At 37.7% G+C, this 71,894-nt stretch overlaps 3 protein-coding genes across 9 annotated transcripts; 1 reads left to right on the plus strand and 2 right to left on the minus strand.

The window, feature by feature from the left end:
- Positions 1 to 2,842: 2,842 nt before the first annotated feature.
- LOC306858679 (branched-chain-amino-acid aminotransferase, cytosolic-like) lies at positions 2,843 to 13,340 on the minus strand. 3 transcript variants are annotated; one of them, XM_079399315.1, is made up of 11 exons: positions 13,085 to 13,340; positions 10,451 to 10,495; positions 8,043 to 8,243; positions 7,813 to 7,923; positions 7,586 to 7,705; positions 6,734 to 6,894; positions 6,241 to 6,383; positions 5,684 to 5,769; positions 5,100 to 5,240; positions 4,882 to 4,956; positions 2,843 to 4,144 (listed from the first exon to the last, which is right to left on the minus strand). In XM_079399315.1, the coding sequence occupies exons 1-11, from the start codon at positions 13,118 to 13,120 to the stop codon at positions 4,106 to 4,108; spliced, it is 1,158 nt and encodes a 385-aa protein (XP_079255441.1). In that variant the 5' UTR covers positions 13,121 to 13,340; the 3' UTR covers positions 2,843 to 4,105. The 3 variants fall into 3 exon arrangements, with proteins under 3 accessions (XP_079255441.1, XP_079255442.1, XP_079255443.1); XM_079399316.1 differs by lacking the exon at positions 13,085 to 13,340 and adding an exon at positions 11,631 to 11,649 and having other exon boundaries at positions 2,850 to 4,144; XM_079399317.1 differs by lacking the exon at positions 13,085 to 13,340 and adding an exon at positions 10,906 to 10,960 and having other exon boundaries at positions 2,850 to 4,144.
- LOC306858677 (inositol 1,4,5-triphosphate receptor associated 2) lies at positions 9,924 to 42,031 on the plus strand. Of its 4 annotated transcripts, XM_079399311.1 has the most exons (37): positions 9,924 to 10,315; positions 18,083 to 18,726; positions 18,825 to 18,935; positions 21,750 to 21,930; positions 22,305 to 22,363; positions 22,452 to 22,527; positions 22,797 to 22,955; positions 23,085 to 23,202; positions 23,477 to 23,527; positions 23,657 to 23,734; positions 23,837 to 23,893; positions 24,119 to 24,178; positions 25,290 to 25,354; positions 25,482 to 25,575; positions 27,147 to 27,284; positions 27,456 to 27,557; positions 28,025 to 28,176; positions 29,701 to 29,809; positions 30,430 to 30,757; positions 31,626 to 31,678; positions 32,296 to 32,383; positions 32,598 to 32,727; positions 33,116 to 33,194; positions 35,161 to 35,207; positions 35,341 to 35,423; positions 36,672 to 36,874; positions 37,096 to 37,174; positions 37,267 to 37,324; positions 37,448 to 37,475; positions 37,764 to 37,904; positions 38,105 to 38,239; positions 38,341 to 38,488; positions 38,591 to 38,634; positions 38,733 to 38,801; positions 38,888 to 38,940; positions 39,252 to 39,338; positions 41,150 to 42,017. In XM_079399311.1, exons 2-37 carry the CDS (start codon positions 18,114 to 18,116, stop codon positions 41,400 to 41,402), a joined length of 4,329 nt encoding a protein of 1,442 aa, XP_079255437.1. In that variant the 5' UTR covers positions 9,924 to 10,315; positions 18,083 to 18,113; the 3' UTR covers positions 41,403 to 42,017. The 4 variants fall into 4 exon arrangements, with proteins under 4 accessions (XP_079255437.1, XP_079255438.1, XP_079255439.1 ...); XM_079399312.1 differs by lacking the exon at positions 39,252 to 39,338 and having other exon boundaries at positions 41,150 to 42,031; XM_079399313.1 differs by lacking the exons at positions 9,924 to 10,315; positions 39,252 to 39,338 and adding an exon at positions 17,093 to 17,322 and having other exon boundaries at positions 41,150 to 42,031.
- A 353-nt stretch (positions 42,032 to 42,384) lies between these two features.
- On the minus strand, positions 42,385 to 51,475 carry dnai7 (dynein axonemal intermediate chain 7). 2 transcript variants are annotated; one of them, XM_079398674.1, is made up of 16 exons: positions 51,256 to 51,475; positions 50,982 to 50,999; positions 50,563 to 50,650; positions 50,388 to 50,479; positions 50,137 to 50,241; positions 49,912 to 50,049; positions 49,668 to 49,802; positions 49,477 to 49,580; positions 49,108 to 49,402; positions 48,915 to 49,023; positions 44,791 to 44,954; positions 44,523 to 44,700; positions 44,173 to 44,387; positions 43,294 to 43,452; positions 42,960 to 43,073; positions 42,385 to 42,875 (listed from the first exon to the last, which is right to left on the minus strand). In XM_079398674.1, exons 1-16 carry the CDS (start codon positions 51,256 to 51,258, stop codon positions 42,600 to 42,602), a joined length of 2,193 nt encoding a protein of 730 aa, XP_079254800.1. In that variant the 5' UTR covers positions 51,259 to 51,475; the 3' UTR covers positions 42,385 to 42,599. The 2 variants fall into 2 exon arrangements, with proteins under 2 accessions (XP_079254800.1, XP_079254799.1); XM_079398673.1 differs by having other exon boundaries at positions 44,173 to 44,700; positions 51,256 to 51,305.
- Positions 51,476 to 71,894: the final 20,419 nt, after the last annotated feature.

Raw genomic sequence — 71,894 nt, forward strand, 5'->3', positions numbered from 1 at the left:
TGATTTTTACAAAATCAATAAGGGTAGTTGTGGATAGAGAGTCGGACTTGTAACCCGAAGGTCGCGGGTTCGAGTCTCAGGTCCAGAAGGGATTGTAGATGGGGGGAGTGAATGTATGGCACTCTCTTCCGCTCTCAATTCCAGACTGAGGTGAGACCCTTGAGCAAGGCATCGAACCCCCAACTGCTCCTTGGGTGCCCTCCCGGTGTGTGTGTGTTCACTACTGTGTGTGTACTTGGATGGGTTAAATACAGAGCACATATTCAGAGTATGAGTCACCATACATGGCCACATGTCACTTTACTTCACTTTTACTTTTTTTTTTTTTTTTTTTACAAAGAATAGTCAAGTTAAGTCACTATTATTTGTATAGCGCTTTTAACAATGCAAACTGTGTCAAAGCAACTTTACATCAGCTTGATATCAAACTGGGTGGCTGTGTTGAAATAGTGTCATTCTCCTCTGGCCAGACAAAATCAACAGTTTAAATCTAGGCTGCAAAAATAGGAGATGAGCCTTTTGAAATGCCCCACCCTAACTTCCTGTTTAAACAGGAAATACATAAACACAGGAAAGAAAACCATCTTGAACAAGTGATTCTTATGAGTTAATTATATATTTTGGTATGAACTGTTACAACACATAATACCTGAAATGTCAAGTGAATTTCTCTCAGTTTTACTTTTTTTAAAGTACATATGGACATAAATAATACAATTGCTTTAAAAAAAATAATTGATTTAGAATGCATAGATTGCTAATTAAATGGATTCTTCCTGTAATATCTATGAAATGTCTTTCCAGGCATCACACACACACACACACACACACACACACACACACACAACACAAAATACCTTTCTGATTAAGTAACTTAATACCATCCACTTCCATAGTGCATTGACATTTGTGGAAACACGGACCTTCATTTAGCATGCGAGACAAGGACTGCAATCATTCTGTCAGCTACCATTAATAATGACTGGACACAATGCTTCCTGCTGGAATTTCATAAACTGGATATGGTATGTCTCTGAGTGGGTGAGACAGAGAGCAAGAGAGTTTGTGTCTATATGTGAATGCACACGTGTTTGTTCACCCTGATGTGTTATCAAACCATCATCAGTCAAATGTTAAGTTTTGCCATTCATTGTTGCTATGTGGTATCAAGTTTTGCCTCTGTTTAAATATCCTCCTCTGATTGACGTTCATGTCGGGTGAAAGTGGTGAAATCAAAGGTTTATGGGAAACCATCGCCATTATTTCATACATCAAAAACAAATTCATGGTGGGTCCCGCCGCTGGGAATATCCTCTGTGTAAAACATTTGACTTGTTTTCCCACACCCAGCTTAATGTTGATGTGTGTGAAAAAGAAAATTAGAAAAACACCACTGATACTAACTGTAAAATAGACCACAGGTCTGTTCTGACAGAAACATCAGTGGAAAAACAGTGTTAAATGTAAAAAAAAAATTATAATATATTCAGATATGACAAGATATTGAAATAGTTTTATTTATTATTATTATATTAATATAATTATTTCAGTACATTTCATTTAACTTTAACAACATTTTTGTTTCATTTGTAAGATAGAAACAACTTGATGTCCTACGATACTAATGCTGTACAATATCTTCTAGTATTTATGTTAATTAGGGCAATAAGAAAGTACATGCTGTTATGACAAACCCGTGCCAGCTTGTCAGGTGTAATGAAAGTACAATATCATCAATGGGCTGCAAGTTTCAGCTTTCAGCATTGCCAAATTCTTGCCCTTTATCAGATGAGTAGATGCTCAGTGAACCTGCAAACAGGGAAGCCTCTGCTGTAAATGAAGATGAGGCAGGGTTGGGGATGCTCTCCCCTCTTGCTGGCACAGGGGATTGGGTGGGGTGCTTCTCTACCCGCTGCCTGGCACTGGGCATTTCCAGGAGTGTATCTTTGCCAGGCCTCAATTGCGGGGGAGTCATCCAGAACATATTGAAGCAATTACAGCTCCATATAAATCAATATGCTTCTGCTTAAAAAAGTGATCTGATCCCAGCACACTCTGGATCCAGTCTCCCTCAGGTCCATTTTGATTTCTCTCCCTTTTTCTCAAGGCAGGAGCATTATTTCACAGTTCAGGAGTGATTTAGGTCACTTGAACTAGCTCTGGATGGGGCTGACATTCAGTCAGTTTGACATTTTTTCATGTAACCATTAACCTGAGCCTTATTAAGTCATGTTGGGGGTTAGTGGGGCCTGTAAATATGAGTCAAGTTTATTGGCAAACGAGAATTTGTTCTTAATTCATTAATTTAATTTGGACTTGAAAATTGAAATCATGTTTTATTCATATTTAGTTTTGATACAGTGCATTTTGCACTTTTTCATTTAATTTCAGTTCAGAATAATGCAGAAAAAAGTATTGCAGTGATTCAAATCCAAGCCATTATTTCAGTGATTCAAACTTGCATTGATTCAAATCTATTCAGACCCATCATTAGCTCTTTACATCATTAGTTATATTTCGCCATCTTGTGTAAAAAGGTGGTACTGCATCTTCAAAACAGTAGTAAGAATGGAACAAAAGCTGATTAGATTAACAAAAGAGTACAAAAACATCTAGGAAAAAGTACAATCCCCAGCCGTGGTGTAGTTGACAATGATGTACACCTGAATAATGACACGGACAATTTGAATGCCCAATGAGTTCAAAATAAATGTCCAGTAGCAAATAATTAAATATCAAAACCAATCACGACTAGCCATTCACATACATCCATCCAGACAGCTAAGATACCACCATTTCTGCTTATTTAACGTGTTTTATATAAACACACACACACATCCTGAAATTTCAGTGAGAGAATTTTTACTTTTTTTACTTTGAGGACATTTTCATGTTGTGTGTACAGTATTTGTTTGGAGGAGAGGCATGAATGAATTAATGATGTCTAAAGTAAGTAGGGCATGTTATAGTTATGAATGAATGTGTGTAAAGTGTAAAGTTACAGGAAGTAAGTGCGAGCGAGTGGAGCTCAAACTCTCTCATATATCATTACAATACACAGTCCCAGCACTCCTCTCCCTCATCTATGGGAGCTCTATCCCTTCAGTACACATACACACTAACACACTCGCTTAGGAAAAAATGTTGTGAGCTGAAAACAAACCATTAGAATATGGGCAAACTTTTAGTTCACCTAAAAATGCAAATTCTGTCATCATTTCCTCAAGTTGTTCCAAATTAATTTCTTTCTTCTCTTAAGCATAGAAGAAATGACCCCCAGTGACTTCCATAGTATTTTCTTCCATATCAGTAGGGACCAACAACTGTTTGCAACTGCATCAACTTGAGCATACCAAGTAAACGATGACAGAATTTTCATTTTTGGGTGCACTATTTGTTTAAAAAAGTGTTCCACCACATGACAGCAAATAAATATTTATCATAATTTTTTTTGTTGTTATTATGAATATTATACATGATTAAAATATTATCATGTATATTAAGTAGATAAAGAAAGAAATAAAGTACGATACATTTTTAATTTTTTTTTTTGTTATTTCTTAAATCACATCACAAAATACTCAGAACATCACTAAAATACTTTGGCAATTAACAAAAATAAAAGTTTAAAATAAAAGATAAAAATGTTTTCAAAAATAAATTTCTACCCACAACAACATACTACCTTAAAAATCTATAAATGCCTTTCATATGTTTAAGGAGCTTGTGCAATATGACAGTAATAGCATATTATTACCAGCATCAATAATGCAATTAATTTATAGTTCCACTGGTGAGTAAATATCTCCTATACTTCATATAACAGCAATAACAACTAGTTTTAATGAAACCAATTGTGATCTGCTGGTTACTGATGATTAGAATAAACTGTGACCATAAGGCGCCATCTGAGTGGTTTAGTATGCTAAAGAGCAACATATTATTGCTAGACTAGGTTTTAGTTAGCTGGTAAACATTTTACAAAAACATACATAAAATGTGGCAAGTAATTATTCCATGGAGCCACAAATAAGGCTTTTTTGTATGATGTGCATGTTTTAAATGTGTTGAAGAGCTTGTGTACGTTGACATAGGTGAGGTTTCTTTATACGATGCAAGACCAGTCACTAGGGGTCCGCCCATACTGCAAAAGAGCAAAAATGTTACAAAGATGAAAACAAAATGACACAATATGATTGTTCTGTTTGTCCAATGTGGTTTGGGATAGAAAGGTGGAGGTAAAATTGTTTTTGTTCTTGTTGAGGAGTAGCCAGAATACAATTATTTTATTGTAAACCTCATACAACAAGTAAAACATTGAAAGACCGAAAGAAAAATCCTAATTCTTCCATTTCATCACTTGAGGGCGCAATAACCCAATTTTTAGGCCCCCTACTTGCCCTTTTGTTCCTTTCACCACATCAATCACCAAAAATCTCTCTTAATCTTACCTAAACAACTCTTCCACCATGAAAGAAAAAACAATTATTTTATGAAATGTTACTAATATTATACAAATTAAATATTAAAATGTATATTAAGCAGAATGAATAAACTATTACTGAAAATAATTCCAGATACAATTTCAAATCTAACATAGTATGAATGTATTTGCTTGCAATTTAATGTAACGCTGAATAACACCCAGTATATTTTGCGTCATTTCTGTTTTTTTTAAAGTGCATTTAATTACGCATTCAATTATGTCACTATGAGCTATGTTAAAGAAAGTGTTTTCGACCAGCTTAAGACTTAATCAGACAGGAGTTTTAAGCATCATAAGCATCATGAAATATTTGTTACGTTCTAAACACTGTTTCAAATACATTATATAGGGCTATAAAATATGTCATGCGGTGTGTTGTGTGTGTGGTGTCTTACCTGAATATCTGTGAGCTCTTTTAGCAGTCTGGAGGCAAGTAGAGGAAAGCTTCCTTCACATGGAATATGTAGATTCTATACAGCAAAAGATTAGGATAGGAAAAACTTTGTTGAAAATTTGTTAAGTGCCCAGAGGCAGATATCCGTTGATTCGCTAGTATGTTTTGATACTGAACCAGTGTACGGTGCTCAAACTATCCAAAACAAACTGAACTCACCTCTCCCTGATACAAGATCCTACCAACTGGACTAACAACACAAGCGGTTCCAGAACCAAACATCTCCCTCACTCGGTTTTCCTCCAGAGCCTGCTGCAGGTCGGCCATGGTCAAATAGCGCTCGGATACTTTGAACTCACCCTGTTAGATAAAATGAAACTTTGAACCAAACACTGAGAATAAATGTGTAAAAATGTCACTGGGGCAGTGCCCTTTTAAAAGGGACAACGTTTTACCTTATTTACCCCTAAAAGGTTCAAAGTAGTCTGTTGTAATTTACTCATGTTACTCCATACCTGTATGACTCTTTTTCTTCTGTGGAACACAATAGATGATATTTTGAAGAATGTTGGTAACTCGACAGTGTCGGTTCCCATTGACTTGTATTGTATGGACAAAAAAGTTAATGGGAACTGAAGATGTTTAGTTATGAACATTCTTCAAAATATCTTCTTTTTTGTTCCACCAAAGAAAGAGAGTCATACAGGTTTTGGAACAAACAGGGTGAAAGTGACAAGTTGTTGTACTCATAAAGATCATTTTTTGCACTTTTTTCCTGACAGTATGGTTTAGACAGGTTTTACCCATTTGAGAGCAAGTTCTAGGATGCTTTGTCGTGTAACGCCCGGCAAAATGATGCCATCTAAAGGTGGTGTTGCAAGCTCCTCCTCTGAAAAGAAAAAACAGGTTTTTTTCAAATACCATTTCTAATGAAGTAATTACGAAGTTGCTGTGAACAAAGTTGCTGTGTGTGTTTTATCTCGTAATAAAGAATTATTAGATATAAACTTGAAATCGCAAGATATAAACTTCTAATTGCATGATAGAAACTTGCACTTCGGACGCATGGGAAAAAAAACTTTTCCAAAGTTTCAGTAAAATTTGAGTTTTAACACAATGCAGAGTTTATATCTTACAATTCACAGAAAACTTCAATTACCTTTTTTATTCTTTGGCAGAAATGAGCTTCCATGAGAATCTAAATAATTGATTCAAGCCTTCTGAAGGTCCTGCAAATTTACTTTGACCTCCATAAACTTTGACTTCCACATAATCTGTATTTTCTGTTAAAGTAAATATACATAACCAAAATACTTTATCTATCAAAACAGAGTGAAACCTTTAATTTCAGAGCAATCACCTCCTTTCTCATTGATCCAGTAGAGGAAAAGGTTCATGGTGCCGACCTCTGTGATCTGATGGTCATCCCCGTACAGCCACAGAACCTGCTGACAGCCGTAATCCACTGCCTCATACTGGGCATAGATAGACGCGCCATAGTTCCTAAAAAATAGAGGTTTCACACATTGTATCTTCCTCACAATCAAAGATCTGTCTTAGCCCTGAAAAACCCCATTGTCATTATCATTCCTTCCGAAATGTATTCAGTACTGACTGCTTTGCTGAGATGTTCTGCATATAATTCTACTCTCATGTGAGACATTTTAAGCAAGATTGCACAGATTTAAAACATGGATGTTGGCACACACAAATCTGAAAATTTACTATGAGGCTTTGGTATTAAACCAAGCTTGCACACATTTGGATCATGTGGCAATAAGCTTGCAACAATGCTCCTCATTAATTTAGTGTTTAGTGTAAAATATTGAAATCTCTCTCATTCATTCACTCACCCTCCCATCTTGCAGTCTCCTGTCCCTCCTCTCCAAGCTCTGATATATTTGGAGTCGGCCCACAGAGACACTGGTTTAGCACCCGTGCTGAAGTATGAGCCCACAGGACTAAGGATGACAAAAAGCAATGCCTTGTTGGGCTTCTTGACATGAAGGGTGGGCTGCTCACACAGGGATATGTAAAGAAAACACAACATGTTTATGTAATGCAAAAGTTTTTTTTTTAATCTATAGCTATTATGGATTTACATCTATGATGTTTTCATGGAGTTATAGTGTATTTTTTACATTATAATATTAGAATGCTAATTTACCAGCTTTTATTGCCAATTAAAATATTAAAATCATTATATGTAATACATTCTTATTTTAAATTATGAGTAATTAAATATTGTTTAAATAGTTTATTTAGGTAAATTAAATGTTTTACTTTTTCTGATGCATAAAAATGTTTTTAATAAATGTGTGTTAATATAAAAAAATATACATGTGTATATATATATATATATATATATATATAAAATATTGTCAGGGCAAGTAAAAACCTGACCTACAAGCCAGAAATTAAGAAAGGAAGGAAGGACAGAAAGAATGAATGAAAAAACTTAAACAAGTGTTCCACTATGAAAGAAAAAATAAAATAAAATAAGATATATTACATGATATAAAATACATGCAAAAAATACATTATAAAGATGAATTTTCATCCCATTTTCGTTTGGAAGTCATACATGCATGTTCAGACATAATCAAAGACCCACATTTATATGCACTTGTTAATCTTAAAATATGAAAAGCTCAAAATAGTCCAAATGAGATTATTGTGAGAGTGAGGGTTTGTGTAGCTTTAACCTCTGTGCCCAGGAAGGTGGGACGGATGTACAAACTGGCAGAGTCTGAGTGAGGAACCCAATCCTGATCCACCTCCACCAACTTCCTGATGCACTCCAGTAACTCTGCACAATCAAAACTCTACAGAAAAACAGAGAAAATGAGAAACAGACGTGCAGTTTTGTGTCTGTATCTAGATTAAATACTTAATGTGGATGCAGTAAAGAGGTGAGAAACGTCAGTCTTACAGGCAGACAGGCCCTGTGGGCGGACTTCAGCATCCGCTTCATGTTTATCAAGGGTCTGAAGAGACGCACTTTGTTATCTGGTCCCCGGTACGCCTTCATACCCTCAAAAAGCTGCACACAGTACGTATTTACATTTAAACATAAATAAATGCCATTTATTAACTGTGGAAGTCAATGATTTTATATGCTTCCTAACCACACAGATGAAACTCCAGATGGTGAAGACAGACCTGTACAGCGTAATGCAGGGCAGAACAGCCTGGATGTATGGACAGGTTCCCAAAAGGCTGAATGTGCGGCTTCTGCCAACCTTCCTCAAGACTCCACTCAATGGTCAACATGTGGTCAGTAAAGACCGTCCCAAACACCAGGTCATTGGGGTGAGGTTTTGGCTTATGGGTCTGTGCTAACTGTATCACTGTGTCTACAGCCTAAACAGAACACAGCCAAAAATACTCAGCATCAGATGGCATAATACACCAGGCAAAACATTTTTACAGTCACAGAAAAGAGTCAGCCCGCGAAATCCACCTCTCTAGTCCTAATTAATTTAATCCATCTCTCTAATCCTAATTTAGTTCTATGGATCTCTCTGCCTGACAGAAATGCACTCAAACTCTGAGATTAGACACTCTCACAGATTACATGTTCCTTCAGTAGCCCTCTGTAATACCAGATTATGGTGGAAAGGTGAGCACCACACTGGCCTCAGCGTTTATTAGCAAACCCTGATAGCACACATACATCTCAGAGACATCTATTTGAAGTGTGTGTTTACATCTGGAAGACATATTTTTTGGAGTGTTTGCTCGCTCAGAAAATGTCTTTAGGCATCTTCTGTCTTTGTCGTCTGACATCTTTAAGACCTTTATCAGATGTCGATACACAGCAGATGAAGCGATCTTTAACAGACATCTTGCAGACGTATATGTGCTATCAGGGAAAGGTTTGTTTAACTGCAGGCAGAGACCTTCAGGAAAATAAACCTTGATTAATAAATAAAAACAATTAAACATTTATTTAAATTAAATTATTCATATAAATTATATTGTTTATATTTTATACATATTATACATATATTTTCTGCAAATATATACACACACACACACAGATAATTTAAAGTTATTTATTTATTGAAAATAAATGGAACTATAAACAACTATGTTAATATGCACAGATATTATATTTGTAAGTGTCTCTAAAGCGGTCCAAAATGTTGTTTTGTCCTGCTGGTCATCAACCTAGCTGTCTTCATTTGTGGATTGTCAATTAAAATAATATCAGCTCTTAGAGACAATGTTTATGGTGCTACATTTTCAGGTGCTGGCTCATAAAGCAGCACAAATCTGAGGACCGTGCTGTATGACACCTCTGTTTACGAGTGCTTGGTGAGTACCTGACTATAAATATGCTAGATCCAATTGAACAACCGTCTGTAATCTCTGTTGAGTCTCGGGAGCAATCATGTTGGCAGATTTACAGTGGTGGTCAACAGGAGTACTATTATTGTTGTTGATGATGGTGTTTTCAGTTCTTTAGTTAGTATGCTAATTAGTACTCTTACATAGTATAAAGAATGATTGGACACAGTGCTTTATAATTTTGCAATAATTTTGTTATGCTTTCACTGTAATGAGAGCTGCTTTGTGGCCATGCCCAAGTCATTGCCGTGTGTGACCTCATACAGTTCCTTCAAGAAGCTTAAATGTGATTATCCTCATCAATAGACAAACAATGCTCTGCATGTTGCCATGATGAACCCAAAAATAAACACTTCTGCAAAAATTACCAACATATTTCTATTTTTATGTTCAGAAAAGTCACATGGTTTAGAACAACACAAATGCGAGTTAAATGTTACTTTTTGAGTGTTCTTTATAAATACTGTTTTAATGCTAGATCTTTCCCTCATGCATATACTATAAATGCTCTAATTTTGAAAGCAGCCACCAACCTGAGGCATGATTGCAGATATTTGACTATAATACTACGTTTACTTTATGGCAATGGTGTGATTTAGCCTGTGTTGAAAAGACCTCAGGCTTAATCACCACCTGAGTCAGAGAAAGGTAGAGAGAGACAGAGAGCATTCCCAAAGCCAAGCCAAGCTTGATTGACAGGGTTTACAGTGATCTGAGAGACTGGATTCTCTTTTACTCAGGACGGGACCTCTTGGAAGAGCTAGGACCTTTCTGCTAACTGCCAGAAAGAGGGGTCCAAGGTCACATTTCGGAGTCATGGAGGTCAAAATATGCTAAGGGAAAAGGGGTCTACCAGGGGTCGACTCAAGACATTAAGACTCAACAAGGCTTATATAGCCACTCAAAATGCGTTAGTTATGCTACGAATTTTGGAAACTGTGTGGACAGTGAGACAACCATAAGAAAATTGGATTTATTGAATTTATTGGAGAAATAATCAAGTTTTGACAGAGGAGGAGATTTTCGAATTATTTGTGTATCAATCAAACATCAGAATGATGCCACTGGACATTTCGCTAAAGGCAAGTGCTGTTTAGTACACTATATGTATGTATATAAATATCATAATACATAACCTGTCATAAATTATATGTGTGTATATATATATATATATATATATATATATATTTGTATTATGTGTATATAATATGCCTTACCTTAAAGCTAGAGCCATTGCCAGCCACATCATTATTCGTAAGTACCTAAAAGGGAACAAAAATACAACATATAATATAACGGGCTTCAGCATATTTTAAATTGCATGATACAATCAGATCATTCAATTTCCTTTTTGATACATTTCTAAATTTCTCTGGCGTTTTAAGTACTTTAAAATGTGAAGGAATATCACTTAGAGTGCTGATGCTCTTCACTGATTTCCTTTCATATTCATTACTGCTGCTCTAAAAGAATAAGCAATGTTGATCTTAAATTTCTATGTCCTTAACAATGTCTTCCCTTACAAAATATCTAGTATATCACTTAATTCTTAGGCTAAACTGAGTCCTCTTCATGTCTTATTATATGAAGATGCAATAGCAAATAGCAAATAGCAATAGTCAAAATTTATTTCTCATTAAAAATCCAAGAATCTAGTCAAAAACATACATACTTGAGTGTAAGTAAAACCCTTTGAAACAAACTGAAGTAATCAAGATGCAAAAAAATTAAATTAAATATTAAAAAAATAAAATTGTCCTGACTGTCCACAGAACACACCAACCTCCGTCCTGAAACAAAAACCTTTATTTTTAGGAAAGCTTTTTATAGAGTGATCACCAACAAAGTGTAAGTGTTCAGTAACAGCTATAATTATAACATATGTCTTAAAGTCAAAGACTCTGCTGTGGTGAACGATAAGACGTTTCCTCACAAGAACGAATGAGCATAGTTTTGTCTAAATACAATTTACACTGAGTCTGACTCATTTGCTACAGAACATGAGCATCACAGGTTTGTAATCTTGGTAGACAAAAAAAAATAAAACATTTAAGTCATGGTGACCGGTGAAAAATAGACTTTGTACTTTGGAGGTCTAAATGAAGGAGTAAAAGTATTATTTTGCCTTAGAAATGTAACTTGAGCAAGAGTGCAAGCATTCATTTTCAATAACACTCAAGTACTCAAATGAAAATTATCCAAAATAAAATGCAAGTATATGACGACCTTATAATTATGACCTTTTTACTTTGGCGGTCTAAATGAAACTGTAAGGAGCAAAAATGCAATTACTCTAATTTTCAATTGCCATATATCCCTACTCAGTGAAACCCCCTAAAAATATATATATTTTAATCAGTATAGCAAAGAAGTACTTTACACCCCTAATGAACTCACCCACTTAGACATCATCACGTTCGGTCATGAAATGATCTTAAAGTGACTTGAAGCATGAAATGATATGTGAGTGAGCTGGTTTTTAGTGACCAATCAGCGAGGTTGAATTAAAGGCACACCTCCATGTAGTGACCTTCATTACACTTTGAGGTCACAGTGAGCTAGAAGTGTAACCTCATAGCGCACTCACTGTGTGCTCATACTGTGAGTTCATCATTTGAGACCATTCTGATAATGCTGTGTTAAACTCTAATTCCATTATTTTTGTGTGAATTCACTGTAGTGTACGGGAAATATACCGGTAAAACTGATGAACCGGGTTATGCACATGGTATGAATAAAATAAAAAAATACATTGGATTGAGAGGAGATCCCTGCTAAGTATTTAAAAAAAAAAAAAAATCCAATTATTTTCTTCTTTTTTTTAGCCTGGTGTTGACATTTGACCTGCTCAGTATTTTCAATTCACAATGAGCTCACATACTACTCATGATGTGATGCCACTGTGTTGACGGGAGAAGAATTGTTACCTAATGGTCTGAACCATTAAAAATAATAGCCAAAGAACAATTAGTTATAATAAATACTTTTATGTAGCTATTATACAGTATATCAATCACAGTAAAACTGTGAAAAACCTCATCATACATCATCGTACTTCGATTTAATAAGCAATATTTATATATATATATATAAAAAATACAGAATATAAACATTAGCTTCTTGCTGTAAGCGTAAAGTAATAGTATTCCACGTGCATTTAATCTGAAAAGCATGTAAACATTAAATGCAACTGGAACTTTATTTTATTGACTAAAAAAATCTGACAGGGGACTTTGCCTCCCTATTTCATTAGTCCAGTGACGTATGTGTATCAGTAACCTACATCATGATGTGCGTAACCCACAACGTGCATCTGACGAATGCATGCATAGGCTGCATGAGCTTTTAAAGATAATATACAATGTCAAGAGTTTTTATTTGTCACATACACAATTATACAGGGTATAACCAGCAGTGAAATGTAGGTATTATCCAAAATAAAATGCAAGTATATGACGACCTTATAATTATGACCTTTTTACTTTGGCGGTCTAAATGAAACTGTAAGGAGCAAAAATGCAATTACTCTAATTTTCAATTGCCATATATCCCTACTCAGTGAAACCCCCTAAAAATATATATATTTTAATCAGTATAGCAAAGAAGTACTTTACACCCCTAATGAACTCACCCACTTAGACATCATCACGTTCGGTCATGAAATGATCTTAAAGTGACTATTACAATGTTATATAACATACGACATATTTCCCATTTAACACAATATATCGTCTACGCTGTTGTTCATTTCAAAACAATACCGAATAATGCGTTCAAACATGTGAAAAGCAATGCACCACAACAGAGATTATTTCGTTCAAACGCTATGAATGCTATGCGCGCGCCTTTACCTTTTGTGCGCTCGCGGCTGATGCAACGCTCGCCATGATGAAATGTGCGCCGTCTGTAAACGTTTTACAGATTACACCACAGAGCCAACACCGGCGCCAGGTCACCCGGGGTGGCACTATCTTATGTGCGCTGTTTTATCAGTACTTTCGCTTTCAAAATCGATCGCGTTCAACAACGAGGAGGGAAGATGGAAAGTCGTGGCTCGTGGGGCACAGTAACTCGTTTGGGGGCCCAATCTCTCCCCCCCCATGTAGTGATAGCTGCAGCCCGGAGACCTGCAAGTGGGAGGAGCTTACGCCAAGAACAGCAAGTGGGAGGTGCTTATGCTGCAAGTAGACAGGATTTCATGGTAGTTTAGAATGACATAAATATAACACATTTTCATAGTAGTTTAAACTGAAATTCATAGTTTTGTCATTGTGTTTGTCCAATTTCACTGTTAACAATGAAATTATGTCTTATTCTTAGTTTTGTCATTATTATTTGTATTCAATACCATTCACTGTCAAAATTGAAATCATGTCTTTACACCTTTTACCATGCTTCGTGATGGTGTCATTTTAAGTCCTTTAACTGTAGTAATTTAAGCATATTTCTGGTTATTACATTTTACTTCAATTCTTCTACAGTAGCCTTTTAAGGAACATTAAAGTGAGATGCAATTGCACTTTGGAGGTAAATGTGTGATACATAAAGAAAATGTTGAGTACTGTTAAGAAAATGTAGTTACCATTTGCCTGTACTGCACATTTTTATTTTTCATATTTTTTTTTAAATCAAATTACAACACATGACAGACTAATGTTCTTCAGAACATGTTACACAAATCAATGTATTAATCTGAAATCTCAGGGTGGGTAAATTATTTTATTTCTGATGACTCAAATCATGTACAATTATTCATTCAGCACAATAGACTTGCATGCAGTGGACACTGCACAATCCAGGATGCATTGCTTCGGAGTAAATTCCACGGAGCTCGCCTCACTTGTCCTTCCCAACATAACCTGGTGGGTACACAAGAAGCACAATGAGCATTAGGGTTAAACCGAATTTAAAACATTCTCCCCATGCCATCCAAGATATGCATGACTTTATTCTCTTGTTGAACATGTACAAACATTTCAAGAATAATTTGTCAGCTCTGTAGGTCAATGCTATGCAAGTTAATGTTGTCCAGAAATTTTAAGTGACGACATTAGGCCAAGAAAATTAGTCTTTATTACTATTTTTATATGAAGTATTCCTTTTAAAAACCACTAGATAAAATGATAGTTTATTCACCATTAATTTACACAAAACTGATTATTGATTATTATTAGTATTAAATAAAAAAAGGTTATTTAAACTATGTTTTAAATATATTACATTGTGGATTAGGATGTTAGGAGATGTGTTCTAATACTTTTGAAAATGTACCTTATTATTTAGAAAATTACACTGTAAAAAGTGAACACTTGGATCAACTTAAAAAAAATACTTCAATTGGTAACATCTAATAAAAAAAAATTCAACTTAATTTATTACCTTTATTTGTAATAAGTTAAGTTGAAAAAAAACAAGCATTTTTTTAGGTGTTACCAATTGAAGTATTTAAAAAAAAGTTTTTAAAGTTGATCCAACTGTTCACTTTTTACAGTGTATCTATCATAGACTGTATAAAAACAGGTATCTATTAACAAACGTTTAAGACATTTACACTTTATAAATCAGTGCAGTCCAAAATGTAAAAAAAATAAATTACGGTAACACTTTCTATGAAGCCCATATTTATAATACATTATAAGGGTATTCTTAAGGCATTATAATGAATGCATAATGCACTATAAACAACCTTATAATATGTTATATTGTAATTTTAATACATTATAATGCTTACACATTTGTACATATAACTTTTAAGATTATGATTATTTATAACATAATAAACACTATATTAAATCTACTTTTACACTGATAATGGACTATATATCTTGACATTATTTAAGATCTGCACAGTATCTTACTACAGTACATCTTGTAAGTGGTCAGGTGTGAAGTGTTATTTGTTCCCTGTGAGGCTAATATTAATTTTTATGTGAGCTAGTTAATAATTTCAACAGAAAAAAAAAGCAATGTTTATATGTTAGGTTACATTTTATTTTGATGTCCCCTTTGTCTATTGACTCTATGCAACTTTGCAACTCTCATGTCAACTAGTATTAGTAGGTTTAGGTTAAAGTTAGGGTTGGTAGAATGCTGACATACTCATAAAGTTGCTTAGATAGTCAGTTTGTCTGTTGGGGAACCATCAAAATAAAGTGTTAGCATATATTTAGCAGACAACATACTACTATACTCCAATGACTGCTAGTTGACATGTAGTTGCAGAGTTACTAAACAGCTGTCTAAAAGGTACCATCAAAATAATCAAACTGATATTAAAATAGAAATAGTTCAAAGCAATCTGATCTGATATCTGATCTTATGGCTTTTTGAGAGAAAACTATTACTATTATTACTATACTTATAAGTGGTCATTGATGGCTTTAAGTAAAGTAGCATAAGAAAGGTGGCAAGATATGAGACTTATAATACATTATAACTATGAGAAATATAATCCATTGTAACTTAAGATGATGCAATCTGTTCACTGTGTTATAAATCATCATACTCTTAAAAGCTATAACCACTAATAAGTAAATATTATAATACTAATATAATACTAAACTAATCATTTAAAACTGTTCTTATATTCACAAGATGATATAACATATTATAAGGTTGTTGTTGTTGTTGTTGTTGTTTTTAATAATGTATTATGCATTCATTATAATGCCTTAAAAATACCCTTATAATGTATTATAAATATGGGCTTTATAGAAAGTGTTACCAAAATGACAATGCCATGTAATTACATTACCTGCTTATGGTCTTCGGTATCCATAACCTGCAGAGAAATTTGTTGTATGTAGAAATAAACAAAGATATAGTCAGTCAGGCACATTACAGAGTGTAAGCTGTGTGTGGTATTAAGAAAACGTTGTACAAAAGCCACCAAGAAAATGCACTTTTCACAGCTTGTAATACTTTTTACAAAACAAAATAAAAAATCATGCTTACCTCTTCCACTCATCCACCGTGCCGCCACTGAAAGTCATCTTCTTCGTTTATTTGACGGATCGCAAACAAAATGCACACTACCGCCACCAGGCGTGTGAACAGATACTACAACCCACACATTAACCAATCAAAATCTTCTGTTGGTTTGTACAGCCCACTTGCAGCTTAAGTCCCACCCACCTGCGGCTGGCACCGCTGGCTCCGACCTCCGTTTATACCCATCTCCGCCGGTGTTGTGCTGAATTCCCACCGGCCCTGTTACACCATATCAAAGCCAATGTGCTAAAACAAACAAAGCATGTTTGAAAGTGTGCTATGATGGAAATGCACGTTTTGTGCAATCATTAGGATAAGGTGCAGGGCTAAAGCCCCCCTGACAGTGGGATCTTTTTAAATGTTCTTTTCGCCCAAGACACTAAACACTTTTCTCCCAAGGCAACTAACACCACAGCAATTTCTCATCTCTTTGCATTGGCAGAGAGGAGAAATGCAGAATGCCTGAAAGTTTCTATAGACATTTATGTTTTTTATTATTATTTATTTATTTTAGTTACAATATATGCAAGTGGACACAAAAGTTATTTTTAGTTTATTTAGTGCATTTACTTTACAGTTTTAAATAATATGCGCATTGATTTGTATGGAGGGTCAAATTACTCATAATTAAATCAAAAAATACATGTTGAAATATATAAATAAATAATTATTTATGTATTTATACATTCATTTATTTATGTATTTAATTATTTAATTTATTTTAGTATTTCGATTTATTTATTGAAAATGTGAAGAATCAATGAATCACGCGCCCTCTGTGAGTTGCAGTTCCATCATTGGACGCACGGTGTCAGTGCGCCGCAGGTTTTAATACGGCCTTCGAGCAGCTGTTTGACGCTTCACGCGCTAGTGTTTGTGGACCGACCGCGACGGCGGCAACATTTGAACAGATTCTGATGTGTTTGTTTTTCCCCAACCTTGGCGTCTCAGTATCTGGTTGTCCTCTGTAAATGTTCTTTTAATATAACAGACACACTACATGAAACTGAAGGCAGCCGTTATTTTCATTTTGAAAGTGGCAAAAACGTCAGTTTGTGTGAAGTTTATGTTTGATTCGCCGTCAGTCGGATTTTGACAGGTTGGTTTGCTTTTTTTTTTGCTTGTCTGTTTTTGGTGGTATTATATGAAATGAGACTAAGAATATTTCGAGATAAAGGTGTGAGGTTTTCACTTCTATCATTACTTTTTCACGTCATCCATATAAGTAAATAATGTTTAAACGTAACGTTAACTTAATGGGCTTTTATATTGTAACATGTTTTCTGTCTTTATTTACAAGCACTGTGTGTTTTTTTTTTTTTAAACATATCTACGGTATCTAAACTATATGTAATTAATTACACGTGTGATATAATTCATTTAAAAAAATTATTCAGTCACGGAGTGGGTCACCTTATGGGGGTTGGACATTTTGAGATCATATGACCTGCTAAATACTATTCTCTCTGTCTAAGGGCCTCATTTATAAAATGTGATCCTGGACCACAAAACCAGTCATAAGGGGACATTTTTTGAAACTGATATTTATACATCATGTTAAATAAGCTTTCCATTAATGTATGGTTTGGACAATATAGCACAATATTTTGCCGAGATACAACTATTTGAAAATCTGGAATCTGAGGGTGCAAAAAAACTAAATGCTAAGAAAATCACCTTTAAAGTTGTCCAAATGAAGTCCTTAGGAATGCATGTTACTAATCAAAAATTAAATTTGATATTTACGGTAGGAAATTTACAAAATATGTAAGGTATGAGGATTGGCATGGATTTAAGCGTACGCACACTTTATAAATAAGGCCCTTAGACTTTAAATTAAATTAACTTGTCTCCTGTAGTTCGAGGCTTTGTCTCTTTGCTCGCTCCAACATGGATGTCGGAGTGACCCCGAGACGGCACAACCCCGTGGACAGCATCTGCCGCAAGCTTCAGACCATCCAGCGGCGAGATCAAGAGGTTAACTCACCCTTTCAGATCCCTAAGTTCCAGTCCAGCAGCTACGACAGCCCTCACTCGGGTCTGCGCCTCAACCTGGAGGCCATCTTGAAGAAGCGTACCGTCCGAACTGACGGAGACTCTGACTGCGATTCCTCAGCGAGCATGCTGACCCCCACAGCTTCCTCGGGACCGGGGTCTGCCGCCAACACCCCTCGTGCTCCCATAACACCCGGCAATGCCACCTATACCATTACCAGTACACTGAGCACGTTAGGGGAGAGGAGAAATACAGCAATGTACAGCAGGCCGTTTCGGCGTAACTGCTCCACTCCAGCAGCCCAGACTGGGGACAATTACTTTAACTTTACCCCACGCTACTCCACACAAACACTGCTGGAGGGGCCCGACACAGAGGTGAAGACCTCGAAAATCCCAGCTTCTGGCTTGTTCTCGTATAACTTGAACTTCTCCTCAGATATTTCTAACATGGACAGCGAAGTCGCCTACCCGGCCCTCGTGGTCAAGAGACTTTCACTGGGCGAGGGTAATGAATCCTCTCTTTGTAGTTATCTTTTTAACATTATAATTATTTTGCTAAAACCAGTGACTACATGGTTTTTCTTTTTCTTGGGTTATAAACAGGATCTCTGTTTCCCTCCGAGCCCAAGAAAGAGAGCATGGCTGAGGTCAGTTTGATTTGCGAGGAAGACCTGTTGGACACTATTTTTCAGGCCTGTGACACACAGTGCAGAGGTACATACATCACCCCCCCATTGCTTTTATGCTGTGTATTTTTCAGTCATATTGTGCACTTTAACAAACTTTTAACCCTAAAAGTAAATTTTCTTATCTTGATTATCACTCTGTACCGTAGAATGTAAAAATAGATGGTTTGATGCCAAAACATCCCAGTATGGCCACTGTCATCTTGCGAAAATGACGTCATTTGGAGCTTGAGTCTGCGTAATAGTGATCGTGAGGTGGAGCCGCGGTATCAATGTCCCACCTAAACCCGTAGACCCAATCGCCCTGTTTTTATGCCATCAGATAATGAACTAAAAGCAAACTTATTAAAAGAAAGAACACTTAAACATGCAGTAGTGTGATAAGAACTACCTAAAATACTGGAAACCATCTTTGGGAAAATTTTATTTAAAATGTAATTTAATTACTTATTTTACATCCCATTCTCTTACATGGAGAGGTAGGGGTTTATGACCAATACTGAAGCCAGCCACCAGATGGTGATCGAAATGTTTTGGCTTCACTTTTCAGGTTGCTCTGTACCGTTTGTGCTGTTGATACAAATAAAAGTGTGGTTATTTATTGTATGATACATTTCACTGGCGAAATTAGCGCGATTGTTTTTTTTTTTTATTTTATTTTTTAGATAATGGCTTATTCTTAAAACATTTTCTGGTGTTTATCAGCAAATTTAAACTTTAGATTGATTACATATTAGTGACATCAATAAAAAATATAAAATCATCTAAATTTTGGTTTCGTTTAAGGTTTACTAAGACGAGCCATTTTTTTTTTTATATAATATGTACTGATAATGTGCAGACAATAAAGGTGCAGTCACATTAACATTTGTTTGGCAATTTTTTGTGGGAAAAGTCTGGTCATTTCAATAGGTATCCACATAATGCATGAGGACTAATGCAGAGATGGGCACAAATACATCAAAATGCATTTAAAATAAAAATACAAAATACTGTGTGGGAAAACATATTTAAATACAAATACAGTATTTTGAAAATACAAAAAATACATGTAAAATTGTCCATCCAGTGAAGTAACAAAATTAAGGTCTGTTTACACAAAGAACGATAATTATAAAGATAACTATATTAGTGTGTTCTAAGTATACAATGAAGTTGTCATTTGTCACTCAAGCTCAAGCTCAAGCTCTTTAAAGCAGAAATGATTCTGATTGGCTGTCAATGTTTTTATCATTCATAATTTTTTGTGCTGTAATTGTTTGTCGTGGTGAGCTATCTACTATTCACCTAGATTTAGGATGTACTCACACTAGGGGATCTGATCCATGCTTGAGCGGGATTGACCTCCAAAGTCCAGTTCATTTCACAAGTGTGACTGCTCTGTACTGTGTCCAGTGCAGTTCGTTTAACCATACCCTGTCCCGCTTGAAGAAGGTGCAGTACACATGCAGTATATCACACTTTTCAATTAATTTAATTTTGAGTACATTTAAATTTATAATGGATATGGTTCTCATCTTATTGATGAACAGGTATTATAGTTTGCAATTAAAGCTGCAAATTCCACCATTAACCTCAGCTGCCTCTGTAATAATCCTGTGAAATCTTTCTGTTAGCGAAAGGACAACTGCGCTTGGGTTTTAGAACAAGACAACTGTGCCTAGTGTGAGTATGCCCTTAGAACAATCTTTTTTTCATTTATATCTTTATTATTAGCATTATAGTTATCTTGTCTTGGGATACACACACAAAAAGCAGCTTATTACTAATTTATCCATGTTTCTTTGTCAATAACTCCTTCCCACTCAAAGCTCCACAGATATATTTGCATACCAAAACTATAGTGTCATAAATAGCCATTTTGTCACTTGAGGTGTTGTAGGGTGGTTTCTGACACGTGAGATCCAAACAAGAAAAATCATCCTCCAAATACTACTTTATCAGATTTATTCATCACACAGCTCATACAGGTCATTTTAACTCTCAGTTCCTCTGCACAGTGCACATAAAATCCCATCGGATGCCTTCACATATTTACCTCCAGACACGGTCAATAAATGTTGTGCTTCCCTCTAATTACACACCTCGCTTTCTTACTCTTTGCCTACCTATATACTCATTAAGGCCCACACTCCACCCAGTGTTCAAAAAACAGATTTACAACAGACATAATGGCTCTTACAAAAACGATATATAAATGATATAGAAAAAGTTTTACACTTAATATCATTGCCAACATATATATTGTCGTATTGGCATACGATACTAATATTACAATACTTGTGTTTTTGTTTGGTTAAACTGAAGTAACCTCTAAGAGTATCTGAGAACTTTGACTCATTCAAACCCAGCAGCAGAGATGCTTCGTAGCATTCGAACCTAGAGGCAAACACTGTCTGATTTGTCCTTAATGAAGTCCTGCTTTCTCCTCATGATGTCTCTAACCTGATGTGCTTTCTGTGGTGACCAGACCACTAAGCTAACAGGAGACAAAAGCTGCTTTCATTTATAGCCATTCTTCTTGTATGAAGGCAACAGCAATTTAGGTGAATGCAAAATGTTTTTTTTTCAAGCATGTTAAAAGAGATTATAGCAGCAGACCATAAATAAATAATAATATATATATATATATATATATATATATATATATACACACACATATATATATATATAGCTTTATTGCCTCGATATGCACAGACACATAGTCATGGTGACTCAGAATGAGTAGGTGTTGCTTTGCAAACTCTCTGTTTGACTTTATTGTTGGGATGGCATCTAACGAGACACAGGTCCTCTATGACTGTAGCCACTGTAACCATAGTAACACATTCCCCTGTTGCAGGTAAAGTTTATGTATCGCACATTGTGGACTTCTTGAGACACACCACTTGCCGCAGTTCAGAGGACAGTGGCCTAGACGAACTCTGCAATATGCTGGACCCAGAGCACAAGGACATCTCCATAGACCTGGACACATACCATGCTATCATGAAAGAGTGGATCGATGATTGCCGGAACCAGGGGTATGAAGACATCTATATACCCTATGCTTTAGAACAGTGGTTGCCATTGATGCACTTTAATAAAGGCCTTTTTAGTTTGGGAAATAGTGCACAGGACAAAAAAAGCTGAAGAAGTCTGATGGTTGTTTAACTCCTGATAATTTTGCTAAAGGCGCTTGTCAGTTAACAGGAAGCAGTTGTTTTTGCAATCAACTCTGTGCGGTATGTCTTTTGTAGATGTTGCCAACCCAACCAAAGACACATTGCAGATTTTCATCAGTCTGCTATCAATCCACAATCGGTTTTGATCACAAGGCCTTTCTTTCCAACATTTTCCTCATGACAAGTTTTTTTTTACATAAAAGCCCATCTCAAATTTCCCCTTTTTCCCTTAGAAAGGACTCAAACAATGACACCCAACAGGAATCATTCAAACTGCGGGACAGTTTATCAGGTGAGATCTTCTTAGGAGTATTGTTTTTCATATTTTCTTTGTTGTTGATGTTATAATTTTGTATACAATCACTTCTTGTTTCCTTTAGCAAGAAGATCTGCTCTATTAAATATGACCTCAGGTAGTCTTGAAGCATTCGGAGGGGAAGCGTCCAGAGCTGACCTGTAAGTTTAGGAGTGTGAGTTGTTTGTGATGGATAAAGAGTTAACAGTAGTGAGAGTGTGGTTTGTGAGACAGTTTCAACTGTATCTAACAATCAAAACTTTGGAAACAGTTCATTCGATTTGTTTCTTATGATCTTAAAAACCTCTTTAATCTAAAGGTTTATGCTTGGATGCTCTTGAAAAATTCTTTGATTTCTGCTAAAAATATTTTAAAAAGATGCAATCAGTATTTTACTGCAAAATGATTTACTGTGTATGTGTCTGTACAGGGAGACATCGGATCTGGTCTTCTGTGTGGCAGATCTACAACTTAATAACCAAAAGCTGCAGGAGGAGGTTCGTAAACTGAAGCAGGCGGTGGAAAGCATGGAAGACACCAACCAGAAACTCATTGAGGAAAATGAAGAGCTCAAAGCACAAGCTAAAATGTACAGACTTATTACGTTCTGTCTCACCTGTCTTCTTCCTTATCCTCTGAACCCTCAAATACCTTAAACATTATGTACAAAACATACCTTAACATTCTCCTCCTGTCACTCCGTACCCTCATCCTGCAGAGGGCAGCAGTTATTACAGAAGGAGAAGATGCTTAAAGAGGAAGTTGAGGAGATGAAGCTGAGCCTGACCTCTTCAGAAGAGAGTCGAGCTCAGGCCTCATCTCGAAGAAAGCAGATGGTGAGGCACAAACCTCATTGATTGCTGTTCTGATGTTAATAAGCCATATGAGGCTCCAGTCTCATAAACTAATGCAAAGAGATAACATGCGGTATGCTCATAATGAAATGGGTAGTAATATTACATAAACCAAGGATATGCAAACATCCAGACTAAACAAATCTGTTTGCCAGATAAACGCCATCACACTGGTATTTATTGACCGCATATTGGCATATACATTATTAGAACAAACATTAACACTTTTATAACATTTCATTCTTGTTTCCTAAAGGAACGGGAAAACCAGAGTCTTATATCCAAAATTACTGCTCTACAAGAGGAGGTATGGCTCTATCCATTTACACATCCATCCAGTGTCAGACATGTTGTTCACTGAAGGGTTCTCATTCATCATACTTATTATATTTTCTTTGCCTCCTTCCTCCACTTTTCTCCCTAATCACATATTAAGAACATGAAAGTCACACTGGAGGCAGAAGAGCTTCAGAAAAAGATCAATGACCTCTGTGACCTTAATGCTGACCTTCAGGTAGGGCTTAATTTAGTTTACTCATTAATGATTGGTCTTTTATGCGAAAAAAACAAACGAACATTTAGCTCCGTCATTGGTGAATTTTTCTTGCAAACTTAGGTCCAAGTTCATTCATTTGATGCCATTCTGGCTGACAAGGATTCGATAATTCAGGAGGTCAGTCCATCTTGTGTATCACCAAGACAATGATTTGATATGAAAACTTAGACAAATAAAGCTGAGTTGTTTATAAAACTTTACAGAAGAATTTAGCTTTTCTTTAGTTTTTACTAATATCATTCAGTGTTATCATTATTCATTCGGTATGTTTATAGAATCTGCAATCATGTTAAATTATATTTGTCCAGTATCATAACAGAAATTGCCCTCTTTCTTCTCCAGAAAAATAAACAGATAGATGAACTGAAGGTGGCCATTGTGGAGTATTCCTCAGTTACAGAGGTGAACTCCAATTCTCTCTTCGTCTCTAATATCAGTAATCTGTCATTTTTACCACAGTGTTGTTTTTAATGCTGCTTTTCTAAAACTGTTTGGCTGTTAAGTTGTTCCAGGGTGACCACATTTTATTTAGATATCATATTGCCATGTCTGTCCAGACTGTTAAATTTTTACATAAACAGATCTTCAAAGAGCCATACAACCTACTACAAAGAACTCAACAGTTAAGATTTATCCTTTGTCAGACAAGTATCTATGATTTCACAAAAGGACAATCACTTTTTATTTTTATAGCAATTAGTTTTTTTTATATTTTATAGAAATATTTCATTAAACATTTCTGATTTGTTTTTAACTGATGCTTCCAAGACTGCCACAAGCTGTTTTTGCAATCTGCTTACCAACTAGGTGACAGTGTTTGTGTGCCAAATAAGCAAAATTTGCAACAGCAATTTAAAATCACAGAAAACCAAATGTTCAAGTTTGCAAGGCTTAAAAATAGATGTATCGTACTAAAACTTTCAGTGGCAGCACGGCACTTTCCAAAAAGCTGCTCACACTGCCCCTGAGCCAGTATCAAAGAATCCTGGAATTGCTTCCACAAAGATATTAAGCAGCACAGAATCATTAATAATAAGAATAAGAAGAAATGTTTCTTATGCACCAAATCAGCATATTAGAATGATTTCTTAAGGATCGTGTGACATTGAAGACTGGAGTAAAATATATTAAAATGATTTAAAAACATTTATTTTAAGTTGCAATATTTCATGATTTTACTGTTTTTCAAAAACATAAATTCTTATAACCCCCAACTTTTGAATAATAGTGTATATGCAGTTTCTTTGGAAATGCAGAAATATGAATGTGGTGACTGTCTATGAGAAAATACTATAGCAGTGTATAATAATGTGGCAAATCATGTATTTGGCTGAGAGCCACAGCAGGCAACTTTCACTCTCTCACTCAGAATGCTGAATCAGTGGTGTAAGAAAGTTCTGCACGCAAATGTTCTAGGGACTACAGCCTGAAAAATTATTGTAGATAAGCAAGTGTACATGTGATAACAGTGGAATAAGTAAAATTTACTCCAGAATGTGTGTGTGTGCTTCAGCTGTTGAGAGCAGACAAGAACAAACTGGAGAATCAAATGCAGATGATGCAGCCTGATATGACAATGTAAGCACTTAACACTGCAATGAAAATATTGGCTGATTAACTGACCTTATTAATGGGAAGCATAATACTTGCACAAAGATCAGAAATTACTTCATGTTTTTCTAATTGTGTATGTATGTGTTTGCAGCCCAGGTCTCTCTCTCTCTGTGGCCTACAGACTAAATCAGATGAGTTCAGGTTCTCTTCAGACGGAGTTGGCTCTGGCACAGAATCCCCTGGAGGTTTGCAGTGTGCTTTGTGTGTGTTTGCAATTCACTTGTCTGTCTTTGTCCCGTCCATGATTTGGAGTGTGTCTTTCTCTCCACTCCAAACAACACTCATGTGCTGTTCTCTGTCCGCCCACTCTCTCTCACACTCCACTGCCATAGAGTGCACTCAGTAATCCACACCCTCTCGGTGCTTTACACCAAACTTCAGGCATTGCAATGAGCCTGACTACATGTGCTTTATTTCACTTTTCTTTTTTTTTTTTTCCATTGTCGTAGCTGGTGATAACTGTATACTAGGGTTGGGCCTGCATTTGCCTTCAAAACTGCCTTAATTCTTCATGGAATCACACAGTTACTGCAGATTTGTTGGCTACATGTCCATGATGTGATACTCCTTTTCCACCTCATACCAAAGGTGCTCTATCGGATTGAGATCTGGTGATTCTGGACACCATTTGAGTGTAGTCAACTCATTGTACTGTTCAAGAAACCAGTTTGAAATGATTTGATCTTTGTGACATGGCATGTTATCCTGCTGGAATTAGCCATCACAAGATAGGTACACTGTGCTCATAAAGGGATGGACATGATTAGCAGCAATACTCGGGCAGGCAGTGGCATTTAAACAATGCCCAAGTGGTACTAAAGGGCACAAATTGTGCCAAGAATCTATCTCCCTCACCATTACACCACCAACAACCTGAACTGTTGATACATAGCAGGATGGGTCCATGCTTTCATGTTTATGCCAAATTCTGACCCTACCATCTGAATGTAATAGCAGAAATCGAGACGACTCCAATCTATTGTCCAATTTTGGTGAGTTTGTAGCCTCAGTTTCCTGTTCTTTGCTGACTGGAGTAGCACCCAGTGCAATCTTTTGCTTCTATAACCCATCTGCTTAAAGGTTCAGCGTGTTGGGCTTTCAAAGATAATCTTCTGCATACCTCAGTTGTAACGATTGGTTGCCTTTCTATCAGCTTGAACCAGTCTGGCCATTTTCCTCTAACCTCTTGCATCAAAAAGACATTTTCGCCCACAGAACTGCTGCTCGCTGGATATTTCTCTCTTTTTGACCATTCTCTGTAAACCCTAGAGATGATTGTGCATGAAAATTCCAGTAGATCAGCAGTTTTAGAAATACTTAGACCAGCCTGTTTTGCACCAACATCCACAGCGCATTCAAAATCACTTACTGTAAATCACCTTCCTTCACCATTTTGGTGCCTGTTGTAAACTTCAGCAGATGGCCTTGACCATGTCTATACATGAATGCAACAAGTTACTGCCATGTGATAGGTTGATTTAGATATTTGCTTTACCAATCAGTTGAACTGGTGTACCTAATAAAGTGTAAATATGTATGTTTAAGTGTGTGTGTGATCTGTCTGTCTGTGTGATCTGTCTGTCTGTCTGTCTATCAGTCTATCTATAAATAAGTATAAATACAAAATATAAAATGTATTTTATTATAAAATATATTTTAAATATTGTAAATGTTATAATATTATAAAATATTGATAGAAATTGGTTTTACATTTCTTAAACATTATCATACATTATGCATGCATGTGTATTTCTAGGGTTTGGAGCATCTGTCCTCCTCTGTTTGTTTTGCAACTTCTTTGGATGAGACTCTAGATCGCGAGGTTCTTCTGCTCCTTCAAGGTCCGACTCCAGAGCAGCTTTCTCTGGAGTTTAAAACTCTGATCAGCAGACTGGTAACCAACTAACCAACCATCACACTCAGTTTTTAAGCAAACTTCATCTGTACAGTTAGTCTAATGTTAATTTTGCCAGCTTTCCATCTTTAGACACTTGAATGCTGGTTTTGTATGATGCTGGTCCATAATGTTTTGGTGTTCACAAGTGTCAAACATGAATTGTTCCAGAAAAGGGAGTTTAAGGAAGATGGCATCACCAGTCTCACAGCATTCAGAGGCCTTACAGAGAACAATGAAACTCAGGAGATCAACGCCGACCTCAAGATACAGGTAAGAGAGTTTCTTCAACTAAGTCAAATCATAAAGTATCAATCAACAGTTTTGCTAATTTTTGCACATATGTAAATAACCTATTATGATAAAATTACACACATGGGCATTTAAAAATTATATAAGAACTCCTCCCCCCTTATCTGAACTTTTATCTACCACATTGCATAACTGCCTGGCTGGACATGGTCAATCTTATTGTGTGTATTCAGTGGACCGCATCAGTACGTGCGGTCTTCCCTGGTGGTAAATTATACAGGCCAATATTTCACTCACTCCAATTCCCACGATGGACAGGGGCAGTGTGTCGGGTCAGAGTAACTCTGTGACTCTCCTTAAGATAATCTTTGATTAAACTTTGATCTTATCGCAGTCAGTAAGATTTAGCTGGTATTAATGACTTACTGGTGCACTGTGTGTTGTATTTAGTCATTGAGCCTCATTGTTGAGCTTGTGAACTCCGGCAGGGCCTGGAGGTACAGCTTGAGCAGAGAAGAAGTGACTGGACCCGCAGTCTGGAGCAGTTGGACCAGTACACAGACTCTCTGGAGAGGGAGCTTCTAAAGATGGCTAGCAACATGCGACATTCTCGTACTGAGATCCTGCACCTGTCTGTCAAGTAGGTGGACTGATATGGTAGCAGAAATGTTATTGTATGATTTTTGATGACAGTTTATTGAAAAAATATTTCCAGTGACATTTACCATTGTGTGATGAATTTTCACGGTTTAAATCCACTTCATGTGAGGTCTTGCAAATTTGTGGAATTGACTAACAGAAAGCTGCAAGGTCAGTGGTCTCAAACTCAATTCCTGGATGGCCACAGCTCTGCAGAGTTTAGCTCCAACCAGCTCCAAATCAGACCTGCTTGGAAGTTTCTAGTAATCCTGAAGACCTTGATTAGCTGGATCAGATGTGTTTGGTTGGAGCTAAACTGTGCAGAGCTGTGGCCCTCCTGGAATTGAATTTGAGACCAATGTGTTGGGTCCTTCATACATCGCTACACTACTTGACAATAGATAATGGCCCGTTTTCGCCAACAGAATTTCACCAAAATGCGACCATAAAGCTTAAAAGGATTTATCACCTTAGCTGTAGTAAATGATGCCCTGAGACTAATTCTGTGATGCGAATAGCAGCACGTTCTCATGCATCCCTGAGAAAGTCACTGGCAAAACAGCTACTTTATTATAATGAAATTATTTCCAATTTTTATGTTTTGCTATACCTTTTCATGATTATTTCTGTCATATTCATGTATCCAGATACTTGTGGTATTTTATAAGTTAAATTTATTTAAACATAGTAACTTAATTTAGAGTTTGATCTTAGTAGTAGATATTGATAGTATGCATGGCCATAAAGTTAAGATTTTTATTTTTTTAAACCAGAGTATATAAATTTTAAAACAACCCCTGTCAAAGCAGTGGAAGGATCATGGCTAGAGGCCTTACCAATTTAGTCCATGTCTGTGTGAATTTCTCTAGAAGCATTTGTTAAGGGGCTGTTCCGGTTGACCCCCTCAAGCTGTTTTTGGTTCTCTGAAGAGGTGTCTCTAATCTGACATAACACTGTTTTCAAGGCTACGGTACTTAGCATACTGCAGATAAAAGGCAAAGGCTGTTGAGAAAAGCCAGGGAAGTTGAGGGGTTTCACCATCCAGTGGTGCTATAAGATTTGGGTGAAGGCACAATGGGACATTGCTTGGGCCTGCGGATTGGGTATAGTATGTCCAACTTTTGCTTTTGTTGCACTTGTGAACAGTTCAGACATCTGCTGAGGAAGTATGGTGATTAAGTTTGTTAGAATGTGTTTTCTGTGTAAATCTTCAGGTACCTCACTAATAGGTTTTGATTGAAGTCATGATCTGATTCTTGATGTATTTCAGATTTTTATCAACAGTGTAGGGGCGTTGTCTTATGTGTAATACTTTTCAATAACCAGAATGATTATTTTTGTATATTTATCTATTCTGCGTCATTTGGGGGAAGAGAAAAAAATCGCAATTCATTAGTGAATCAATTCGCATTCACCTTTTGCACAAGTTGTGTTATAGTGAGTTTGCGCAAAAGGTTTAGGTGCAGAGAAACTGTCTTTTAGAATTTTGTGAGTTCAGTGGTTTGGTTTCTGTTTAAATTTTTAGGGTACAAGAGCAGGAGAATCAAAAGCAGCAGTTGCAAGAGGAACTTGACCGTCTAAAAGCTCCGCTGGACAACAGAGAGGCCATCAGCCAATCACCGGATCACCTACAGGTATTGAACTTCACTAAACACTTGCTTTCACTGCCTGCACATGCTTCAGCATATGTGGGCTTTAAAAACTCATGACAGATTTAGATTCAGCCTTGGGCAAAACAGAAATAAAGATTTTTGTGAGCTTCTGCAGATCACAGATGGATACTTTTACAATCTCATTACAAGATGCTGAGAGCTGTGTGCGTAGGAGGCAAGTGTGGTTTGTGAGCCAGTTTGAAACTTGACTTCATCTTGAACTCATCTCTAGAGATTAGACGCCGTTGACCGATTACCCCATAATGTTCTTATGTTCAGAACTTGGCTCATGTCTTTGTTTGATTCTCTTTTATTATTTTCCTATTCAATTTATTTGTATATATTACTATGCATATTGTTCCAAAATCTCCAAAAGCTTGCCAAAAATGTTCAAGTAAATGAAGAAACCTTTTGAAAATCTAGTAGTTAGCAGGGGAAGCCCATAAACTTTTAATATAGTGTTTATGTAGAGCTGCTGTAAACTTTTGAAGAACTACAGTAGGAGTCAGCCGGGGAAGCCCATATACCTTTTAATATAGTGTTTATGTAAAGCTGCTGTCACCGACTGTTGACATGCGACTTGTGTGATTGTGTACCTTCAGGTTGTGGAAGAGCTGGATGGCCCCTCTCTTGAATGGGATGAGGAATATGTATTGTCTGAGTCTCCACCTTTACAAGAGCTCAGGCCTGACCAGGAGATGCTTCAGGAGCTCTGTTGTGATGAAGAGGAACTACAGGCCCTGAAACAGGAGGAAGAGGAGGAGGTGGAACACACAGAGACTGTGAGGGACAAGGAGAAGATCACGGAAAGGATTGAGGGAGAAGGTGAAGCAACACAGGATTCTGGAGTAGAGACCGAAGAGCTACAGAGAGACTCCACCCTCTCTCAGACGCCTCTACCAGACGACACCACAGACGTAGACTCAAAAGGTGAGAAATTAAATGATTAGTAAGGCTTATTTTTTCGTACTAGAATTCAGTTAAGATTCTGAAGAAGTTTCAAAGTTAGTGTCTGAAATTGCAAGATGGAGAAGGTTTTATAAATGGTAAAATGGAAGAACAAGCTTAAATGGTGCGGTTTTCCTCTCTAAAGAACCTTTTTGGATGTGAATAAATCTTGTTTCAGGTCTAATGGGGGTGTGCGATTTGAGATGAAGTTGTCTGGTATAAATGGTCATACCTAGAGGACAACCGGTCTGTGTCAGATTCCTCGGGCCATATAATCCTTCCTTAACCTTTAGTGGCACAGGGCAGGCAGCCATCCCTGAAGCTTAAACACAAGCTGGAAAAGCAGGGTCATTCTAGCTTCAAACCTTTTTTGGCTTGCCTTCCACCATTGTTCTGCCATCTTTGGTCAGTATGTAAGGTTAACCTTTATCCTCTCTCCCCATCCTTGACCAATAACACCAGAGGCTTGGCACTTAAACTCCTTTGTGTGATCATAACAACTGGGCAAGACATTGAGGCATTAAAATTCTTTTAAAATGCAGTACGAATAGGCTGAATTTTTTATTTTTTTATATCTATGAAAACTGCTTAGTTTTTTAATATAAATATTTCTAAAATGTTAATGTTTGTAATCTTTCATGAAAATGTAGTTATTTTTTCTGCTTCTGACATGTTTGGTTAACAATTCCTAGGCTAAGCTAGTTAGGCTTTGTTTTACAATTAACACATTGTTTATGGGATGTACAGTATATTGGTAATTTTAATATTAGTTAAACCTTATAGGTGAATCACTTTCTTATGCTCGTTGAATATACTGCATTTCATTACTTTTTTTTTTTCTTCATTTCAGGAACTCTGTTTGTGGGAGAGGGAGGAATGCAGAGGCCTTGCACAGCTCTAAAGGTATGTTTCAGTCTCTCTTATCTTAATTTCCCGTAATACCTCTTTATCAGCTACCTCCAGCTATCAGCTAACAAATCAATTAATAATTGTGTAAATGTTATCATTCTTGTGGTCCGTCTCATGATGCAGTGACGCAAAAGCAACTGTTTTATGCACATTGATATAGTGAAGTTCAAAGAGTTTTTAAATACAAGCTTTAAGAGTGGCTGACCATGAAATTCAAAAACACATTTTTTTAGTGACCTTGTCATGTGTTAGGCATGCCAAGCCACATTATTTTTGTTGTCATGGAAATGTAATGTTTGGCTTGGTCGGTGGATCCATGTGACACTGCTGCCAGGTTGGTAGTTTTACTAGAGAATGCTACTTCCTGAATGCTAGGGGGAATTTGGATGACCCATAGAACCAGTGCACACACACAAACACGCATTGAGAGGGTATTGCACATCACACCGAATGAACTTGCCACCATTTGCATTGCAAATGTCTGAAGTGTGGCTTTGTGCCCAATAATCATTCAAAAGTATCCAATATGTCGTCTTTGGTGAGACGTTTTCTCTGGCAGAGTAGAGGTTAATTTTATGCTGCCCTTCTGAATCTTTTCCTGGCCACTGCAGGAGGAAGACAGACTCCCAGAATGCACTGGGCCTGAGGACGCCCACGAGCAGGCTGCTCCTCTGCCTCACACCCACAGTCAGTGTGCTGGTAAAAGCTCTTCCTCTCACTGTCCTTCTCTGCTTAATGTTTTAGTAACATACAGTACTAGACTAAAATACATTTCATTTCTTAGTTGAATATAAGATGATTTTCATAACACAAAATTAATTTTTAAATGTTCCTGTTATGAAATGTTTTATTTCAATGTGCATTTATTTAATCTCTCTTTGTGTCTGAACACACATTCCCACTCACTCTCCAGATGCATCTTTGAGCTCCGAGACACCCCATGAACAGGTGACCTCATCTACTGAACCTTCCTCCCTTGTTAAGTCAGAAATGGTATCTCCCTCTGCGGGCCAGCCTGAAGTTGGTGATTCCATTACAGGAAGGTACAATTTCCATATATCAGCATTTGCTTGTGGATTTTCTATGGCTTATATATGACTGATATAAAGTGCTAGTTAATGATTCACCGAAAATAAATTATGGTCTGCTTTCATTCGAAATGCCTACCACACACCCAAAGATCACATTTCCTAGTCAAATGTGTGTCATCTCTTCCTGTGTTTGGCTGTTTTGTGTAGACATATTAAGGAGTTATTACCACTGACAGAGCCTCGCTTTGCATGCACACCATGCACCTGTGTGGCCAGGCTCAGACAGATGCCCCAGCCATGCTCTGCTGGAGCACACAAACCATCGTTGCACTTACTGAGAGCAGCTGCAGAAAACAAACCCAAAATATAGTGACAAACTTTCTCTTTCCTCCCTGGTCAGGACCCAGCAGCCCACTGCTGCAAACGGAGGATCTGAGGGAGAGAGTGCAGCCGCCACAGCCGACATGAGTGACTCGCAGGTCAGTTTGAGGAAGCGGAGGAAACTAAAGGGAAGCATACTGTGTTTGTAGCACCGCTTGCCATTTCTTCCTCTTCCCCTTTTTTGTTTCTATTTCTTTCTAGTTCTGCCCTTCTCTCTTGTCATGTTCTTTTGCAAAAAACTTCCTGTTTGGTGGCCCTGTGTAGTGAGAGAGTAGCTGTCTTTTCTGTTGTGCCGTAAAGAGGAGCCGTTTGGCCGTTTTAGAGAGTTCTGGATGGCGGTAAGCAGGAATGACTGCTTGTGAGAGGACGTGCCTACCCTCTTATCGATGTGATGTGCCTGGGCTTTCGCTGTTGTTTAAAGTTGCTTTGTGCTGCTTTGCAACATTATATAAGCACCTGACATCTGACAGCCTGGTTTTGTAAGTGGAATTTGGCCATTTGTTTGTCCAGAATCAGATATTAATTGTTTTATTAATCTGTGAAGCCAAGGGTTATTCTGACATATGCACTGTGATAATTGTCCTGTTGTTGACTCACTCTCGTGAATGTTGTTAACTTATAAAAAGATGGGAGATATGCAGGTGAACTTGGAGTGCAACCAAAATAAACTGCACGTCTTGAGGGCTTTTCTGCACTTCTAATCATAGGGAGTGTGCAGCTTTAATACAGTATGTAGCATATTACATCTGTGTAGGTAAGGGATAAATTAACTGTCCCATAGCATGTGTTGGTTTTAAAGAAATGCTTCATTTTCAGGTCCAGCCTAAATGCAGAAAAGCTAGTTTACACTGCCATTCAAAAGTTTGGGGTTAGTAAGATGTGTATATATATGTACATGTGTGACAGCAAATGCATTCATAATTTTATATAAGATTTCTATTTCAAATGAATGCTGTTCATTTAAACATTTTATTCATCTTAGATATTAAGAAGCACAACTGCTTTCAACATTGATAATAAGAATGTGTCATGAACACCATATGTAACACTGAGGACTGTAATAATGGCAACTGAAAAGTCAGCTTTGGATCACAGGAATAAATTACATTTTTAAAATATAATCAAATAGAAGAAAAATATTGTAAATTGTGGTAACATTTCACAATATTACTACAGTTTTTGCTGTATTTTTAATCAAATGAATGCAGACTTGTTTTGAAAACAATTGTAACGCTTAACTGGTTTAGTACCAATATTTTGTACTGACATCAAGTGTAATGTTATGATCTGCCTAATTTGGCTAGCTTCTATCAAATGACAGATTGTGCTCTCAGCATTTGACGTCAACAGAAAATATGGGAAGCTTTTTATAAGCCTATTTATTTTGCTATCCTAACTTTGCTAAGTGCAACTAACCAATTAATCATGCATTTGTTTCTTCCCTGGTGACTGTGACTTAATCGGAACAGACCTGCAACTGTTTTTGATGTTGGTCGTAATTATTTTCTTTGTTTTTTTGAACTTGGTGATAAAATATGTTGTTCAGGCTGTGTGTGTATGGTTTTTCATCAGCATGTTTGGAATAAGTATAGCACTTTTTCACTCCCACTTCAGTGAACTCTGCCAGTACAAGTTCGTTCTCTCTCTCTCTCTCTCTCTCTCTCTCTCTCTCTCTCTCTCTCTCTCTCTCTCTCTCTCTCTCTCTCTCTCTCTCTCTCTCTCTCTCTCTCTCTCTCTCTCTCTCTCTCTCTCTCTCTCTCTCTCTCTCTCTCTCTCTCTCTCTCTCTCTCTCTCTCTGTGTCTCTCTCTGTGTCTCTTCTTTACCATCCTCCCTCTCTCTCTGCCAGCTGTAGAGCTCTCACACACATTATGTAAGTATCTAGCACTTCTCTCTCTGTAAAGCAGAGCGTAGCTCTTATATTTCATCTGCAATGTCATGGGACAGGTATGGAAATGTGTGTGTGTGTGATGCTTATTTGCATATGTAGGTAGTTTACACAAATGTATATGTGTTGCTGTTGAGAGTGTCACTGGGTCATAATGCCATTCTGTTGTCTCCTATAGAGACTGAGTGAGGGACAGCTTTCTAAAGTGTCTGCAAAATCGGACAAGTGAGTATTTTCCCTCTTTGTGCAACTGATTATTAGAATGAATTTATCACACAGGGGCTGCTGGACTGAGTGTATTAGTGTTTTAATGTGTGTATCTTAAAGAATTGCTGTACATTGTTAATTATTTGTTTAGGAGTCCTTTGTTGCCAGTAGCAGAGGAAGAGGAGGCCATGCCAGAGGCAGCAGAGGTGATATCAATTGGGGTGAACTCACCAGGTAGGAAGAAATGCACCTGAGGACGTGTTGACCTTTTAAATAGGGATGTCAAATGTACTGTTCTGACGACTGCAGTTGAATACACTTCTTTGTCAAAATGTAGTTGATTAATGGAAACACAGATTTGCCAATGTCTTTTTTTTTTTTTTTACATTAAAATTGATCTATGAACAATATTGACAGGAAATAGAGAAAATGTTGAACAGTTGTTAATTTATTTGTTTTCATTTCTGACTGATTACTTGAATATTTACATAAGACAACTTGAAGCAATGTGTACATAATTGACAAAAAACTTGAAGGCTGCATGCCATTGTTCTAATTTAATTTGTTAATATTTATATTCGTATTTTACTTTTTAAATGAGTGTGTTCAATAGCAATTTGGCTTTTGCTATGGTTTTGAAATTGATAGTGAGAATTATGAAATCTCATTTGAACTGCTATTTTTGGTTACTAACATTTTTATACTGTGACAAACCCTCAGCATTAGTCATCGATAACTGTAGCTAGAGATCTGCAGTGTTGTCATTGTTAATTAAAACTATCAAATAGTTTTTGTTATTTGAATTAAAATGTAAATATAAGATGACAACTTAAATGAAAATTAGAAATATTGCTTTGGGAGCTTAACTGAAAAGAAAAATGGAAGGACTAAAATGACTCAAATGAAATAAAGATAAATATTAATATTTACAAGAAAACAAAGAAAAATTCTAAATCTTAATTACTAAAACATTAAAAAATATATAAAAACAAAAGCTAATTAAAAATCTGAATAAATACTACAGTATAATAACTCTGGTGAGCTGCATTGCTATCTGCAACCTACAGTACATAAGGAGCATCCCAAGTAAAATGCTAATTAATAACTGATTTATAACCCTACCTTCGGTGCGTAATTTGTATGCCATTACCAATAGCAGTGCATGAGACTTTAGTCACAATTTATTCCAACAGAGATTGTTGTTAGCATGCTGCTAAAGATAGCTGTACATTACTCCAAAAAATGTATAGCACACACATATTAGGGGAAATCCATTTTTATTTATTAAACCAAACTGTTTTTTATACAATTTATTAGTAGTGAATTAAATAAGTCTACTTCAACATTTCTCTCACCTTGTCTGCTTGGCAGCTCACTAGGTTTTGGAGCAAAGTTGCTCTCTAAGTGTCTTTCTTTATTTTCCTTTTTAGAGTTTTGGAGCAAAGTTGCTCTCTAAGTGTCTTTCTTTATTTTCCTTTTTAGACAAAGACAAGTCAGACTGCAAAAAGACAGTGGTCACATCTGATTCAAACTCCGCAGCCTCAACTGACTCATTGAAGGATCCTTCTGAAAAAGCGAAGGGCATGACCTTTGACCCCACTGTCAGTGAGGGTACTCTTCCAATAGTCCCCGCTGCGCAAGGCTCCAAAAAAGACCCTCTGACTCTGAGGAACAAGCTCAAGAAGGTAAGAGCCACTTTCGCTAGAGTCTATGAACTAAACAAATACAACAAAAGCCTGGTCCTACCTGCTTTGCCAAATATTTTTTTTATTACATAAGGTGATTGTGTTCTTATTAATAAACATTCATAACATGCCATCTGATGCCCAGTGTAAACTATTGTAATGTGCTGATGAAGTTTACATACCTGTATTGTACATTTTAAAAAGAAAAGATCTTCCTACAGGAAATGAGCAGTATGGAAGCCATTGAGGAGCAAAAAGCTCAAGGGGATGCCGAACCTTCAGTGGCTACAGAAAAAGAAGGTAGATAACCGGTCTCTTCTCTCCCAGTCTGTCTCTCTCTCTCATCTAGTTCTGCTCGTTTCCTCAATGTCAGTCTTCTCTTCCTCCCTTAGGTGACACATCTGTCATCTCTGAAAATGCCAGCGATTCCACTAAAGATGACAAGAACAGGTTATAATGCTTTGTGTACTGAATTTATATCCATAAATTTTAATCTGATTCAAGCATGCCTTCACATGACTCACTTGACATATTCATGTACCCATTAATCTGAATTGAACATTTCATCTGCAGCCTGTCGCCAAGTGACAAAGAGATAGAGGTGAGGTGTTTTTTGCTTTTTTTCCTCTCCATTCAGTCCAATTTCAATATAGAGTGTAACTATATTTGATAAATAATAATAATAATTGTCTTAATATGATATGGTAGGGTTATGCATCTATATTTTCATAATAATTGGTAAATTACAAAAAATTATGCAGAATTGGTATAAAGATGTTACAGATCTGAATTTAGATTCTGAACTAGTGAATAAGCTGAAATATTTACAAATGTGTATCTTTTTTCTCAATGATGTTTCTGGAGTGTTTACCATGTGCTCTCCTGCCAGGCGGAGTTCCACCGGCTCTCTCTGGGCTTCAAATGTGACATGTTCACCCTGGAGAAGAGGCTACGCCTGGAGGAACGCTCGCGGGATCTGGCTGAGGAGAACGTCCGGAAGGAAGTGAACAGTTGTAAAGGTCTGCTGCAGGTCAGTGTCATTTTGTGCACTTTCTGCTGGCATAAAAAAAAAAAAATCATGATCATGTGTATTTTATCAATGCAAGGAAGTAGTACTTTGTTCAGGACAATGTATTTTTACAGAAAATTCTTACTGAATTTCTTCCAAAATTTGACTGTTCAAATTCCTCTGTTTTGAAGTAGCTTGAATATAACACTGTTGTTATATAGGCCCTGATTCCACGATGTGAGGAAGATAACCAGTCCATGGAGATCATCCATCGTGTACAGAAGAACCTGGAAGTCCTCATTCAATCCATGACCAGAGTGTCCAGCCGTTCAGAGATGCTTGGGGCCATTCATCAGGTTTGTTTACCCAGGCCCTTCAGAGTGCTGAAATGGCCCTCTAAAGCCAAAATTAACAAAGAAGCCTGCTTGTTTACATCTCAGTTTCCTTGCATGTGTAGGAGACCAGAGTGGGTAAAACAGTGGAGGTGATGGTTCAGCATGTGGAGAACTTGAGGAGGATGTACACCAAGGAGCACACAGAGCTGTTGGAGCTCAGAGAGAACCTCACGCCGAATGAGAGGTCCATTGGGTCCCACACTGAAAGGGGTAAGTTGATATTATTCTTTAAAAAGATACTTGTAAAAAATAAAAGTCATAAAATCAGTCTCTCTTTTGTCAATCACATGGCTTTTCTTTCGTGCTTTGCAGATGATTTTAGAAACAAGAAGCAGTCAACCGCAAACATTTTTAAAGTGAGTTAAGGCAGAAAATGCACCACTTCAAGATTGTGAATTCAGCTTGCCGAGTTAATTTTTACTGATGTTTTTTTTTTTGTGCGTTCTCTCCTAAGACCACTAGCCGACGCATTAGTATAGCTACCATTCCCCGCAGCAGTGGAGGACAGACCCATTTTGACATGGTGAGGAGTCCGGTTTCTTCTTACAGAGATGATTTTGGTATAAAAGAAGTGGAGCAACTGAATAAACTGTGGTTTCTAATTCACAGTCCAAAGACATGGCGGAAAGTGAGGTAGAGAGACTCTCCCGCCGATCACCATGGTAAGTGTACTGATGCTGTTTTGAAATTGCATGGTCCACAAAACGCACCTACAGCCCTGCATGTCAGTATTAGTCCACCATAAAATGGTATAGTGTGAACCAAAACGTATCAGAACAAGATTTATTCACTTCATTCAACCAATTTACAATTATACACTTATCAGTAGGTTCTCTGGAAATGGAACCCATGACTTTGGCGTTGCAAGCGCTGTGCTTTATTGGACTCGCATGCCAGTTGTTTTTATAATACTGTGTGCACGGCTTTGCACTGCGAGAAAGGATGTCATAGTTGTGTGTCGACCGCTTTACAGGAACATGGCAACCAAGAGGCCACCACTAAAGCGCTTCATTAGCTCTGGTACTTGGGCCGACATTGACGAGCCCACTCTGATGAATAGGTAAGGTCACGCGTGAAGATCTGTTGTGTACCTTTCATCTTTGGAGCCAATTTCATGCCGAAACCATAAAACGCATGTGCCATCGAAGCGTCATGTCATGCAGAACCACAGCAAAGGCCTTGAGCTTAGATGGTGAACACTGAAGTGTGAACTTTGCACAGGTATGGATATGACACGGACTCTCACTCAGAGGAGGAGAGGAAAGAGGAACCAGAGGAAAGAAGGACTAGCATAACCGAATTAGGCATCAAAATCACCTCCTTCATAATGCCAACTAAGACGTCAGTGTACCTCCCGCCTCCATTATTCTCTGCTGTAGCATTCAGGCATTATCTACTACAAATCAAGGGTTTTCTGTCAATAATGTCGCTGCCTTTTGCTACTGTAGCTAAGCTAATAAAATCTAACTTTAATGTTCTGTTTGGACATGGACACCCACAGTTCACCAGCTTTGCTTTTTTCTTCAGTGGAAAAATGAATCCAGTGCTGACACACTGCATGTCTTCTGCTTCGGTTTGCAACAAATAAGCTAAGCAGCCCATCTGTGGTTTCAGAGAGAAGACAGTTCTATTTTTTATTTTTTTTTAATCTATTTTTCCCCACATTGGTGGACAGTTTGGGCATTTGGCAATGTACTCTGGTCCCACAGTTGTGTGCTATTCTGATGTTCTCTGTGGGATTTTCTTAAACCGGATAATTGATAGACTGATAAATAGAGAGCAGGATATATATATATATATATATATATATATATATATATATATATATATATATATATATATATATATATATAATATGTATATGTATATGTTCAAAAGTTTGGAGTCAAGAAATTGATTTTTTTAATTATTATTATTCAGCAAGGATGCATTAAAAACACAGTAAAACATTTAAAATGTTAGTTCAAATAAATGCTGTTCTTCTGGACTTTTCCTTCAAAGAATACAGAAAAAAAATGTTTCAAGGTTTCCAGCAGAACAGTTTTTAATATTGATAATAATAATTCTTATTGCGTCAAATCAGCATATTAGAAGACGGACAATGACAGAAATAAATTACATTTTAAAGTGTAGTAAAATAAAAAATGCTTAAAGTTGTAATATTTTACAATAATACTGTATTTACTGTATTTTATAAATCAAATAAATGTAGCCTTGGAGAGCATAAGACTTCTTTTAAAAACACAAATCTTACAGACTCCATGCTTTTGAATGGTGGTATGTGTGTATGTAATTTAAAAAATAAAAGGCAATAAAATGAGCAGAATGGCTGCTTCTGTTAATTGGCCAGTCAGTTATTGGCAGACCGTAAAATGGTCATATATTGGGCAACTCTGTCTGACCTATATATATCAGTCTATCACAGACCTCCTGTTTGTCTTGTTGAAACATTGAAACGTTCCTGTTTGTCTTGTTTATCATGTAATTTTCAGCTTTCAGCAACAGTTGTCATTTTTCACATTCCTCTAAATGTTTAGTATTTTTTCTTCAGGTCGCCTCAGCTGTCTCTTCTATTCATTCATTCATATATATATAATTTATTTATTTATTTTTTAAATCATTTGTGCTTTTTATGACCTGCTATTTTCTGTTGAAAATAGGGCCCAGAACATATTCTACACAAGTATGCCAGTGCTTGATTTTGTATGTCATCGATTCTAAAGGAGTGCATGTTAAATATGTAAAATGAAACCATACTGTTGCATTTTACTTGCTCCTTCCCTATTTAGCATAACAGAACACCTTGCTTCCTGCTGCTGAAGGTATGCTTGTAATTTTCTTTTTAAACGTTTCTTTTACTTTCCATCCCAGCCCCAGCCCAACAGATCACGCTCCACCCAGTCTGATGGATGGGAGGCCTGCAGTTTCCAGAGGCACCAGGGGTATTTGGATTTGGGTGGCCTTGCTTGTAGTTCTAGCTGTTCTACTGGCCCTGCTGGCGAGCCTAATGTTACAGCCTGCAGTAGATGCAGCACCTGTGGGCACCGGGGACTCCTGGATGACCATCCAGCAGCTTCTGTGGCCCTATACTGGGCTGAGGCACAACGGCCAACCCCCTGTGTGACACCAGGGGATCGACAAGGCTGCAGTGGCCAGTTCTAACAAAAACTCCAGCTACAAGAGCTGTGATGCAACACTGCTGCCTGTCCTTCTAACAGAACACTTTGTGACCATTTCTTACCGAAGGTAAAAAGAAATGTGGGCGTCTCGAGAGAGATGTGCTGAAAACTGCAGACTGCTTGGATGCTATGTACACAAACCGTTGGGTTAGCCATGTATGTAATAAGCACTTTTATATGAGAGTCAGTGCCAGCCAGTAACACAGTGGATATTTGGAGTGAGATGAGCACACTGCAACAATGTGAATGTCAAACATCAAATATGGGTTGCCCGAAAAGGCTGCCTTTTTTAACATTTTGAAGTTGATCAGTGTATTTTTATGGGCAGTTTGAAAGTGCTGAGATGAGACCTTTTTTAAAAAATGTTTTTTCTTTTCGTTAATTTATTTTTAGAGTTTTATGCAGTAGATTGTTTTTCAATATTATTGTTACAAACAGATGGTTTTTATCCTCATAAAGCTGTTGGTTTGGTGTTCATTGTAAGAAGTTCATACACTTTTGTATGTTCCAAAGAGGGGGGAGAGAAACTTTGCACAATAAAAGAAACAAGCTAAATGGATCACAAAGCTTCAGTCAATATGTGTGTTTAATACTCATGCTTGGGTGTGTTCCTATTTTAGTTGTTCAACCAAAGCTGGTGGCATAAAAAATAAATTAACTATTGCCAAATAGCAACAAATTCAACACGAGTATAACGATCTATGAATCAAGGAGAATCTCACCAAAACATGTCATATTTCAGCTACAAAAACAATTGTATTTATTTGTAATATATTAATAGAATTTATATATATATATATATATATATATATATATATAATTATTTTTTTTTTTTATTAATTAAATACACTTGTGAGTTTCTGTAATATTCTGGCACTTAGGAACAATTTCTCCAAGAAAGATTTAGTGCACATGCTTATTTCTTTTATGGTTTTGTCCATCTATTGTGTATATTTATTGCTTATGTTAAAAATAAACATTCAAGAGAATCATTTGGGTCCACCTGCTTATAAAGAATTTTACAGGGTGTTATTACATCTCAGCATATCATCAAGATGTAGCAATGACTGTTCAAAATGGGTATCAAATGTTTTAGATATGTGTATGCATGTAGTTTTTCTAGATGTGTATGCTTTCTCTTCTCAGGAGTATGTGAGGACACGTGTTGCATACAGGAGCCTCTGTACAGTGTCTGTGTAGAGATAGTGAGACTGATGGACTCTGGCTTGGCCCTCGGTGCTCATGTCCTGTCTGAGCATGTGCAGAAAGGTGGAGTGGAACTCGCTGCCCTCGGCCAGCTCAGGAGAGAAGCCGTCGTCATGCTCTTTCATCTTCAGATGCTGGTTCCTCTGAGCGCCCAGCAGGTAAAGAGACCATGCCTCCTCAGCCACAGGCCCGGCCTCTAACTGTTCACAGGCCTACAGTGTCAAAAAGTTAAAGGTCAGAGGTACTGCTGTGTATACAGTAGTTCAATAGTGCGTCAGTCAGAGTGTATGACAAACCTGAAGAACAAGGTGCTCTTGTCCGCATTGTGTGTTCCAGTGACTCCAGGAAAAAGCCACAGCTGAGGACATTAGAGCCATTTGTTCATACACTGTGTGCTCTATTAATGGGTCCTAGAAATGGAAAAAACATGGGTTTGTATAACTGGTCTATTTAAAAAGGAATTAATGATAGAATTCTACACTCTCAAATAAGGGTTCCAAAAGGAGGCTTCCACATCAACCTTTTTCCACTATAAAGACCCCCTTGTGCAATAGACAATTTACGGTACTTCATCTATGCCAATACAGAAAATGATGTTGACAGTGTCAGGCAATTCAGCCCCTTAGTTACCTTTGGGTTGATGCTGACGTACTTGTCTGAATACTCATTCACAAATATATTGATTCCAGCTCTCCGCATGGCCTTCTGCAGATCTGAGGGGCTCATCCACTTCCCTAGAAGATAATCTAGGTTCTTTGTTTCCTCCATGTGCAGCATACATTGCTTACCCTGAGAAACAAAAAGCTATCGATCAGTATCTGTGATGCACACAGAGAGAAAACCATAATTTTTTTGTAGCCTTCAATATGTATGGAAAACAGCCTGGCCTTGAATTGATGCCATACTGTTGGTCTTTGATAAATGAAATTGCTCAATGACAGGATGCTTTTTTTTTTATCAATTAATTTATTCAGAAATATATTAAAAATGCAGTTCAAGCATGCACTCAAAAGTGCATCTAGTCAGTGATATATTACATTTTTGGTCACACTTTATTTTAAGGTCTAATTCTCGCTATTAACAAACCATGAGACTTTTGCCTCAAACTCTTAATTTGTTGCTTATTAATAGTGGGTAGTTGTTCATTTTTGGTACTGGGTAGGATTAGGGATGTAGAATATGTGCTTTAGAAGCACTAATAAACAGCCAATATGTTAATAATAGGCATGCTAATAAGCAATTAGTTAACTGTAAGAATTGGTCCCTATACTAAAGTGTTACCAACTTCTATTTTGTAAAATGTCAAATGGTGCGAAATTTCTGATAATCAAGTAATTCATTATATTTGTAACTTATTTACCTTAAAAAAATGTGTATATATAAAATCTAGTTTTCAAAACCTTTATATGAAACTAACATGAATACAGAAAAATTCTACATTTCTATGTTTTAAAGTAGACATTTAAAAGATTTTTCAGATGTGTAATTTTTGGACAGGGCCTCGCTTGCCTTGACAGTGATGCTGACTTCAATAAGAGCTCCAGTGATTGTGAACAAAGCCGAGTCTTGGCCCAGAGGCCTGAGCTCCCATGACTGGAAAGGCATGTTAGTGTATGACTCTTGCAGTAATGTGAAGGCATAGAATGCATTCATCTTAAACGAGATGCTGCGGGTCTCTGCATCATAGGATGCCTCAGAAATGCAGTCTGCCCGCCAGTGCTGACCTGCAGAAACCAGTGTACAATAAACAGGCATGCGGTAAAATACTGAGATATGAAAATAACAGGGAGGCTTTAAAGTAGTGGCTGTATATACAATGCACAATCTGATGCTACACATGTGTGGTGTGAATTGTTCACCGATAGGATCCCAACGTGCCACATGTGGATCCTCCAGAAACAATATGGAGTCTGGCAAAGCTACAGTGACCCCTACAGGCAATGAGGCAACAGTGCTACTGTGTTCATCCAGCTTCACTGAGGTAGAGCTGGACTGCTCTGTGGGATAGGGGAAGATCTGGAGACCTGTTTCTAACAGCTAAGATGAGGCACAACAGTAAATGACAATTAATGCACATTATTCTCGTTGATCTCTTGCAGACTGTCCCAGATTACATCCAAAAAGTACCTCTCTCATTTCCCAGCCCTTCACTATGTGAGATTGGGGCGGTAGATGGAACACATCAAAATAGAAAACTCCACCCAGGGGTGTGAACTGCTGCAGGTCCACTATATGTACGTCAGCACTGTCAATCACAGGTTCAGCTGGTGATGAGTCGGAACCATTTTGATCTAGAGACAAGTCAATTAAGTTATAGGAAACTAGCAATTACAGTGATACTACTAGTGATGCATAATATATCACTTGATATTCATTATATTTTTTAATAATCAATATTGGGCAGTGTTGCTATTATTACCCAAACTATTAAAAAAAAATTCATTATTTAATATAAAGTTGATATAAAATATAAATATTTGATGAAAAGCTTAGAAAAATTTAAAAATAAATAATATTGCCTTTGCAACTAACTGAAATTTATGTTGTACTGAAATGACTAAAAAATAAATGTTATTAATCTTTAGCAGGTTTTAAAATGGAAACCTGTCTTTCATACTTTCAGTGATAATGTGATGCCTACATTATGCCAAGAAGCATAGCAACTGTATAATAATACAGATCTCAGTTCGGTTATTGGTTTTGAATTGAAAGTCTTATTAAAGCAATAAACCAGGAGCCACGAGGCTGTATGTTATAGTAAATTTACCACAGTTCAGGAGCATAATTTGAAGTGCTGTGATCCTTCAGAGGTGTATTGATTTTATAAAATCATGGCAGCAGATTAAAATACCAGCGTTAATTAAAATTAATAATAACCACAATAAATAAATAATTGTTCTGCCAAATAATTGGCCTATCTGATAATATTAAACACATTGGATTTGGCTCATTAATATGATATTATAATTCAACTGAGGTGAATATTTTGCCTATTATATGAGCTTCAAAAGTAGATTTCAAAGATGTGACAATCCATTTTATAATTACATCCCAAATTCTTGAAATATTGGGACATTTTTTAAAATTTTAATAAAATGAAAACTACAAGACTTTCAAATCACATGAGCCAATATTTTACGCACAATAGCACATGAGAACATAAATGTTTAAACGGAGAAGTTTTACACTTATCTACTAAATGCTAATTTCAAATTTGATGCCTGCTACAGGTCTCAAAAAAGTTGGCAAGGGGGCAACAAAGGGCTGAAAAAGCAAGACATTTTTAAAAGATTCAGCTGGGAGAACATCTAGCAACTCATTAAGTTAATTGACATCAGGTCTATAACATGATTAGCTATAAAAGGGATGTCTTAGAGAGGCAGAGTCTCTCAGAAGTAAAGATGGGCAGAGGCTCTCCATTCTGTGAAAGAGAAACGTAAAAAGTTGGCGGAAAACTTGAAAAACAATTAATCAACATCAAATTGCAAAGGCTTTGCAAATCTCATCATCTATAGTACATAACATCGTCAAAAGACTCAGAGAAACTGGCGAAATCTCTGTGCGTAAGAGACAAGGCCGAAGACCTTTGTTGGATGCCCGTGGTCCTCGGGCCCTCAGACAACACTGCATCAGTCATCGGCATGATTCTGTCATTGACATTACTAAATGGGTCCAGGAATACTTCCAGAAACCACTGTCTGTATGCACAATCCACTGCCCATCTGCAGATGCCAACTAAAGCTCTATCATGCTAAAAAGGAAGCCATATGTGAACATGGTTCAGAAGTGCCGTCGTGTCCTGTTGGCCGAGGCTCATTTAAAATGGACTGTTTCAAAGTGGAAAAGTCCAAATTTGACGTTCTTCTTGGAAATCACGGACGCCGTGTCCTCCGGGCTAAAGAGGAGGGAGACCTTCCAGCGTGTCATCAGCTTTCAGTTCAAAAACCAGCATCTCTGATGGTATATAAGTGCATACGGCAGCTTGCATGTTTTGGAAGGCGCTATGAATGCTGAAAGGTGTATATAAAGGTTTTAGAGCAACAAATGCTCCCCTCCAGACGATGTGTATTTCAGCAGGAAAATGCAAAACCACATACTGCAGCTATTACAACAGCATGGCTTCGTAGTAGAAGAGTCCGAGTGCTGAATTGGCCTGCCTGCAGTCCAGGGGTCTCATTTATAAAACTCTCCGTAGATTTCATCCTAAAAGTGTACGTACGCACAAAAGCTAGATTTGCATATGCGTGAATTTTTTTCAGATTTATAAAACCATGCGCATGCCAGAACCTGCGCAAAAATCCCTTTATAAATCCCAGTCAGGGGAAAATTGTGCGTATGTGCATCTCCACCCCGACTCCTCCCAGAAATCACCAGATATGGAGCTTACAACGCCTAGTTTTACTATGCATAATCTCATCTGCATATTGTTTCCATGCACATTCCCATCCACGTGACACCATGTTTAACACCTCAAAGGTACAAGACATTAAAGAAATATGAGATCCTGACTGTAATTCCATTTGGGCCATAGCCTACACATTAATTTTTTGTGATAAAAATTATCCAGTAGCCTATCCTTGTTACATTTTATAATAAATATATGAAAATATCCATAAAAACAAAACTGTTTAAAATAGTTGATCTCATTCTTTTAAAAAGTAAAGTCGTGACGTATTGTCAAGTATGGTGACCCATACTCGAAATTGGTGCTCTGCGTTTAACCCATCCAAGTGATGGAAAGTGAGTAGTGAACAAATGCGCACACACACACACACACCGTGAACACACACCCGGAGCAGTGGGCAGCCAGTGTTGCGGCGCCCGGGGAGCAGTTGGGGGTTCAGTGCCTTGCTCAAGGGCACCTCAGTCGTGGTATTGAGGGTGGAGAGAGCGCTGGACATTCACTCCCCCCCACCTACAATCCCTGCCGGCCGGGGACTCGAACCCGCAACCTTTCGATTACGAGTCCAATTCTCTAACCATTAGGCCACGACTTCCCCTTTTACACTGGTCATATAGTATTTCAATTGATTTAAACAATTTAAATCAAATTAAATTTAAGCAGTTTTGCTGATAAGGTGACAATAAGCTGAACATCTATTTTTAGTGTAAGTATTTTAAAAAGGAAATGTGCAAATCTTACTGTTTTCCATTAATGGTATCCTTCAAATACAGTGGTATTTTTTAATGTTTTTGAGATGCCTTTACACGACATCAACACATCCGTGCAGCTGTGGTTGTGCAGTAAGATATTATCATTGGTCCTATTCAAACAGGACAATGGACTGACGTTCGACCACCGTATCCAGCTGTCTCCGCCATAAGATCGAAGTGCACATCATGATCATTGTTCTTGCAAAAATAAAAAAATCCTTGCAACATGAGATCTGCAGTTTATTTTAAAAATTAATTATTGTGCACTTATAGCAATCCTTGCTGTCATTGAAACATAGGATGCCACATGGAAAGTGATCAAATGCATCCACTATATGTTTGAATTTAATTTTGTTTTAACTTCTGCGTAATGGCTTTTTGTAATTTCAGTGCTTAATGAGAGTGGAATATTTATTGTTAATGTATATCGAAATAAAATGTTTTATAAATCCAGATATGTGCGTGGAAAATTGTTTACGCATATTATATGCCCATTTTGTGAGTAAGCAGCATTTATAAATGAGACCCCAGATCTTTCACCTATGGAGAACATTTTGCACATTATTAAATGAAAAATACTTCAAAGATGACCACGAACTCTTTAGCAGGTGGAAACCTATATAAGGGAAGAATGGGACCAAATTCCAACACCAAAACTCCAGAAACTCATAACCTCGATGCCCAGACGTCTTCAAACTGTTTTGAAAAGAAGAGGAGGTTGTAAACCATGGTAAACATGCCCCCGTCCCAACTATTTTGAGACCTGTAGCAGGCATCAAATTTGAAAGGTGCATAATTTGTGCTCATATTATGCATAAAATTGTAAAATTTCTCAGTTTAAACATTTATGTTCACTATGTTCTACTGTGATTGAAATATTTACTTGTGATCATTTTATTCAAATTTTAAAAACGTCCCAACATTTCCGGAATTCGGGTTGTGTTTAAATCATCGGTAGTATTCTACATATGGTTATAGTTAACTAAAACATTATTTTTATGTGATAAAATTAGATGAGGTTGAATTTTTTATTTAATATAAGGAAAAAGAAGAAAGAAATTGGGAAAATCAGGAAGTGAAAAACAAGAAGTCCAAACCAGCTTCTAATTCTGTTGTGATTTCCTCCATCTGACTTTCTCCTTCCTCTAACGGTTTGACTGAAGAGCTCTTCCTCCCCTCCTTAGCTGAGATCACACTCACAGCACTCTGACATATGGACACACACTAACATTAACAGCCACAGAACACACTAGAAAGCAAGTACATACGCAAGATCAAAGCCTCACTCACCCTCTTTCTGCTATCTGATCCAACCGAACGACTGTCTTCCTCCACTGGCTTTGAGCTTTCTCTCTCATCCCCCTCTCCCTCCATCTTCTCATCCTGCACCGCTGCAGTGCTCTCAATTGGTGGAGTGAGAACGGCCTCCATCATGGATCTCCTTCTCTGGAGCTGTTCTCGCTCGCTGTGATGGGATAGGTGATCATATCGTGTATGAAAGATCCGAACAGCGACGTCAATTACAGCAAGTAGCTTTGGCAGCTCAAAGCCCAGACCCACCTCCTCAAACTGGAAGCCTTTAAACCTGGAAACATGGATTGTCAAGTTTTTCCTTTATCCCACAATAAAGCCTAATATTCACCATAAAGACACACAAACCTTGGGTTTTTGTTGAGGTTCGCCCACAGACAAAGAGTGATATTTTCATCCTGGACTACAGTCTGCATGTTGCCAGTCTCAATGTCAGAATGAGAACTTGCGGACTGAATGGAGAGCAAAACACACACACACACCTTATATGCGTTGAAATAGAAGTGAGTTTCATAGGAAAATCTCAGCATAGCTCTTACCTTCAAAAGCTCCTCGGTGGCCTGGTTGAGTTTGCAGTGGATAAGACTCTGTAGACACAGGAGTGTTTCTCGATACTGCTGAGCAACACTGGGGTCGGGACCCTCGCTCAAGAGAAAGTCCAGTTCGTTTGTTAACTGTCCAAGAGATATAGTTCAGGTCCATTCACACCAAGAACTAAAACTGTATTGGCATAACTGACTTGAATAAACTATGAAAACAGCAGATCCAGAGTGTTGGCCTCACCTGAAGAGTCAGAGCACAGTTCTCCAAGACCTGCTGGATTTGGGTTTCTGAGTCTTCTCTCCACAAACTGATGAAGGAGTTGATTTCCGGCTGCACCGATGGATCTGGGCTGCCGTCGCAACGCATGTACCGCTCCCACTATAAAGACCAGAGACCAAATCAGCACTTTAAAGTAGCCCCAGTATTAGCCTGAGGCATCTGAATAGAGTTTCATGATTCTTGTACCTTAGCTTTGTCCCTGCATTCAGAATCCCACGCAGTGACAGCAAAGTGATTCTCATCTAGAATGTGCCGCAGTTCATTCAGCTCGTCCTCTCTGCGCTCTCTGTCCTGTGGATGTTGACAGGTGTCAATCAATCATTACATTAAAACTTGTCACACGCAATCCATCAGTGCAAACAGCTGCATATGCACTAAATCCTGCAGGGAAATGTCTGCAACACAACTGTGAATGTTCAAATGGAAGTTCATCAGACCTTTAACTCAAGTTGCTCTTGTTTCTCTTGTTCTATTCGCTCCCTCTCCAGCCGTTCATTGTCCTCACGCTCAGCAATGACACGAGCTTCTTCTACAGGACAGAAACACAGTATACAAATTTATTGTCAATTAAAAACTGATTTAAAATGATTTGAATTAAAATTGCAGATGTACCTTCCTCTCTCTGTCTTTGTTCATCTGCCTCTCTTTGCAGTCTCTCCCTCTCAGCCTTGCTGATGTTTCCTCCTTTGTTTTTTGCAGACTGGATTCAAAATGTTAAGTATTTATACCCCCGGTTTGACAGACAAGGCTTACGCCTAGTCCTGGACTAAAATGTAAATTTGAGCTGTTTCAAATGAAAGAAACTTGCACTGACTGATCTTAATAGTCAGTGCCTTTGTTTTGTCTTAAGATGAACACCAGTAATGCTTTTTTCTAAGGAACATTTATAAAAATTACTTAAATGTCTTAATTGAACTATGGCTTAATCCTGGTTTAGGCTAAGACGCGTCTATGAAACCGGGCCAAAATGCTTCAAATTAAAAAAATAAGTTGAAAGCTGTTTACAAACATGCTCCAATCAAACAACATACCTTTCCATCCTTTGGTGGCTGTTAAAGAAGACACAAATAAACTAATTAAGGGGGTAACGTTACAGAAAAAAAGGAAATAATAAATCAGACAAACATCGATAACATACCCAGGATGGTAAGTTAAACAACATTTGGACTCGGGACTTTTACTGCTTATGTTTCATTAAATATGAAGTCAGAAGTCACACGAAGAAAGATTTATTGCATATATATGCATATTTGTTCGTACTATGACTAATATTTTTATTTTAAACATTGTTAAAACCTGACTCACCATGTTCACGAGCTCTCGGGCAGCAGGCTGGGCGGGCGTCCTCCTGTCACTATGGCAACGACGCACGTGAGATAGAAAACAATCAGCTCTAGGCGGAGTACGCTTATCAGGAAACGTCCACAAAAGAAAATATGCTGAAAAAAGTAACAAACAACCATTAAAAGCATATTCGGCGGCTTGATACAATAGTCCAGAGGAGTTTTGTGATTTTGTTAGAAATAAGCTTGCATTATAGGTTCAATATTGCCATCTCCTGGTCACGCTTAATAACGCTTTGACGGCTGCAGCAATATTGTCTTTTACACAAGATGGCGCAAAAGATGAGTCGTCTTCGCTTTTTCAGCCCAAAATGTGTGAATGTTATCTTCACTACATATCATTTCACTCTAAACTGTTTGGATTTATGATTAGGTAAACTAAATTGTAAACCGAAATCATTTGGAAATGCAGTAACGTTTTGTAGTATCCAAATTTAGCTACTTTTCTCATACTATTTCTGTTTCTCATACCATCTCATCACACTAGACAGTTATAACTGGTTATGCTAAAGGTTATTTACGAAACGCATGACACGTTCTAGTCATAATGAAGTTTTGAGAGTTATAAGAGTGTCTATTTGTTAATGTAATATTGAACTGTGTCCTTATTTTCTTTCCAGAGGCAGCTCAAGGTGGTCCCATGTTCTGCAACACCTCACCAGTGCCCCTAAATTGATGCCACTGCCCCATTGCAAAAGTGAGTAAACCTTGAGGGGTGATGTTATAAGTGTGTAAAGTCATTGCCCTAAAATCATCTGCTGATCAAAGGTAATTTGCACTTCATATGTGTGGGACAGTCCTCATTCGTCTTGAGGAAGGCTGGCAGAAGCCGCACATCCAGCCTTTTGGGAACTTGTCCACACACCCAGGCTGTTCTTCCCTGCATTACACTGCACAGGTCTGTCCTCGCCATCTGGAGTTTCATCTGTGTGCTTTTACACACCACATGTCTATCCAGACACTGAAACAGGAGCGTGACATTGCTATGACAAATGCAGCCACGTGTTACATAGACAGACAATAACATCATTACATTTGTTTGGATCATTGATGTTGTTTGTAAATATGGTTGTGTCATTATCTATCTATCTATCTATCTATCTATCTATCTATCTATCTATCTATCTATCTATCTATCTATCTATCTATCTATCTATCTATCTATCTATCTATCTATCTATCTATCTATCTATCAGCGTAAACGGCTCTTGTCTACAGACTGCCAAAGGAGCTTGGAGACTGCAGATATTCAGGTGCAGAACAGGAGTTGTCACATGATCATTGACACACAGCATGAAGTGTGTAAAAGCCCTAAATCAGGTAAGTTACTGGGGTATTTATAAAGCTAATCGAAAAAGGTGTTTTCTTGTCAAAACGAGAAAAAAAACCCCATATGCGCTTTCTTGAACTTAGCTTGAGCTGAACAACAGCAAACTAGATATTGCTGGTTTAGGCTTGTATGAGGCCAGCATTCTGCTTTATAGTTCTTTGGTGGAGTCAAATAATTACTACAGAAGCTTTTATTTGCATCACTACTGACTTTTAGCATGGATAGATGACTTTTTACATTCTTATTATAACTGTTGTTTAGGGTTTAGTGCAGGCGGCTTGCTGACAGGATCCAAACTTCAGTGTTTTACACAGCAGCTGGAGCGATCTGACTCCTCCCCACATCTTTGATATCACATTCAGCATTTGTGTGTGACCTGGTCGGGGTCATCTGATCATACCATCTTTCTCAAAGCCGTTGTTTAGAGTGACAGTGCAGGGCTAATGTGGGATTAATGGTTATACGGAGAGAGGCAGTGAGCAGATAGGGCCAGACATTTCCCTTCAACTCTTTCATTATGCTCAGTTCGTAATTACACTAAACCTAATTATTGTCCCAGGCTTTTGTGATCTTCAAAGCCAAGATGTGACAAATAAAGCCGCTTGAGCGCAAGCAATGCAAAGAAAAAAAACGCTTAATGAACAATAAAATCGACAAAAAAACGAGATTGGAGCCGATGTTAAATCTGTTGACATTTAATTTGCCGGCGAAACGGAAACACGCTTCCCTCTAAAAGACAACATTCGGGTACAAACAAATGTGCCGGCTATGAGGAGAGGAAAAGGATGAAAGATGGGTTTACTAACATGTCTCTTCGTCTCTCTTTCATGTTAATTAGAAATCGCATCCCTTTGTTTCCTTTTCCAGGCACTTATTTATTTTCCAATTCCATCCATTAGAACAAATTTGCAACATGAGACACAAATAATTGGATTTGTCTTCATGGCTGTCGTGGACGGGGGATGTTTTGTTTTTGTTTTTGTTTTATTTCCTGTAGTTGAGTTTGCAGATTTTCCTTTGGATATTTTGTCCTTTTGCAGACACGATGAACAGATTGCAGATACCTTATCCTCAGCTCAGTGACATTCCATTCCTCACCTTTTTCCTTTTTATCATCTTGGGAACAGATGAGTTGAATTTGATTTATTGGTTGGTAAGATGTTTACACACATTTATAGAAATAGTTCCTTCAATCAAAAGTGAAAATTGTCATGTTGTTCCAAGCTCATATGTCTTCTGTGGAACTTAAATGAATTTATTAAGCAGAACGTTTTCCATACAATAAAGTTGCATGGAGACAGGTGCCTTCGAGCTCCATATCTGACAAATAGCACCATAGTGTTAAGTTTTGTGAAGAACTCATTATTCACTAAAAATATTCCTCTAAAATTCCTTTGTTGTGCATTTTTGGACATTGCACCTGGGACATTCTGCTAAACTTTTCACGTTCCAGGAAAAAAAAAGTCATACAGGCTTGGAATGACATGTTGGGTGAGTATATGATGTCATTTGTGATTGAACTATCCATTTAAGTTTGGTTATGCTTTAGTTTGAGACCTATAACATTCTAAAGCATCTTGTAGAAAATGTGCATGAATGCTGAAGGGGGAGCGAGAGCACATAGGAATGAGGGAGAGGAGTGCTGGGACTGTGCATTGTGATGATATATGAGAGGGTTTGTTGGAAAGCGTCTCATAGAGTTTAGAAGCTGCAGGGCTGAAGCTGAGCTCCACTCGCTCACGCTTACTTCCTGCTCCGCTGTCTTATGAACACACTTTACACACATTCATCATTATAACATGCCCTACTTACTTTAGACATCATTAATTCATTCATGCCTCTCTTCCAAACACACACGCACACACATACACACGTAGGATCCCAGGAAGGAAGAGAAGCATACCTCCTCTTACTTCAATTTACACAGACAAAGGAGTTCTCTGGCACTCTCGAGGAGAGAACGTGAACTAGAATTGGTGTGAACAACCCGTTTTTGGACTGGAATCAGGTGTGACTGAGTGACAAAGTGTCGGTGTGCTCACCAGCGCAGGTGATGGAGTCGGCTGCCAGCTCGCTGTGTGAGTGTGAAGCCACTGAAGGCTCTGGAAATGAGTCAAACTCATCAGCATAATTGATCAGATTAAAGCTGCAAACGCTTGACAGCGCCAAGCCAGCGGGCACTCGCCGTCCAAACGTTCCTGTAAATCTCGGCTTAAACAATGTAACATGGAAAGCATCCAGAAACTTGTGTTTTGTTGTTGTGCTCACTCCTTTCAGGCATCGGACGTCAGAATGTTTGTTGTCTCTATTTACAGTGGCCTTGAAATGTATTTGGACACTTTCAAAAAATGTACGTCAGTGTGTAATATAATAAAATGAAAGAAATGTAGCTCAAACACAGTTTCTAAGGTTTCAAATGACAAAACAATAGATATAGTCTACAAAATGGCAACAGAAAATATCTGGTTGTCAGACATCAGTGGAACATTCAGTTTATCCATTTCTGCCTATAAAAAAAAACAGGCAATTGTGTTTGAGTTTTTTTTTAAATTGAGTTTAAAATAAGAAGAAATCAAGTCAGATTGTAAGATATTAAGTGGAATTACAACATGTATAGATAAATTATAAGAAAGGAGTTATTTGAAATAGACGATTATAAGATATAAAGTCTCTTTTAAAGATATATAGTCACAGGTATGATAAATTAACAAAATATGTCATTGTGAGATTGACAGTCAAAATTGGGAGATATTATAGAAGTAATGTCACAAATACTATAAATAAAAAAATATTTATTTAAATAGAAATGGGCTTCCATCTGCCTTGACACCAGAAAATCAGCTCAGAAAAGTGAAGTTATTTTTGTAACTGGGCGAACAAGATGTGAGAATCCATGTGCAAGCTTTTATTAATAAACAGTCAAATAACAGGCAGGATTATCAAACAACAGCGAACAGGTATGGCGTGGGCAAGACACTAGAGTATTCCTAGAACAAGCGTGGGTCGTTGATCGACGAACAATATCCAACCAGGTGAGGCAGAGAGATAATCCAAGTAAACGAGCAATGGTCCAAGAGAGGTGCAAACAGAGTCTGAACGGCAAGGCAAAGAGTTAATCCAGGAAACATGGGCAAGAATCGAAACACTAGAAAACACACAAGGCAAGGCAAGACTAAGACAACAAAGAGGGTTCCGTATCACAGCTAAAACTAGGAGAGTTCTAAACGCAGAACTCTGCTGGAACTAAACAGAAAAACACAAAATGGCATGGTAAAGCAGCTAACACTAGGGGAGTGCTATACACAGAACAATACTCGGCAGTCAGGGAGAGAAAGTCCAAGGCTTATAAAGAGTGTGAGATAGTGTGTGATCATTTTCAGGTGTGAGCGTGATTAGTGGAATCAGCTGTGTGTGTCGTCAGTGCAATGGATGATGGGAAATGCAGTCCAGTGTGATGTGTGGTGTGAGAGTCAATATGATGGTGAAGTGACCTCTTTTGGCAGTCGGACGGAAGGCCACGAACCGGATTCAAGACAATTTCAGAGAAAAGTTTTGGCATCCTTTTGCTTGTCCGGTCGATGACCTCTGTTCTACTTTAAAGAGTTGGGATGAATCTGAAATGGATCCTTCATTGGCTGTGCTCCGAAACTTTGGTCTCTCTTGGGTGGGGGTCTGGATCTTTGTGCCCTCACTGAGGCCAGACTAGTTTGGCTTCATCTCCCTCAGTGCTGCAGCTGTCTACTGACTGACCTGGTATCCTGCCCAAACAACCTCTTTTTCTCTACTGTGTCAAATCCATATCTCTTTCTCAAGCTTTTTTTCTGTAAGCAGTGTTGTGTTTTTGCCAGGAAATGTATATTTACACTTATTAATTCAGATGCTTTTATAAGAATTGACTTAAATGTGACAATAATGAAAGCACAACACATTATAAATAGCCACACCACATTTTTCTAATACGCGAGTAGTACAATGCTGAAGCAGAAGTGGACGTGCAGAAAAGTGCTCCCAGAAGAGGTTTTTAATTATTTTGAATCCAGTCCAGTTTTCTGATTCATTTGTTGATTATTTATAATACATTTGGAGAAAAGAAATTAAATTCAGTTGATATTTAATTTTGATAGTACATTTAAAACAGTTCTTGCAAAAGGTATGTTTACACAGACATTTTAAGGACTTTTTTTGAGGTGGCATAAAATAACTACAGAGAAAGAGAGAGGTTAACCTTTCTTAAAAAAAAAGTTTTTTTTTAAATTTATTCATTGATTTATTAATTTTTAAAAAACACATTAACAGTTTTGCTAGTGGTATATCTTTGAATGTTATCATATGCAACAGTGTAATTTTTGGTTTATTTATATGCTGTGGTTTTTATTAACATCAAGATTTTATTTTTATATTTTCAGCGTTAGAAATTTCATATGCTTTTCTAAATTTTTATTAGTTGTTTTCTATATTTCTGTTTAGCTTTTTTGAATTTCAGTTTTAGTTGTAGTAATTTTAGTACTTAAATTTACTGTATGTAATTTTAGTTAGTTGCCAAGACACCATGTCTAATTTTCGTTTACGTTTATTTTCACCCTCTTAAGTTTTCCATATAATATTTATGTTTATTTTTTTTTATTTCAGCTGTCTTTCAATTAACACAAACAAATTTTTATTGTTTTACAATAGTTTTAGTTAACAATAGCAGCACTGAAAAGAACAACCATTCTAGTAACTACACAGGTAGTTTAGGAATCAGACTACATCTACACAGTAGATTCAGTTGTTTTTCAGGGCTGCTGAATAGTAATGCAGAAAACATTGTAAGTACATTTTAGAACAGTGTTCATCCACTCATCCACAGGCATGTTTATTGACAATTAATACAACAATTAATGAAACGAAAGTTATTTGTTTCCAGTATTTCTTTTTAAAGGTACTTGATTCTTGGTTCTTGATCCCCAAACTTTTGACTGATTGAAGATATGCTTTGTGAAATTGGCTTGACTCAGCTAAACCTTTGAAATCATCTTTCTCGCTTTCTCACTCTCTCTTTATTCACCCCATAGCATCTAATGTAGCACACAGTCAATCTAGTCCTTAATATTCTCCCTTTCAGCCCTCTCTCTTCCTTCACTGACCCTCCAGTTTCCTAAGAGCGTGTGTTACTCTGTCTTACCCACTGGTGCTGGGCCTGAGGACAGCCATCATCACTGTAACCCCTGATTCCATGCCCAGGGGGCAGATCAGACAGTTTCTGTGGCCTCTCACCTCGCTAGATCCAGCCCCGTGGTGAACAGCACTCCGCAAGCCTTGCCAGCACGTCTTGATTTGGAGCGCCTTAAGAGAATGTTTTAATTGTCACTTCTCATTTAGGGGGAGAGTGACATCTCTGGGCGGACAGGCGGGAAAAAGGCGGGCCACAGTAATCAGAGGCGATGAAGACGGCTTACATGCTGCAGTAATCGCACACACTTATGCTCATACAAGCATACACACGCACAGTCCCCAGGAAGCTGTTTGCGATGAGCTGTTCCTGCTTTTGGCTCCGAGCACCGGGAGGTTCTCCGCTCTGCTAGGCCATGATCTGATTTGACAAGCGCGCTGCTGTCATCTCAAGTTTGTCCGATTTGAAATTCTAATTAATGAACTTGCAGCCACTTTTGTGTTTCCTTTTGCATCTGCCCCCTCCCCCCTCTTCATTTGCCTGAGTTGCTGTTTATTTCCTTTGCAGGATTCGTCTTCTATTTGTCTTTTCCTCATCCTTCTAAGTCTCCTTTGTTCTCTCGACTAATTGACTCCTGAGCCCCAGCATGTTTTAGCATGTGACCGTTCCCGCCACAACGCTGATGTTATCGGGAACAGCATAAGGAGGGTCACGCTCTTGTAATTAAACCTTGCATGAGCCAAAGCGTAATGACTTGAGATCGCTAAAGTTGATGGCTTCAAGAAGAGCGAGTCAGCACTGAAGATTTGATCATTAAATAATAGTTCCCTCACTTCCTCAACAGGCCTCATTTTGATTATTCGAGCAGTGCAAGAATGCCCATGCTTTGAGTGCGTGACTCGATGACGTGTGCGACCTTTCTTTCTTCAATGGAAAACAAATGAGATACTTCTGAAGAATCTTCACACAGGTTTCCAGACAAGAAAACAGTATGGCTACAGTCCAAAAATGCCAAAAAAGCATCATAAAAAAGTATCAGAGAAATGCTATTTTTAACTTGAGAGATCATTTTGAACATTGGAAGTGCAAGGCTTTTTTTTATTTTAGCTGTACAAAAACAAACCATAATGCTCTTTGATGTTGCAAACTGGCATTTGTTATCATATAATTTTAATTTATCATAATCATAAACACACTGGTTTGTGCTCAGTTTTACCGTTTACTGTAACTTTATTCTTCAGTTATTTACCTACTGAGTAGTAGCTAATGAATTGGAGGTTTTGCATATTTACAGGAAATGTAAAAAAATAGGGTGGAATTTTCCAAGACGTCTGGCAACATAGCTTTGTGTGAGAAACAAACTGAAATTTGACGTATTATTAACAAGATAATCTTCACTTCCAATGAGTTGTTAACTCAAGAACAGCTGTGACTTGGATCATTGAATCAGTGAGTTGAACCCACATTAACTAATCATTCCGTTTCATATGTGAACTCGATCATTCTGTTTACTATATTCTGACTGAAAAGAATGATTTATTGACTGGTTTTTAGTTTCAACTCATTGACTTTTAAGCTTCACAGACATGTTCACCATAAACTTCTATGTGAAGGATCTTCATAAATTCTTCCTTTTTGTGTTCCGCAGGAAAATTAACGGGTTTTGAAAGCTCATGAGTGTGAATAAATAGTGACAGAATTACATTTTTATTTTGAACTACTCCTGTAAGCCAGTCACTTTTAGTGATATGTTCCTGTCACCACCAGCAGGTGGCGGTAGTGCTCTTACTGGTGCTCTTCAGGTCACTTGTGCTCCATCTGTCACAGCACGCCTCATTCTTCATATTTCCATCTCTGAGCTTTTTGGGTCTCTGCCAGTCAGAGAGAAAATGGATGTAGAACTAATCTATTTCCATGGACATCTTAATCCCCTAATACAGTGATGGAATCATTAAATCGCAAATCATCATCATCTCCTGCCTCTCCCCTCCACTGTTGCGTTAAATGTTTAAATAACAGGGTTTGATGAAGAGCGGCTTTGGGCCGTTGATGCGTTTTTGTGCCGCGTTGTTGTGACATTAGATCTGCGTTTATCCGCTCTTCTCTCATATTATCTGCCTTTGCTGAAGTTTTAGCCCATTTTTTCACACTCAAAGGCTTAACACAGCCTTGCGGTAATGTAGGAAAAGAATCACGCCTCACTCATTTTCCATAAACTCTTGTCAGGGACAGCAACTTAACGTCTTCTGTCACATTTAAGGATTTTTTTCCCACCCTTTTCACTATTTTCCTCCGTCCATACACACAATTACCTTGAATGTTTTTTGGATTGCAGATCAGAAATTGGTCTGAAAGCATCCGTCAGTGCTGCTTGGCTACTTGGAAGTGTTTACAAACATGAAAATTCACCATCGTAACTTGTTCCTTGGGTTTTCTAAACCACTCAAGCCACCCACTAGTTCCATAATTACATTTACGTCATTACAAAAGTCTTTTCTTTTAAAAGCACTGTATAGTGATTTTCCAATACCCTCCCGATGCATATTTGCAGCTGGAAAGTAGTGTCTTGAAACAGTAGGGCTCCTTATGGGGCGTAGAGACCTCAGTCTGTGACCCGCATGCCTCTTTAATATCAGGCCCAGTTGCTCGATTGCTAACAGATGACTTGGTTGCGGCTCTGCATCCCTGGCCCTTCCTGAGAATCTAGCGGTTTCACCGTCTTCCCAATCACCTCCATCAACAGGGGCCTTGTCTGAGCATGGGGGCCCGATACGGTTCAGGAGCAGAGGAGAGAAAGGGGGGCCTCTGCTTGGGATCTGGCTGAATGAATGAGAGAGAGGAGTCTCACTGGTGAGCAAATCTCTTCGGGGCTTTGGCGCGGCCACTTTTGCTGCAGGTGGGTGTGTAAGCGGCAGGCGTGTGTGTCGGTCTCTCTCTTTTTGTGTGACTCAGATTGGCCGTCTCTGTGCCAGCTCAGCCATCCAGCAAACCATCGCTATGTCAGTCAAGGAGCCATGGGGCATTTCAACCAGCGGGCATTATCGCATGCCAGGACATGCCAGCACAGAAGCAAGATCCCATTCTCTCGCTGTGTAGAACAGATAATGATCATACTGCTTGCTAGTGCTAATTGCTAATGCTAAGCACTAGAGCTGCACTGTGACACTGACTATTCACTCTAAGATTGGATTTGAAAGAGTGTAGTTGCAGTTGAACAAATGCACATTGTCTGTTGTGGTGAACCATTGAGACATGTTTGTTTTTGGAGGGAAATGAGAGAATAAGAAGCTCAGTTTCACATTACGGCTATTTTTTGCCTAGCCAGTCACAGAGGGTGCAGTCAGTAGAATTCTCTCTAGATTTTCAGTGCAGTTCACCTGATAACAAACTGACTTAGAGCTACCAGGGTTCAGAGTTAATGCTTGCAAAGTGCCAAATACACACAAAAAGTCTTTATAACTTTATAAGGGATAGCAACGTAGTATGTGATGTACGTACTGGGACACCTGACCATTTAATGACATTGCATTCTAAATATACGAACAATAATATGGAGTTGGTCCCTCCATTGCTGTTATTACAACAGCTTTTTACATCAATGTTTCTGTGGAAATTTTAGCTCATTCATCCAGTACAGCATTTGGTGTTGCAGGCACTGATGTTGGATGAGAAGGTCTGGTTTGCAATCTCTATTCTAGTTCATCCCAAAGGTCGTCAATGAGGGCTCTCAAGTTCTTCCACACTAAACTCATCCAATCATGTTTTTATGGACCTTGCTGGAATAGAAACAGGCTTTCCCCAAACTGTTCCCACAAAGATGGAAGCATAGCAAAATGATTTGGTATGTTAGAACATTAAGCTTTCCCATCAGTGTATGTAAGGGGCCTGCTCTAAACCCCCCCAAAAAACAGTCCCATACCATTATCCTCCACCAAATTTTACAGTTGGCACAATGTAGTCAGGCAGGGAAAATTCTTCCTCCATCCGCCAAATCTAGACTTGCCCATCAGACTGCCAAATAGAAAAGCGTGATTCGGCACTTCACAGAACACGTTTCCACTGCTCCAGAGTCCAGTGGCGGCATGCTTTACACCACTCCATCTACACTCATCCCCTCCAGCTGCTCGGCCATGGAAACCCATTCCATGAAGCTCCCATAGTTTTTGTGCTGATATTAATGCCAGTAGATATTTGAAAATCTTGAGCTATGGAATCTGCAGAGCATTGGTGATTTTAACGCACCATGTGCTCAGCACTCTGTGACCCCAATCTGTGACTTTAAATGGCCTTCCATTTCTTTGCGGAGTTGCTGCTATTCTATGTACATTTTTAATTGTCTGTGTTTTTTTGTTTTTGTATTTAATTTCTCCATTGGTTTTGTTCCACAGACCCAAAATTATGGAAAAAAATCCCAAAGTTGTCTCACTCTCAGTAGAGAATGTGATTTGATGAAGTCCACGGTTTCAAGTCTACCATAAATCAGACAGAAAAACAGAAAGAGAGACTGAAAAAGTGACAAAGGTATGTATTTCCCTACTGAAAAGACCACCAGCATATGCTATGTTTTGGATGCTGGTGTACTTATTTTCCCTCCAGGCTTTTTGACTAGCTTAACCAACAATATTTCCCTGCACAACCAACTTCACCAGTTACTTTTAAAAGGATAATTCACCCAAAAATTACAATTCAGCCATTTTTTCTGTTGCTTCAAACCAAATGACTTTCATTCATCTGCAGAACACAAGAGAAATGTTTTGTTCACTTTTATTGCGCCATTTTTCCCAATACGAAAGCAAATAGTGACTAATATTTTCAGAACAGAACATGTCCTGTGTGACCAGCTGCTGGTGTCACGTGTTTTTGCCACTTGCCATATTCGTGTTAATGCATGCAAAGACAAAACAGGTAAAAAAAAACCTTTTACTAAGAAAAATTCAGTTCTTGCTTTCTTCACAGTGCATTGTTACCTATAAAGGTTAGAGAGGGAGAAGCATAGATAGAGGTCTGAGATTGGAGTCCCAGGTGCTCTGTGTGTGTGTGAGGTCTCTCATCCCCTCCATCAATTTTGCACAATGCCCCGAGGCAGCCATGGGACTTTGTGTTGCCTTCCTCCTCCTCTCCCTGCATCCCACCTTTTTTCTTCTCCCCTCTTCAATTTGCTCATCCACCACTCATTCTCCCTCTTGCTCTCCATATTCAAGACTTCATCTCAAAACTTTTTCCACCCTCATTGCTTTGCCTTATTTCTCTTTTTTGTTCTTCACAGAAATCCCCAATAACTCTTGTAAAGGAAAATGACTATGAATTCTTTCATAGGTTGAACTGAGTAATTGCCTTCTGTATATCTTATTGCCACAATATTTTGATTTGAAGTTTTTCAGTCGGACAATAGCAGCAGTTTCTAAAGAAGCATATGTGACTCTAATATATAGCAAATGTTTCCATAATTGGCATGTCTTTGAAATGAATGAGACAAAAAACCTTGATTCTAAAAAAAAAAAAAAAAAAGCTTAATTGCTTGAAGAATGACCTGTGTAACCCTGTTTCAGAAAGCCTACACTCACGCAGCCTGGGATCCTGGGTCCTATTCATCTGGGAGAGAAGAGAGTTGTGAAGCTGTCGAGCACATAGACAGTGAACACAGGGGGGAACAGGTCAAGGCCACAGCTAGGACAGAGGAAGAAAGAGGTGTTTTTTTTTTGTTTTTTTTCTTCAATCACCAGACCCTGTCTATATGATGCTTCTAGGGTTGCTTCCCACATAGATCTGCCGCTTTTGTCAAATCCAGTGTGGACTCACTCAAGGGTGTCAAGGGGTTTCTTTTCGTGACTTTTGAAGCGCCTTGCTTCCTTTTGAGCATTTTCATTGTTCATCTTTGAACGTCATCAGTTGTCGGCCCTCTTTAGTGTTGTTCTCAGTGGCAAAATCTGAGAAAATCTATCGCAAATCTCTTGTCCATCCCCACCAACCATTATCCAGGCCCTGCCTCCACTAGCAGTGATGTCATATATTAGGTTTAACTGATAAAAAAATCTAATAAATAAATAATAAAAATCTTCATTGATAGGCATTTGATAAAAACTTTGTTTGTAAAAAACAAACATTACAATATCATTCAAAAATTTGGCGTAAGATATGTTAATGTTGTTGAAAAAATCTCTAATGCTCAAGGCAGCATTTATTTGATCAAAAATACAGTGAAAACCATAGTACTGCGTTGCTATAACTCCAATCTTCAGTGTCATATGGTCCTTCAGAAATCATTCTATGTAGATTTCTTATGATCAATAAGATATGGTGTAGTTACAACATCAGCCAGCAGGGGCTAAAGAAGCCATGTTAATTTTAAATCAGTAAACACTTGACCATGATATCAACGAGCGAAGTGATTCCATAGCAAAAAAATTAAGCAATTTAATTAAACATATTTAATTTATGTGGCATTACAAAGTGAAGTTTTTTTTTAGAAGAACCGCAAGTGCTTAGTGCAGCGTTTGAGACAGGGCCTTATTTTCAATCCCACTGTACAGGCTAATCAAACATCAACATCTGCATGTGATCCACCGCTTCCTATATTGTGAATCTGTGCAAATACATTTATGCCGCATCTGTGTAAACGTGATATATTTACACTGATGTGGCTTCTGTGCAGTAAAAAAACAGCTCTAGACATATTCAGCCATAATACAATTGGCTCACAGTGGTTGTTCTCTTTCCCCAACTTTCTTTTTCCTCTCTTTCTCCGACTTGGCAGAGTGTTAATCCGAGGGTCTGGATCTGCTGTTCTAATCCCTGATGAAGTATCAGAGGGAGTCTCTCTTTAAACTCGTGAGAGGCGTCTGTGTGTTTGTGAGTGGGTGGAAAGGTTTTAAACCCTCCCTAGCATTTCCTGATGTTTAAATTAAGACTGCATACCTATCTTCCATGTCACTAAAACAACAGCCTGTCATCGTGGTTGGATTTAAAAGCAGGATCTAACGAAAGAAATGAAGAAAGAGAAAAGGAGCTGTAGAAGGGCATAAACAAGCCATTGTGTGGCTGTGTTTTGCTAAACTATAGCTGCTGGGTTAACGGTTTTGCTCTGTCTTTCTCTCCATCCCCCTCTCCCTGTGTTAAGTTTGATTAGGTGACCACAGTTACATATTCCCTATTGGAGACGAAAAAGGGCAGCCGTTTCCTGTGAAAATAGTGCGGGATACAAAGAGCTCTTTCAGGGCCTGGGCGGCCTGCTGCAGAAGCTCTTCCATACCCCCAACACCAGCCTGCCTGACTCACAGAGACCCAGCCAGCGACTGACACAGGCCTCAGCCCAAACACACAACATTTCCACATCCTCCCAGTTTCTTACGCTCACTGACACAAACTATTAATATACTGAGGCAAAATGCAGCTATTGCGTATTCAGAACAGATGAGTGGCAAAGCTGCTGAGTTTACATCAGGTATAATATGCAACACACTCGATAAATTTTTGGCATGTAATTCATCCCATACTGTTTGTACGTTTGTACATTTCATGTGCTACTGATGTGAATGATGCATCAGAAATGGTGTAGTTTTGGGGCCTTTTTTTAAATCAAACGTTTCTGTCTGGCAGACACTAAAATGGGCGATGGAAGACCCAAAGCCAAATTTAGTGACCAGAATACATTTGTATGACCAGAATACATTGTTGATGCCCTGAAGAATCGACATAATAGATCTTGAACAGGACATTTAAATTTATTTATTTATTTATATATAAACATTTCTTTCAATTAATTAGATATTTTGATTATTTTTTTATTTTGCCTATAGATGTCAACAACCACATAGCAACCAACCTAATCACCCTAGCAAATTTTGTATGAGTAAACAGCCCTGCTACAACTTACTTCAGAAACTGTGGAAATCTTGTTAAATAGTACTCAGTGTGCAGCATCCTGGATCGGAAAAGACTGGAAGGATGACAACACCAGAATAATAGTCATTTCTTTTGTCAGAACTTCTTGGACCATGCACGTTGCATGGATCTGCTTTCTTCCCAAACATCCTGTAGAAAAAGTGAGGTTTCAACTGAGCATTTTTTTCACCTAAACACAGTTGCAACCAACCAAGCAGAGATGGATAGATCTTCATGATAGATTTGCATGCCTTTAAACAAATGCTCATCACCATTCAGACTAGTTTAGAAATCTCAGCATTTATGAGTGAAAAAAATACAAGCAAATCATGCTTATTAGCTGCGTTAAGGCTCTTTTCAGTGAGTCACACCCATTGTATGTTAATACGCCCATAACTGAATTACTGTGACAGCAGCCAGCCATATTTAGTTCCCTGCGCTTGGCAGTTGTCCCAAAGGGAGAAGAAGGACAGTCTGCCTCATAAGAACTCTCCCCCATTTAGACTAGAGGTATGACAAACAAACCCAATGGATGTTTACGCTAGGAAACGTCAGATGCAATACTATATATAGTCAAAGCTGAGTGACTCACGACAAATCAACAGATGTGGATGCTTTTGACCGATAAATATTCCGTTCTTTGTGTCCAATGAATCAGCCGAATGGCTATTTTTCGTTAGTGGATGGTGGCGGTAGGGTAAAATGTTTCCCACATAAGGCATTTGTCAGACTAACACGTCTACTTTTGTTTTTTTAGCAAAGGGCCTGATTCCTCTCATTAAGATTGCGCTCTTAACGAGAACAAACGGTTGTCAATATGGCCACACTTGAGTGTCAGATCTCCTGCGCCGAATATCAGTTGGTCTGGTGAGCCGAATCTGGGTTGGAGGAGTTTTAAAGGCACGAGGAACGTTTGAGTGGCGTATAAAAGCGCTCTCTCTCTCTCTCGCGCCTTGATCTTTTACTGTAACATACCATCTGCACATCTGCCGCACGACGTTAACACTGCCCGCCAACACGGTCTGTTTGTCCTATTCTCTATATCCTCTTCCATTCTTTAAAGGTTAATAGAAAAATGCTTGCCACAAAAGGTGCTGTTGTGAAGAATCGGGCCTCACTGTAGGAATGAGAGTAAATATGTCTTCGAGCCCTTCAGGATGGGTTTGGACAGGGGGGTTATTGCGGAAAATTCCTAGGCATTTGTTGCAGCTAATGTGGGTGTGAAAGCTGCAATCTGCCAACAAAAAACTGTTTTTGTGGATTAAAGCCTTTCGGCATTTGAGATCGCACTTTAGTGGTCAAAGGGTCTCGGTGAGGAATGATGCTTTATTATGGGAAAATATTGAATAGTGAAATTTCTTTGAAAGGAATGATCAAAGTTTTCTTATAGCGTAGATAAAAGAAAGAACACACAAATCTAGAAGTGTCAACAGGTTGACCTTAATAGCAACGTATACAAATACTCTATACATGCCTATATAAAATCTTGTAGAGGAAAAAATGTCTGTCTGGACGCTTTCATGTTTTTTCATGTTTGTGTTTTTGTTTGCCTCTCTCTGTTTGTGTCACTCTAGCAGATTACATTGGTTTCGATGGGACTGTATTCAGCTCTATATTAAGGCTGTGGGACTGGGCCGCTTTGGTGGAAAACATGCGTTCCCGAGGGACTGACGTTACCATGAGATCCTACCTGGAACAATGTGATCAGCCACGGGACTGCCTGGCTGCCACTCCGCCCCCGTCCAACCTATCAGCCGCAGGAAGTCCCACATAGCCACTTCCTGTTGAGCGCACAAACAATGGCTTTTGTTGCTGGCTGATATGGTGTGACCTCAGCTCCGTCTGCCATGCCTTGCTAACCATAAATCGTCCACCTTTAAACAGCTTGAATGGTGAAAGATTGACGAGACCGCGGCGCCGAGGTACGCAAACAAAAACAGAACGGGACAAAAAGCCCAGCTCACTCAGAACGTGTCCAGGTCGTAAACAGGGTTGTTTATCCTGGGTTTTTCACTTTATCACACGGGGTGGAAGTTATCAGATGGCTACAGAATCACAATGTGTTTGAGTTGTTCTATTGTCATGTGCAAGTTCGTTTCAGAGCTGGGGTTTGGCGGATTTTACATTGAGACTTGATAGACTGGATTGGGCCTGAAAGATTTTGAGCCACTGCATGTTATCTCGCTGTGAACGGGAGGTTATAGACGGTACGGTCCAGTAAATTCTTCACATAGATGTATATCCCACTGTTCACAGTGTGTTGCAACTTTGGGGTCAAGATCACATAACATAGAGTGGGTTCTAAAAGTCTGAAATCACATTGAAAATTGATTTTAAAATTTAATCTAAACCTGGAAGCAGAAGGATTCAGGATTTTGACAAATCTAAAAGAATGTAAGATATATATGAAATATACATTTTATATATATATCATATGAAACCATATGATTTTCTTTTCATAAGATTTTTAGTTTATTTATTTTATTTATTTAGTTGACTTTTCATATTTATTTATTTTTTTCTTTCTTCATAAGATTGTGAAGTTTCCAAGAGCTTATTTTTATTATTATTATTATTCTACAGGAGAAGCAGCATAACAGATCTTGAACAGAACTGTTTGCTTCAGTTATTTTTAAATATATATTTTTAAAGTATTAAAGTTTTCTTATAGCATAGATAAAAGAACATGCAAATCTAGAAGTTTCAACAGGTTGACCTTAACAGTGACGAATACAAATACTGTATGTATATATTATTACTTAATGAATAAAACAGTAATGAATAAAACACCTTTATTTTTATAAATTTATATATTTATTTTTATGTGTCCTTGTTACACATGTTGCATGTACTTCCTATTATAATACCAATACATTATGCATAATTAATGCAAGTAACCCTAAGCCAAACCCTAACCATATAGTAAGTACATGTAGTTAATTAATATTACTCGGTACTAAAATATATAATTACACTGTAACAAGGACACCTTAAAATAAAGTGTAACCCATGTTTTATTTTTGCATTTTAATAGCACTCAGGCTTTTGGGACAATTATAATTGTTGTTATTTAAAAAAAGAAAAATAAACCTTAATTAAATTTAAAAGAAGCATTTTCACTATAGCACTCTTAGACTTTTGGGACTATAAGAATAAGAATAAGAAAAATATTAGTTGTAATGAAACAGCTTCATTCAATTTAAAATAATTTACCAAGCACTCTCAGACTTTAGGAAATGTGTTCTTATTATAATAAATGATTTGAAATAAGCATTTTCACTAGGTTTCTCAGACTTTTGGACTCTTTTCTGTATGTTCACAACAGGACTAGATGCTGGAGAAGAGTATATATCTCTTTTGCAAACTGCGAACCCCCAGCCCCCCAAGTCCCTCTTTCTGTACACGGCAGCTGCTGCCTTGATGCTTATGGGGATTAGACACAACTCTCACACAATCTGTCTCTCTGTCTCTGCTGCTCCCTAAATGCAGCACACAGGGTTGTGGGGCTGCTGTTTTACCTGGAGAGGTGAGGTATCGTTTTAGTGGTGGCATTCGCTTTTCGTACAGCATTAATAGTTTATTCCTAAGCCGTTAACGACAGTCGTGGCTAAATACCGGACACTGCATGAGAAAATGTGGGATTGTTGTGGCTCTGTTCACCTTAGGTTTCATGCACTTGTGTGTGTTGCATGTGTGTGTGTGTAATTTTGTCTGAGGGAAGACGGTTTAGGTTGATTGAGTTTTATCCCACCGCCAGCAAGAATATGTCACATTTTTACTTCTCTGTTGTGCGCACAGAGCAGTCTTGTCACTTGTCCTGTGTGTGCACAAGAGAGAAAGCGCATTTTTGCACTCGCTGCTGGCTTTAGTTATTAGTCACTCACTCTATCAAGAGATGCTTTCTCCCCCCTCCAAATGATTCTTTAGTAATAAAGCTTTAAGCAGACAGCTGTAAGCTGGAGACCAAATACACCCATATATTAAACATTTCCCAGGCTGTTTGATATGGGCTGATGAGAGACTGTCTGCATTTGTATCTTCCTCTCTAAATCCCTTCAGCATTAATCACTGTGCCTATAACACAGATAGGCTATTTAGATATAGAAGAAAAGCAGACTGGAAGATTACCAAATTCCCATCTTATCTTGAAGACAAATGGGGGTCCCAAAACTCGCAATACTTTAAACTACAACAAATAATATGGAGAATCCAATAATGAACCCCCAAAATGAACATTGCAGCAAGGGCATTTATAACAATGTGAGACAAATATTGTTCATTTCCTGAATTCACTTACTAGGAGAACCTGAACTGGCTGCCTTTGTGCTGGGATGGTTGTTTCATTTTAATAAAGCCGTTCAGTGACATCATGAGCAGATTTATTATGGGAAATATCATCAAATGCATTGAATAAGACAGCTGACTATCTTGACTATCTTTCATAAATTGATCTCCTCTCTGAAGAACTGTCTTACATTGTAACTTATTAAAGATAATAGTACAAATTTGGCAACTGTTGTGGCTAGAACTTTACAGGAAAAATGTTACAATTGTGATAACTCTATATGTCGTGTTAATGTACCAACCTATTTGAGCTATTACTGTAATGTAACCACTGATAATAAATTAGGCAATTCTTAATTTTCACTCAAACTTCATCTGAAGTTCACAATATTTTACAGTAAAAGTATGCACATTGCTCTGTTAAATATACATTTTCTTTTTCAATTTTAAGCTAATTCGTTAATTTTTACTTTTGTCTTCCTCACAGTATTTTACTGTAAAATTAAATGTGATAATATATTAAAATAAAATGTTATAATATATTGTAACTGAATATGGTAAGGTAATTTAGTTAACCAGTTAACATAATTTTTTGTTACAATTAATATTTTTTGTATAAGGCTAACATTTATCACTCATCAATAATTATATATTCATATAGGCCTCACTCTCATAAAAAAATGACAAAAGGTGTCACTGGGGGGCAATACCCTTTCAAAAGGTACACTTTTGTACCTTATTTACATCTAAAGGGTGCAAATGATTACCTAATGGTACATAGTAGTAGAAAAGGTTCTTCCCTATAGTGACAGCTTTTGTATGTGAGAACTTAGTATAAATAAACCTACATAAAACTGGAGAAAATCTATTCTTCCCTAAAAATTTAAGATCATACTTTTATTATTCAAATAAGTTTTCTTTTTATCTATTTTGTTTTATGTATTTTCTAATTTTTTTTAACAACACCATGTTGTATTTTTATTTTATTTTAGTATAATTATAACAATTGATGGCTTTATGTAAGGTGAAGTAGTATAGGTTTTTACAGCCTGTCACATGAGAAAGTAAAATGAATCCCAACAGTTAATCGAGGGTGTCACTGACTGGAAGAAATTGAAGGATTAGTTCTGGGCAGTTTCTCGGATGGAAAGCGCTGATATGGCTTGGTTTGAACAGGACGTAGGATGCATAACTTGCGTGTCTTTTTAAACTGTTTCCTTCATTCTTTTGCTTGGAATAGAACAGACGGATCCGTGTTTCCGACGTGGCAATGATCTATACATGACTGTGCATGAGAAAGAGAGAGAGAGTCCTGCAGTTTGACTGAACAATTCACTACCTGCCTGCAATAAAGCGTATCCACCGCTAGAGGTCATTTATAACTATTTCTGAGCACTGGAGTCTGTGTAAAAATATCCTCTCAAGCCGCTCAATGTGATTTACATGCTGTACCTACATGCCTTACATGTTATATTATAAATACACATGCATGTATCATAAAATATAATATGCACCAGATTAGACAGGCTATGGCTTATTAACGGTGCAAGACTAAATTCAAAATGCTATAATATTTGGTATTTCCCTCTTATCAAAGGACTACTTTGTAAAGATTAAGCTTTTTTCTTTTTTTTAATATGCTGCTATAATTTAACCTGTATACGGTGCGCTTTTCCTATTTGACTTTTGCTGCATTCACCCTAAAAATTGCTCTGAACTAATATGCCTAGAAGCAGCCTCATTCTTATTTTGTGAAGCCCACAACATAACGAAAATACTTATGCTTGCTTTCTTTTCTAAACCTTGACTTTCCTGATCGTCTAATAACATCAATGCCTTTTCAGTTGTCACATGTTAACCAGTCGTTTGTCTGTTTTCATATTACAAACGCCAAGGAAAGTTTTAAATGCCAACATTGGCCTTAAACTCGCAGGAAAATAGTCTACGCACAGTA

Source organism: Barbus barbus, assembly GCF_936440315.1.
Source record: "Barbus barbus genome assembly, chromosome: 39".
Lineage (NCBI taxonomy): Eukaryota > Metazoa > Chordata > Actinopteri > Cypriniformes > Cyprinidae > Barbus > Barbus barbus.

Bases quoted from the DNA above. Each gene is read 5' to 3' on its own strand.
- dnai7 (XM_079398673.1), bottom strand. The intron at 50,242-50,387 runs GTCTGATGAACT...CAACATCCACAG, and splicing joins AAGAGCAACTTGAGTTAAAG to GACAGAGAGCGCAGAGAGGA. The intron at 50,050-50,136 runs GTACAAGAATCA...TGGTCTTTATAG, and splicing joins AATGCAGGGACAAAGCTAAG to TGGGAGCGGTACATGCGTTG.
- LOC306858677 (XM_079399311.1), top strand. From the start codon at position 18,114: ATGGATGTCGGAGTGACCCCGAGACGGCACAACCCCGTGGACAGCATC. The intron at 23,528-23,656 runs GTATGGCTCTAT...TCACATATTAAG, and splicing joins TTACTGCTCTACAAGAGGAG to AACATGAAAGTCACACTGGA. The intron at 32,384-32,597 runs GTAAAAGCTCTT...CTCACTCTCCAG, and splicing joins CACCCACAGTCAGTGTGCTG to ATGCATCTTTGAGCTCCGAG.
- LOC306858679 (XM_079399315.1), bottom strand. From the start codon at position 13,120: ATGGCGAGCGTTGCATCAGCCGCGAGCGCACAAAAG. The intron at 10,496-13,084 runs GTAAAGGCGCGC...GTTCCCTTTTAG, and splicing joins CAGCCGCGAGCGCACAAAAG to GTACTTACGAATAATGATGT. The intron at 8,244-10,450 runs GTAAGGCATATT...TGTTCTGTTTAG, and splicing joins GCAATGGCTCTAGCTTTAAG to GCTGTAGACACAGTGATACA.